Here is a 60,948-nt window from a genome sequence, read left to right on the forward strand (position 1 = left end):
ATTAAGGATACCCTACACCCTACAGTATAGGATAAGGAACGCCCAAAGGACTTCAGGCCTTCCTCCCCAGTTTTTACTCCTTCTCTGGCATTATACGAGATTCCAGCCAGCAATACAACAAACGGTGCACTTTAGATTGCCCTTTAGATGTAGTAACTCTTAGAACCAAAGTCCAATTAACCTGGCTCTTCTCTCATTGCTCTAGCAACAACTTACTATCAGTCTGTTTACAAATGGCTTGATAGCCATGCTCTGATTATCATCAGACACCACGTACTAGTAAAGAATAAATCCTAAATGACAGCAAGAGGGCCTAAATGAAGCAATCAGGCCCAACACACATCCCTGTTTAAGAAGGAGTAACACATGGCTTCACCATGACTAAGGAGATTAATGCTCAATGTCAACCACATTATTTTGTCATTGGAAACAGGCAGAACATCTTAAGTTCATTACCCTTGGAATTTAAAAAAAGGAACAACTACTTATCTCTGGTCTTCTACTAATACCTAAAATCTGTTGCCTGAGATAGGCCTGCCCTAGATGGCCTGCAAAATTCTAGACAACCAGTAGATGGAAACAGATGTCAGAGTTTCCTGTAGCCATTTGCTACCATCTAGTGGTAATTTGCATATCTGCAGCCAATACCATCAGCCCTATCTGATGTAGTCAACTCATTCTGTTGAATGATCTTCAAAATTACCATGAGTTCCTTGGAGAAACTCTCCTAAGGTAATGAAGTAGGTAACCAGAACTTCAGGCCCCAGTCTACTGCAGCAAGTTATCCTGAGCGGGACATCCACAGCATCAGAATGTTTAACCTCTGATCCCAGCAAAGCTGTTGAGATCCCACTGAGCTCTAAGCGTTGCCAGGGTTTTCAAAGAGCTGACAGAAAGAGATACAAAGCTGTGTTGTGAGTGTTAGAGAGCAGTATAGAGCAGTTACTTGCAGAAAAAGTCTCCATGAATACAGTGGAACAATACAGGGGCAAACATTTATGTCAAAGTTTGAATCCTTACTGCTAGTCAGAGATGGTTACCGTTGGGGCTAAGGAAAGCTTCGAAGATATGAGCTTGTGTCTTCAAAAAGAGTTTGCAGCAGGAACAATAATCTAGTACTAGCTGGATACCCGTGCTTCGCTACGAAATTATGTGATTGGGCTTAGTTTTTGGGGAAGAAAATTAGGGAGGGGATTCTGCCTCTGCCTACCAGCAACCATCGGTATTCATCTGGCTAACATCCTTGAGTGTGTGAGAGAGTTGAGGGCTGTTTGGAAACTGAAATAGTATTTGCTGTGTGAGCAAGGAGACAGCAAGGAGCCTGGGTGTGGCTTAGCTCAACTGTTCTGTACTAAAGCTGTTTGCTGCTGTGAAACTAAAACTGAAACTCCTCTTCTCTGCTTGTGTTTTGCATTTGGAACAGATTTCCTTTCAGGTGGGGAGGGGGATTAGAACTCCTTAGCATCATAGCGTGTTAATAATACATGAAATACTAATGCTCTGGTGGTCATTTCGAAAAATCCTTTCTCAGTGAACACCTAGAAGCCAAGAGGAACATATGTGCCCAATTTCAAGTTTCTAGGCTTTACGTTTCTGGAGATTTTGTGATGATGCGTGAGTGGTATTTCGCTTTTATATATATAGAAGAAGATAGAAGATTGGCCTTTACAATGTGTTTGCAACATGATTGCCCAATAGCTGTCTTTTAGAACCTTTTTTTGTATCTGAATTCTTGGGCCAAATTTCTTTGATTCTGATGTGGTTTTGTTTTTCAAGTCTTCATTCTTCTCTGGATTTCTTCCAGTGTTGTCTCTCTCCAGCTTTTAAAGCTGATTCATTACTGCCAGTGGCATGACCTGCAGATCGCTATTTAGCATTTTTCTTAGTTTTTGGTGACCTGAAGGACACCCCCCCCACACACACCCCACCCCACCCCACCTCCCCCAAAATAGGACAAGTAGGAGTAGAGGAAAGACAAGTGAGTGTCAGAACTTGCTGGCCTTTTCAGGATGCTGAGACTACAGGTTGCAACCGTAGTCTACATCTATACTTCCTGCCAAAAGGGGACTTCAATTTCTTACTAAAATAGGGGAATGGATAAGGGAAAGCAAGCCGGTGGTTGGAGGAAGAAGTACTGCAACTGTAACTTTGGGCCAGTTATCCCCAGCAATAAATATTTCTGATCCCTTCCAGAATGTTTCTGTCCACAGCTGGTAATTATTTTCCCTTGTCTCTCCCACACATTTGGCTCCAAGGTCAACACTGTTAAGCCCTGACTCCACCCATACCAAACAGAAAACTTTATTACTAGAGGTTGGTGAGCTTTTGTCTCCGTTTAGTCCTTGTTTGTTTAAAATTATTGCATTGTCTTTGCAGCTCTGTCTCACCCTGCCCAGCACCATCTGGCATAAGGAGGCTCTAAGAATAGCTTTGCAGAACGAGGCCAAGGTCCACCTTAATCTAACATTGTTTAGCAGGAAAGGCAGTCAGATGTCTCAGAGAGGGGGTTATAGCAACAAGGTCTGTGACAAGCCCCGATGAGGCCAAAATGACCATGGATGCACATGGCTTCCATAATGGGAATGCCATCCTCATCTACTGGCGTTCCATCATCTAATGCATGTTAGATGTATGTTAATCTGCAGGGCAGGGCATACACAATTAACATTTGCATCCCTTTGATCTCCCTGTGGGCACCAGTGGCTGCAAGCAGGAGAAGAATCATACATTCCTTCCACTATTGCTCTTTATAGTTGTTTTTTTGGGGGGGAGGTGAGCTGCTCCCAACCGAGAAGTAATAGTAGAAGCCAACATGTTGTAACTGACCATCAAGGACGTTTGTATCAACTTCTGCTGTGAGCAGATATTGCTGTTGTTCCTTTAATAAAGAACCTGCTTACTAAACTCAAAAGACACACCTTGAAAAACCTCAGGGGCTTACATTGCTTAGTGCACACCCTGAACCAGGTGTGGGCAACTATGGCAACTTTACGTCTTGTGGATTTCAACTCCCAGAATTCTTGAGCCAGCCATGCCAACTTGTAAAGCCAACTTGTAAAGTTGTCAAAATTGCCCACTCCTGCCCTGAACAATGTGTTCTCCAAATGCTGGTCTGTGAGCAATTTGGGTTACAGTTAAACGAGTCCATGTGAGAAACTAAATATCTCTGCTATAGTGTTACATACAAGGAATCATAATTATATGCAGGTAATTCTCACTTATGATCATTTGTTTAGCAAGGTTTGAAGTTATAATGGCATTTTAAAAAAAGTGACTTATGACTTGCACTTATAACCCTCTCAGCATTACTATAGTCACATGATCCCAAATTGAGCACTTGGCAATTGGCATGTAGTTACAATGGTTGAAGCATCCTGAGGTCATGTGATCAGCATTTGCAAATGAAACAAACAATGTTTTTTAAAACATGATATTTATGTAGTTACTTACCAAGCACATCTAAATTATATTAAAGCAAGCCAAATATCTTTACAATCCCCAAGGTATGTCACAACTTTTGAGCACAGCAAATGTTTGGAAATTGAAAGTTGAAAAATTTGACATGCCCTAATTTGCAACCTCCCCAATTGGCTTCCAACAAGCAAAGTCAATGGGGAATGCCAGATTCACTTAGCAATTGCAATGAGTTGCTTAACAGTCATGGCAAAATAGGTAGTAAAATCAGACACAATTCACCTTGCTTAGGAATAAAAATTGGTTCCAATAGTGTCCATAAGCCGAGGACTATATGTAGTCCTTTAGAATGTTATAGCATCAAATAGAGGAGTTTGTTGATGGAGGCCATTAAAAGAATAAGGAATCTGATGAAACCAAACTGGCACTTGGCTTCATCAGAATTACTAGCAGATTATTTGGATCCAAAGGACCTTTCCATCTTGCGATCCAAATGCTGCGTATCCGTATACCTTACAGTGACCGTCAAGTGGGCAGTGATTACAGACTAAAACTAGTGGAATCTAAGTCTGATACTTACATGCATCAAAGATCACTGTACATGCCACAATATTATTCTTCTGCACAAACCTAAACCTAGGAATGCAAGATGGCAGACGTGCAAAAGCAAGCAAAGTTGTTTCAAAGGTGTTTTTTTTTTTCTAAATTAGACATTAAGAATCGTAAGACATTAAGCAAAGTTCTTGAAGTTATTGGACTGAAACAAAATGCTCTGACATTCTGCAGATATGTTAGGACCGCAACTGGCAGTATTTCCAGCTGACATGTCCCAACGTATCTGGAGGATAGTAAACTGTGAAAGGCTGGGTTAAACTTTCAATATTCTCTTACTGTAGAAACTGAAACCCCAGATCAGCATACAAGAACAAAGCGAATTCTAAAAAAAGACAAGAATCATCTTCATTTAGTCATGAAAAGCAGAAACAGTTAAACAAAGCCAGTGGAATCTGATCATGTTGTTCTTCTTTGTACTTTGTACTTCCATGCAGCTGGAAATTGCCTAGATAAATAGCCACAGGAAAGGATGCTTAACTGTGCCCGGAAAGTGCTTGAAAGATTGCTTAGATTTTGAAAAAGTCTTCTTAGGGATGCTTCACAGATGCCTACGTATTATCTGATATCATCTCATCACTCACTGACTGTCAGATGGTTGGGTAGCTGACTATTTAAAGAAGTGAAGTCAGGTGATATGAAAGCACTTTGGGTCTGAAGTTTGATCTGTAATGCCTGCTTTTTATTTGTGGGTCATCACTTCATTTTTCAGTTATTGAGTGATGAATCAGCATGTATGAACTCATCTTGAGAAAAAGACAGTGTGGGGACTGTTGTACTTATCTCACAGTTAGATCCCAGATATATTACTTTAGAGGAGGGCTGAGGTCAGCTTACTCTCATTTACTGATACTTCAACTGCAGATTTCCAAGTAATGTTTTTTTTCTAGAAAATTCCACGAGAAAAGGAGCCATACTGGATCCAACCAAAGACTTGTGGTCTGGCGTTCTGTTCCCACCGTTGCTAAGCAGATACCTGTCGTAAGTTCTAGTGGGAGGAAAATAACTTTCTTCTGTCCATCCCTTGAGTGACTTGGATTTGGAGACATGTTGCCTGTGATCCAGAGGTAGCAGATAGCCATCATGTCTACTAGCCATTGATAAATATCCTCCATAAATTTCTCTAATCCCTTTTTAAAGCCATCCCTTCTGGCAATGAATTCCATACTTTCAATAAAGCATATTTCTTTTGTCTGTTTTGCATCTCCCACCATTCGGATTCTAGTATCATGAGGAAAGGACATCTTCTCTACATTCCTTTCATTTACAATATTTTTTTTACCAAACCCTGTATCATTTTATGAACTTAAACATACCTTCATTTATTATTTCTTTTATTTGAGCCATAAAATGTACAAACACCATGGCCTTTCCTCATACGGAAGGTTCTCCATTCTCGTAATAATTTTGGGTTGTTGTTTTTTTTTAGTAGATTGTTAGGTTTTAATACCTTTATACTGTCTGGAGATGGGCCAAACAGAAGGGCATATAATACAGGTAGTCCTCAACTTACAACCACAACTGAACCCAAAGTTTCCATTGCTAAATGAGACAGTTGTTAAGTGAATTTTGCCCCATTTTACAGACTTTCTTTCCACGTTTGTTAAATGAATCACTGCAGTTGTTAAGTTAGTAACACGGTTGTTAAGGGAATCTGGCTTCCCTGTTGATTTTCCTTCTTAGAAGTTTGCAGAAGGTAATCCCATGACACTGCAACCATCACAAATAGCTGCTCATTGCCAAGCATCTGAATTTTGATTATGTGACCATCGGGATGGTGCAACAGTCACAAGTGTGAAAACAGTCGTAGGTCACTTTTTTCAGTGCCGCTGTAACTTCAAATGGTCATTAAATGATGATTGTAAGTCAAAGACAACCTGTATACAGCCAACACTTTTACACACTGTCTTACAATTCATGTACCAACATTCCCCAGAACAGTTTCTGCTGTTTTAAAACATAAAGAAATGGTTGTAAGTCAAAATACTATCTGTACCCTAAATGGTCATACCTTAAGTATGTCTCGAAGCCTTATGATATTTAGCAGATTTATTTTTGATTCTTTCCCTGTTGATTCCTAACCACTAAAGTTGTCCTTTTTTCATAGCCAACATAAAACTAGGCTACATCACCCTGCTGTGGAACAAAAGTCCCTGAACCCATCGATCATTGATCTCTTCAATGTTTCAGATGATTTATCAATCCCCAAACATTTATTATATGGAAATATTTTTAATAAATACGACTTTAACTCATGGTACTATTGATAACGATAACAGAAACATAAAGCCCTTGGATAGTCCCCTCAACTTTTGGGGTTCATACTGACCACTTTGGGTGACCCTGATCTAAATTATGCTTCCCAGAGCCCCCTGTGGCATGCGCCCTTCTTACTTTCTGCAAGGCAGTGACAACATGCTGGCTCCTATATTTTTTGCTCTAATTGAACTTGCTAATTATGGGCATTCCATCTGTGAGTGTATGGTTTTTGTTGTTGGCTGTTCATTTTTCAATTTGATTGTTTTCTTCTCTTGCTTTGTTGCACACCACCCAGAATCACATAACGGAGGCAGTGTTTACAAATATTGTAAACCAACCAACAAGCGACTCACTGTGTTATAGCAGCAAAGATGGGACAGAGGGGAAGGGTAAGTGGGGGAGGGGAAATTGCCCCTCTTTTGCAGTGAGAAAACTAGGAAGAAAACCTCAATGTGGATGCGTAATGATATTTAAATATTTGTGTAAGTCTGAGGCCCTCAACGTGGCATGCATGAGTAGCATCTGCTTTCCAACAGCCCCCTTGATACCCACTAGGCTCTTTGTCTTATATGACTTTTTTTCATGCCTAGGAAACTCTTTTAATTAAAAAATAAATAATTAGGAAGCTGGCAAGTTGCAAACTACTCCATCTTCAATATTATTTTTAGTCACCAGAACATGTTGGTTTCTAGGAAAAACCCATGGGCATCTTTAGTAAATAAACTGTAGTGTGTACTTGTAGCCCATGACTTTCTTTGGAAGGATGCTCAGAAAAAGAGAGGGGGAGGGAGGGAGAGAGGGAGAGGGAGAGGGAAAGAGAGAGAGAGGGAGGGAGAGAGGGTGGAAGTGAGAGGAATCATCTGAAAAAGCAAGAGGGATTAGTGATGAATAAACTGCCCTATTGAGTCTGCAAACTCCGGGAGACCAGTAGAAAGTAGTAAAGAGTAGGTTTTTCTAAGTGCAACTGCACCTGCATCCAGTGGTCATCTAGAACAGTGGCCCCCAACCTTTTTTGAACCAGGGACCAGTTTCACAATTATTTATTCTTCCACGGACCGGTACCTGAGTAACGCGAGACTCCACCGCCATCGGGATGGCTCTTCGTTCAAAGCCCCCCCCCTTCAATGAAACTAAGGCGCGAGCACCCAAACGCCGCTTTCCAACTGAAAACCCGGAAGCACTTTCCAACCGAAAACCCGGAAGCAACCGAAAACCCGGAAGCGCCATCGAAACAAGATGGCGGTGCCCAAGCTTTGCGGCCCGGTAAAAAATGATCCACGGACCGGTACCGGTCCGGGGACCGGTGGTTGGGGACCCCTGATCTAGAATGTTGCAACTTAGTGCTGGCAACAGTAGGGACAGGCTATCTTTGCTTTCTGCTAAACTAATGTTTCCTCACTGTTCACAAGCACCATGACAGGCAAACTTAATGAACAGGCAATTCTTCCTCCCTAACAATCATATCGTTCAAAGTCCATAACGTGTTCTTAGAATTTCCAGCATATTCACTATTCCAAAAGGTTGCACCCTACCCCAAATTCCTGGATCCAGAAATGGACACACACACGGGTGGGAGTGGGGATGACATTGTAGGATGCTAAAGAGAAGTGTGTCCTACCAGTCCTAAATCCTGAAACTATGAATCCTTAAATAATAATAATAATACTTATTAAAATGATTACTGGTAAGAATCGGGCATCATGGAATAAGGTCCACTTTCATCAGGTGCTAATATATCTTCCAATTCTACTCATTTTAATCCCCCAAAGGGTTTTTGGCTATGGCCTCGATAGCCAGCAGAGGTGTGGAAGAAGCCATGGTGCTATTCAACATTTAAAGGCTTTCAATTATTTTAATCCATTAGAAAGTCACCCCAGAGAATTCCTGTCACTATGAAATATGTGATAAGTGAGACTCTTCTTTGGAGTTATGAAATTATGCTGTTTACCCAGTTTTAAATTTAATTTTAATATCAATTATCTCTGCATCTCAAATGCTTCAGGGAGTCTTATCCCAGAAATAGGAAGCTAATGGTGGCTTCTCAGCACTTTTGCTGGACTTTCAAAATGCTGGGTCAGATTTCACCTCCAACCACCTTCTATGTCCTGTTCAGTTTATTCCTTTAATTCCAAGAGAGGGATATTAGCTTCTCAGAACCATCTGTTTTGCTCATGTCTTGTCTGTCCCTCATGCCAGCTTTTCCCAATCAGTGCCCTTCAAAAGTACCATACTATTAACTCCAAATGTCCGAAGCCCATAATCCGATGTCATCAAGAACAGTGGTAAAAAGTTCCTGATGTAAAGGACGGATTAAATCAGGGAAAATACCTTTACATTTTGATAAAATGAAAGGCTTTGGACACTTCTAAAAGCACTGGGGAGAACTTAGGGGCAACATGGGCTTCAAATCGAGCAGATCTCTGAAAGTCTAGATCCTACATTTGACTTCTTTCGATCCATCCAGACAAGCGGCTGTCTAGATTCTTCTTAAAAGCCTCCGGTGATGAAGGGCCCACAACTTTTGAAGGCAAGCCGTTCACTCGTTAATTGTTCTCACAATTAACTTCTTTACTCTTCTGCCATAGGGCAGGAGATATAGAAGCATAGCCAGTCGTACGAACAGCTTTTATCCATGGGCTGTCAGACTCCTGAATGCAACATAACATCATAACTATGTAGTATGAAAGACTCGCAGGACCAGCGCAGCGTGCAACATGCTCACATTGGTCAACATAATATAATGTAATGTTATGCACATATATGTATAGAGGATTGTGTGTTTGTTAGTATGATTTACTGGGTTAGGGATTTTCTTTCTTTCACTGTGAGTTCTTGAGATGTATTTATGTTGGTGGGGGGTGCACTAAGGGAGGCTCAGCCAATCTCATTATACACATGTTGTGCATTGACAATAAAGGTTTGAAATCTAGAAATTAGGAAATTTCTCCTTAGAAATTTCACAGTAAGAAGTTTCTTACTGTTCTCTGAAGAGTTAGATGTCTCTCTAGTGTTGATTTGCTGCTCAAGAAGTAACTAGAGAGAACAAGTTGTGAGCTAGCTTGGTCCGCTGATGAGGAGAAGGTGTTTATTATCCCTTTGCATATGCATTTTTTTCCCTCTCAAATTCTAACTAAACGAGCATCCTTCAAAGTACTGTGAGGAAGAATGTGTTAATAGCTTTTGGCAGCTGATTTCCGGTGATAACAAAAAGCAGCAAATGGTGGCTTGTTTAATATATTGCTGTTGTATATTTTTTATGGCTGAGGGAAAAGTACCATTTGTTGGTCAACTCAAACCATAAAATATCTTACAGGTGCTAACTGTCAACTTGTCCGAAGTAGGTTTAACTTGCCTGGAGAAAAATGAGCCAAGAATGGCTTAGGATGTTTGTGAAGGAGAGTAAGTAGATAGGGGGTCGATTAAGCACTTGCCAATATTTTCCTGCATATTTCTACTCTTTTCCCAGGTTGTTCATTTTTAAATTCTACCAGAAATTTGCTGGAGGAAAAGAAACTGAGCATGTCCCCAGGGGGTTGGAGGAGAAAACATTAGCAAGGAAGAGCTACAGATAGATGAAGAGTTAATGCTCACTCCCGGCTATTAGATCTCTCCTGCAAATGTCTCCCTCCCCACTCTCTAATTACCATTATTTGACTCTTAATGTATAGTTTAGCATTTATCATTATTTGACTCTTAATGTATAGCTTATCATTAGGGAAATGAAATATGGAAAATGAAATTAGATGTATGAATCAAGCCTCCAACAAAAAGAGTAGGAATAGCCTTCAACCCTTTTATGACATTCTACATTCAGGGACACCTGTTTGTTTGGGCCACAACCAGTGGTGTATTAACCATTAAGCAGATTAAACACGCGTTTAGGGCTCCAGGCCCAAAGGGGACACCACAAAGTTGAGAATATGGCTTTGTTTGTACAGTATGTACAAAGTGGGGGGCACCAAGATTTGTCAGTGCTTAAGGCCCCAGTGAACCTTAATCCGCCACTGGCCACAACACCTGAACTGCTGGGCCTGGATCCAGTAGTTATGGGATTTTTTCCCAGGTGCACCTAAACATGATATGGAAGTTCCTCAGCTGCCTTCATCTCATTCCTAAGCCACACTTTTACCATGGGTGCAGTCTGATGCGTTTCAGTGTTGATGTCAGCATGTACCACCCCACCACCCCAACATTTGCTGTCAGTTTACCCATGGGCAAATCTTGCACACCTCCAATCTTTGGAAATTGTGTTCTTGAACCATGATGGTGAACCTTTTGGACTTAACTTGTCAAAAATTCAGAAAACGTCTACCTTGACATTGCTGACATGTCACTTCCTTACACAGACACACGAACAAAAGGAAAGCAATTGTTTATATATTCGTTTTTAAAAAAATTAAAAATACAGTCCAATCATGTGTGTGATTCCCAGGATCTGCTGTGTGTTGCTTACCTACAAGCGGTATTCTCTTTTTGCTGACAGGCCCTGTGGCCTACTCAAGGTAGCTCTGGATCACAGGAGGTTTTCATTCTTGAAGCAGCTTCAGAGAATGCTGTTCTGTGGCCTCTGCAGCTGTTGTGGTTCGCCAGCAGCTGGTGCAGATGGCAGCAGAATTGGACAGTGGGGAAGAAAGGGGATCAGTCTGGCAGTCTGGAGAGGATTCGGATGAGGTTCCTGCATCCGATGCAGGGATGGGGCCAGGACCATCTGGGAGTGGTGGTGCCTCTGGAGCCTTCGGAGTCTGGCAGCAGCGAGGCAGAGAACCCAGGGGAACCTGTTCCCAGTGCGCGTGTGCGCAGAGCTGCTAGAAGGCGAGAGCAGCTGAAACAAAAGGGGTGACTCAAGAGTAAGGCTGGGAGGTGATTGCCCCTCAGGCAAAGATGACAAAACCTTTGCAGGAAGCAAAGTCATTCGTTTGGTTCAGATTCATTCTTGAAGCTCTTTGTACTTTGGTTGGTTTTTTTTTCTAGTTCATTGGACACTTCTGTTATTGGCAGCACTTCACAGGGAAGAAAAGGTGGGTGCTTATCTCGAGGGACTGTTTGAGATTCATTACCAGCTGGGAATGAAAATAATTCCCAGCATGGCAATAAAACAAGACTTGTTTCTAAAATAAGCATGTGCGTAATTACGGTCTCAGAAGAGAGTTGGTCAGAACAGCAGCCTCTGAAAACTGCAAAAACACCCAACCCATTTTCAAACAAAGTTTTGAGGCCACATGAAACCACGACCCTCTCACACGACTTCTGCAGGCTGCACAAGAGCGTACCCCATTCTCCAGTGGCCTCGGCAATCTCCGAAAATGACTTGAGAATGGGACATGCTTTCCAAAACGGTTGTCGGGGTAATGGTGAATGCCGGTGTGTTACCAAAAACTTTGTGGCATGTCATCTTTGACACTTGTGTCATAGGTCTGCCATCATTGTTCTAAGACTATTCTGCTTGGGATAGCCAAAGAGCTCAGTTCTTTCAAGGCAGGCTACTCACCTGTAACAACCAGGTGTTAATCCCAACTTGGAGATATGAATGATCCTGAACAGCAGATCTCTGGAGCTAGAAATTGGAGGAGGGTGGATTGCAGGGTGAAGCAGGAGAGAAGCAGCTTTTCCTTGCTTCAAATTACAACCTTCAGCCATTTTTCAGATGCTCTGCTGTTGTTCAGTCCACTGAACATGGGCTTGCCCCCCTGGCTGAAAAATGCTAAACCCCAAATGCTATTTTAAAAAAGCAGCAAGCAGGCATCATATATAGGTGTGACAGACCTTGAGAAGTGAAATGCAAGGCAGCTTCTCTCCCAGTCTCTGGAGCACAGTGCTCAGCTGAGTCACTTTTAAACATGGCGTCAATGTTTTGTTTTGTTTTCTGAAAGAGTGGTAAACCCATGCTCAAAAGCAATCTGAATATGAATGCATCCTTCTTTCAAAAGAGCAATAAACTCTTGTTTAAAATTAGTGCCCCAAACAGCTGACAGGCACTGGGGAAGTGGGGGGGGACGGGACAGGAGGGGCCGAGAGAGGAGAAGCAAGTCTCTCTTTCTTCACCCTCCACACACACTCCCATATCTGCCAGCTGTTTTCTAGACTGCATGAAAGGTCTTGACAGATTGGCTTCCCCCAATTCCATTGCGTCAGAGCTTTGGTGGGGAAAAAGTGGGGGGGAAGTCCATTTCTCCCTTCTCCCACTACCCCTCTTGGCTGGCTTTGGGCAGTCACGGGCCAGCCTTCACCACAGGGCCTCTTCTGTTTTTCCCAGTCAGCTTTCACCATCCCCCAAATCAGCTGCCTCAGCATCACATCTTGACAAATGGCTCCAGCTATCTTTCAAAACTCATTTCCTCTCCAGACCACATTAAAGAGCCTGATTGGTGGGCATTTCCTGATGGCTGGTGATCATGGGGAAGAAAGAAATAAAGAAATAAAGCTGGGAGAATCCATCCGCCCCTTTTTCTTAATTTGACCTGCAGGGAACAAATAGAATACTTCCATTTGGTATCACAATCACAGGATAGAGATTGGCAGTTGGGGTGGGAGCAGCATATTTTATACCCAGGATCATTTTTCTGCCACTTCAAGGATGGGCGAGTAGCACTTTAGCTTGGTTGTAGGGAGTAAGCCAATGGTTCCCCCCCCTCCTCCCCATGCAAGACAAGGTCATTTGCTCAAACATAATTATTGCCCATCTGGAAGAAATAAGAAAGTCCTTATCCCCCATTCCAGGGAAAAGGGAAATAAAATATTTCATTGCTTTCTTTCTGTTCATCTTATTTCACATCACTGCTTTTCTCTGCCCATATGCAGGGGGGGGAAAAATCCAGCAATTACTATAAGGGAGAAGTGCAAAGCCCCATCAAGCTACCTTTCCCTTGGAAGATCCTGAAACAGAACTTTATTTAGTTAATTCAATTTTTTTAATCCTTTCTCTAAATCAGTGATCCCCAACCTTTTTGACGCCGCGCTGCCCGGACAAGTGGGCCATGCCGGGCATCAGTGGCGCCGCCATATCTTTTTGATGAAAAAGTGCTTCTGGTGACCTCATCGAAGCACGTTTTCATAAAAAAAGATGGCGCGCAGCTTCGGTGAGCTTTTCTGGCAGAAATGGCTTTCTACCCAGAAAAGCTCATCGAGTGAGCCGCCATCTTTTTTGATGAAACGTGCTTCCGGTGAGCTTTCTACCCGGAAAAGCTCAGCGGAAGCACTTTTTCATGAAAAAGATGGCGGCGCCCAGCAAGCCAGCGCCCGGTAGGAGTTGTTCCGCTGACGGTACCGGTCCGCGGACCGGTGGTTGGGGACCCCTGCTCTAAATAACTAAAGGCAATGCACATACCTTATTCTTTCCTCCTCCTCCTATTTTCCACAACAATTGGGGAATTGGACTGAAAGGGTGTGACAAATATGGAAGCAGACACCTGAAAGCTGTAGAGTTAGTTCATTCGTTCTTTTCTTTCTTTCTTTCTTTCTTTCTTTCTTTCTTTCTTTCTTTCTTTCTTTCTTTCTTTCTTTCTTTCTTTTCTTTCTTTCTTTCTTTCTTTCTTTCTTTCTTTCTTTCTTTCTTTCTTTCTTTCTTTCTTTCTTTCTTTCTTTCTTTCTTTCTCTTTCTTTCTTGATTGATTGTTCTTTCTTTCTTTCTTGTCCAGGGGCTGGTTCAAATTGATGGGAACCTCACATGCACATGCCAGAGACAAAACTGATTACAAAATAAGGTGTTGAAAGATCAGCTGAGTTAATTAGAGGCCTCCTGCTTTGAAGAACTTTTTGTCTCTTTCTATAACAGCAGCAGCAGCAGCATTTTCACCATCAATCTTATACTTAGCAATAGCAATGAATGAACGTACAAGTGCCACATAAAACAGGTCTTTGTTTATTTCCAAGGTCCCAGTGAAGGGACGTTTAAGAGACAACAACCCAGTTAACTAACTTCTTAGCCAAACTCTCCTCCATATAGGTTAAGACTACAAAACTCATAGGGAGCTTTGGGAGTTATGCCACCCCAGACATCTGGAAGACACCACATTTCAAAAAGCAAAATGAGTACATGAGCTCTATCTTGAGAAGGAGACTTCCCAAGTTGCAATTACGGTGATTATCTATGCTGCACATGAAGTCATAAAAACAGCCTGTCTCTCTGGCTTCAGTCACTTTTCAGTCAGTCTTTGCTCACTGGAACTTTTAATAACCACAAGGAATACATTGGCTGGATGACTGTGGCTGGCTTGTGGTCTTGACTGATTGGCTTGACCTGTAGTTGACTGCAGGGACTGGACTGGATGACCTGCACTTTTGACTCGCTCTACGATTTCTGGTAAGGCTTCCGGCTCCAACTCTTTGCTGGTCACACCCTCCTGGAATGAGCCAGCTGCCTTAGCCAGCAATATGTTTCCAATCGCCTCCTCCTTAATCCCTGAAATCCAAACCATGTGTTATCTGCTCACCTGCAACTCATCAGCCCCAAACTACTGAATAAATGTGTCCCATGCCTCTGTGCTTGTCTCCACCCCACCCCAATGCTGGCTCAGACCTTTCCTCCCCCAGCCCAGTCTTCACCGCATGTGCCAGGCACTGGCAGCTACCAAAAGGCATGGAAAGGACCGTAGCATTCTGCTTGGCAAGGCTTCCCGAGAAGACAGCTCTAGGACAGGGCCTGGAGGGAACCCAGCTGCCTTCCAAGGAAAGCAGAAGATTCCAAGGAACTGCCTCTGCAGGAGAAAGCTTTCCAGCAACCTCTTCAGCGGGGATGGCTCACAGGAGAACTGGCCCCAAGGATGATTTCTAATCATGTAGGATTTTCGGTCTGACCAATAAAACTGCACGATGTGAGGTAACTAGTGCTGAAATTTGAAAAGCCAGCAGGCTCTAGTGCGGGGCAGATTCCATTCTTAACATATTCCAGATTCTGCCCTGACTCATTTCCGCCACCCCCACTAGTGGGGAGTCAGGCTTTTCTTTTTTCTTTCTTTTTTTTAATCAAAATGGAACAATCTCAGCCATACGGATAGGCAGGACGACTCAGATTCCCGTTAGCTCTTGGAACACACAAAATAAGGGATGCCACAAGCTCAATTCTGGTGAGCCAGACCCTTCATTCTCCACACACACAGTACTTCCAAGAGTTTGTCTTAGCAGCAATTCTTCAAGATCTTGGACTTGAATTTGTCCAGCAATACAGAGGTTGAACCAGGGACCTTCAATATGAAGAAGGGCCTCGTCCATTGCGGGTTCAGCTGCAATGAATGGTACATGGCCAGTGGTGGTATTCAATTTTTTTTTACTACTGGTTCTGTGGGCATGGCTTGGGCATGGCATAGTTGGTAGGCATGGCTTGGTGGGCATGGTGTGGCTTGGAGGGTGTGGCAGGGGAAGGATACTGCAAAATCCCCATTCCCTCCTCACCCCACTAACCTGCTTTCCAGATCCGTTCTCCTGTGCTGGGCAACAAAAGAAGACCCAGCCAATCAGCTGGGACTCGGGAGGCAGAGAATAGATGGGGGCAGGGCCAGTCAGAGGTGGCATTTGCTGGTTCTCCAAACTACTCAAAATTTCCCCCACCGGTTCTCCAGAACTGGTCAGAACCTGATAAATATCACCTCTGTACATGACTCCAGCAATCCACTTTCAGAAGCTTTCCTGGTTTGGTGACAGGGGGCGATGACCAATGAAGCATTGTGGTTAAAGGTAGTGGCCAGGGAAGACCCATTCAGTCTCATTGGTCTAAAGGTTCACTGGATGACTTAAGGCCAGCTACTTTTTTCAGTCTAACTCATCTCCTAGAGTTGTTGTGGAGATGAAATAAGACAGTCATTTCCATATACAGTCCTGAAGTCCCAGAGGAAAAGCAAGATTAGAATGCAATATTAAGATGATAAGATAATAACATAAGGTATTTGGCCCAAGCCGAACACAAATAGCTATATACTTCATTACACAAAAAAGATCGGGCATATTGATTTTGGTTATAAGGCAGAAATATGAAAATGTGGCTCAATGCTATTTTTAAAATTTACCACCTGACTCCAGTAATGACAGAGGAATCTCCAGACGAATTCCGAAGCAGCAGCAAATATGTCCAAAAGGAAGACTGATGGTTTGCGTAAATAGGTAAACAACAACACACAAAGGAGCTCAGCTGGTGGCTGTGGCCATAACTCAGGGTTGCCTTCCACCTATGGCCTCTAATCTTCTGCATGTGCTTTGTACTCAGCCCCAGATCTTGTTTATCTCCTTCTCTGGTTAGAAGTAACCCACTGCTTCTGAAAATGCACATGGACATTTTCCTATAGGAGTCAAGTTGGACAAGCAGCATGCTTTAACATGCGCTCCCAACTTCCCCTCCTATTGCCCCAGGCAACATGGCCAGCAACAAGAAAATGAGGGAGTTACAGCTTAAAACTTCTAGAAGACACAAACCCCCTTAATGGATTTAGGAGTATTGTGAGGCACAGCGTTAATAATTGTTGTCTAATATTTCCTTTGCTAGAGAAGCTGGATGTTTGATATCAAAAGCTGACCCAGTGGCTTCTGGATTTAGGAACCAATCATCAGAGAGGCAGGAAAAAGTCCTTGGCAATAAGGATCATTTTGTTTCAAGAAAAAGATAATATATATTTAAAATAAAAATAACAGCTTGGGCATCAGCAACTGTGTGCATTTGTTTGTTTGTTTATCAAATTTATATAGCCACCCATCTCACAGATGTGACTCTGGGCAGCATACAATAGAAACAAAATGATTAAAAACCAATTAAAACATACACATAAAATGAAACTGGAGGAGTGTGCATTCAAGTGTACATGCACTACAACCATTTCCCTATTTCCATAGGATCCCCTATGATGCGTTGCTGGTCCCACTGCAGGGATGGGGAGTCAGCTGGCAGCCCATGCCCGGACCGACTGCCCGGACCGGCTTCTCTCGCAGATGCAATGATGACAAAGACACAAAGGCATGTCCTTGGGGGAGAGGAAGCCCCGAGCAAACTTTGCTCCTCTCTTTTATTGTGCAAGTTTAGGGTGGGGTTTAGGGTGTATGAGGAAACATTCCTTTTGGGTACATTTGACCATATAAGGCTATGTATTTGCATAGTTGACCATATAAGGTAACTGACCATATAAGGCATACTGACCATATAAGGTAATACCTATGTTGACCAATCATAGCTTTACACATGTTGTTAGTTGTTTTGTTACCTGGCTGACTATGTTGACCAATCATAGCTTTACACGTTACCTGGCAGGTATGGTATCATTGGATCATTGGGTGATATCGCAACACCCCTAACAGCTTTTAGGATTGGGGTCAATTGCAGCACAAAGATGTGCAAAAGCATCCACTGCCGCTTGCTCTTTGAGTAGGAGTTGTGAGTGCAAAAGGACCTCCCCCACCCCAATTGCACACAGAGTGTCCTGGGGACACAGTACAATTCCATCCAGCACAAAGATGGTAAAGTCCCAGATTGAGAAGGCCTTAAAATCCAAAGCCCGCTCAGTCTTGCCAGGGTTCAGCTGAAGCCTGTTGTTCTCCACCCAACTCCACACAGCCTCCAGGCACTAAGACAGGACAACCAGCAGCATTGCTTGGTTTGCCAGGGACAGCTATCATCAGCATGGTGGTGCCATCAGCATGGCTATCATCAGCATGGTGGTACTTCACCCTGTGGTAGTAGATGACCTCACCCGGCAACTTCACGTAGATGTTAAAAAGGAGTGGAGAAATTACCCAGCCCTGTGGAACTGTGTGGCACCCACTTCCAACCTCCAGAGCTGATCCAGAAGGATCCCCTGATCATGGCCAGCTATTGATGTTGTGTATTCAAACCCAGTCATTTCCCGCCCACACACAAACACATCTCCCCCACCCCCAAAAGCCATGTGGAAGAGGAGACTCACAAAGAAAACATCACAACCAGTCCATATTGATGCTGGTCCCTTCTGCTACTGCTCTGATTCCTGGCTACTTTATGTAGGCAATGTGCACGGTGGCTGTGGATGATGTGAGTTGTAGTCCAATGCTTATGAAGCCCGCTTGGACAGGGAAGGCTATCCTAACCATGCTGGGGTCAGATGAATTAAGAGCCTGAGCAAATCGAAGGCAGCTTCAGCTCAGCTCTTTTCTCTCTCTCTCTCTTTCTCTCTTGCTTGAGAGGGCTGACAAATCATTAATTTTTAAGCCGTCTTCTGAGACATCTTTCTTTCCCTCCCCAGCCCCCCAAACCAATCTTTTTATTTACTTTTCAGCCCCAGTTAAAGGTTAACCTTATTTAATGCTTGCATAGCTTTCAGTAAATTAACATCTAAGCAGGTATTTTATGCAGAGCAATGACATACACTTCCCTATTGTGTGTTCTGCTTATGCAGGATTTCTGACTGGAATTTTTCTTGTGCTCCCTTCAGTATCGCCTCCCACTTGTTCTTGCCTGCTTCCCCACCTCCCTCTCCCCCCCTGTCTGCCCAATCTCTCCAGGCCTTGTGGGAGGAAAGGTGGGCAGCAACCCCATTTATTTCACTCCCCCTCGGCCAGATATGAGTCTTCTTTGCAAGCTGACAGGGGTGGCCACTGAAGGTGATCTTTGGTTCACTTTCTCCTTTTTAGCCCTGGGCACCGAAACTTTCTGCAGAAGAGTCCTCTCCCTCAACACATCACTCATCAATATTTTTTTTGCTTTGCTTTCAGAAAATTGGCTGGTTCTTTTAGAATCCTTTTGGGGGCTTTCCATCCTCTCTTCCAATCTATTTCGAGAAATCATCTTTTCCCATACATCATCTTGAAAAACACCCTGCACAACTTAAATGCATACATAATTTCCTCCTGCACTCCTAACTTCTCACACCTAGGAATCAGCTACTGGTATATCTGGTTTGAGCTTCATAAACCGCATGACCCCGAGCACCTGAACATTTTTTTCCCCATCAAAATTAGAAAAAGAACAAGAAGGGCTTGCAACAACAGCTTGCGTTATAGGGAGGACGCCTCTGCAGTCTTTCGGGCAAGTCAGCAACACCCATTTCTGGGATACCCCATTTCACCCTCCTATTTTACAAGTAGTCCTCAAATTACAACAGTTGATTAAATGACTGATTAAATGGCACTGAAAAAAAGTGACTTATGACCATTTTGCCCACTTACAACTGTTCCAAGCATCCCCACGGTCCTGGGATCAAAATTCAGATAACTGGCAACTGACTCGTGTATAGCAGTAACACTTGGACTTATATACTGCTTCACAGTGCTTTATAGCCCTCTCTAAGTGATTTACAGAGTCAGCACATTGACCCCAACAATCTGGATCCTCATTTTATCCATCTCGGAAGGATGGAAGGCTGAGTCAACTTTGAGCCTGGTGAGATTTGAACTGCTAAATTGTAGGCAGCTGGCAGTCAGCAGAAATAGCCTGCAGTACTGCATTTTGACCACTGCGCCATATATGACAGTTCAATGTTCTGGATCATCTGATCATGTCTGCAACCTTCTGACAAGCCACGTCAATGGGGAATCCAGATGTTAATAACAACAGTGTTATTCACTTGACCACTGTAGTGATTCACTTAACAACTGTAGCAAGAAAGGTTGTAAAATGGGGCAAAACTTACTTAACTGTCTCCACAACAGAAATTTTGGACTCAATTGTGGCCATAAGTTGAGGACTACTTGTATTTTATCCTTACTTAGGAGAGGAAATATCTCCATGGGGATAGTTTTTGGACATTGGTCATTCTTTGGTGTGGTCAGTGTTGTTTCCCATAGGAAACCAGGGCTTTATGGCAGGGGTGTCCAACCTTGGCAACTTTAAGATTTGTGGACTTCAATGCCTAAAATTCCCCAGCCAGCATTCTGGCTGGGGAATTCTAGGAGATAAAAGTCCACAAGTCTTAAAGTTGCCAAGGTTGGACACTTCTGTTTTAAGGAGCTCCACATCCACCCTGCCTACTAGCTTCTTGGCCAATTGACAGAAGAAACACCTATTGTCCTCAGGCTTCTCCTTCAGGAATTGGAAATGTGAGCCAGATTTTTTTTTCCTGTTGTTGTTGAGTGGAAGAGTTAATCCATACTCTCCTGATTTTGTTATGTTATATGCAGGGGTGGGATTCAGCCAGCTCGGACCAGTTCAGGCGAACCGGTAGTTCCAGCAATTAGTTGGCCCTGCCCCCCGCCCTAGTCTGTCCTATATTTCCATGTTTTGCAGCCCAGCTGATTCACGCGGCACAGCGCATTGCCGCGCCTTAGCTGTTTTACTCACTAGGGCTGCTAAGTTTTAGAGCTGAAAATGACCAGTTTTGAAATGCTGCATGCACGTGCAAAGCGCACGCTCACCAAACCAGTTGTTACATCAGTTAAATCCACCACTGGTTATATGGCCAGCATAGCTGCCACAAACGAAGCTGACCATAATGCAGAATTCTACAATGCACAGATCCTAAACACCTAAAACTAAAGTGGTTGCTTTTCAAGAGCTACTTTGATAAGATAGAGTAAAAGAGAAAGAGAGAGAGAGGTCATGAAGCAGAGAGCAGGATAATCAGGCACAAACTTAGTTCCTACTTTACAAGCTATTCTTTGAGCCACACTGTTGGGAAATACAAGGTTCTTCAGATGAACTGCACAAAGAGAAACTGTTTAAGACCATACTCGTATTGATTTGAGGGCCAGAAGAATGGGTAACCTAAGCCAGACTGAGCTATGCAAGACAGAGTTGGAGATAGATATTTGAAGCCATTATAATTGTATCTCAGTTTGAGAAAAAGAGAAAATCCTTATCTATAATACTAGGCAGGTTTTCTATGAATCAGTTGAGCCCTTTGATGGTAGACTGAGGCTGTAAAGGGCTTTGGATTCCAAGGCCAAAATATGCTTTGAAGTGCATGGGATGCTTCTATAACACCTGTCTTCAACTCCTGGAAACACCTGTGACTTTTCCCAGGAAATACGTGGCTGCCCTTTGCAGCTGCAGTGTGAACCCAGGAAATGATGTGTTTGGAGTTTCAGATGGTGTATCTTCATGTCAATGACAATCAAAAGATTCAAAGTCATCCTTAAAAGGATCTTAGTCTAGGGAAACCTCAAGGCTTTTTGGACAGGTGTATGACCTGGTGCCCCCTCCCTTAGGTGGAAGAGTTTGTGGTCAGAATTCCTTTACTGCTTGCTCTCCAAACAAAAATCATGAATTTGTCAGAAGATACTGTAACTTTCTAATTTTGAGTACAAAATAACTATAAATAGTTGTAACTTTGGTTGCTAAATGAACCATTGTAAATTGAGGACTACCCAAATATTCAGGACCTCTCCAGCGTCGGCAGAACATTGCATGATCTTTGGTTCATTGTTGGAAAAGTCAATGAAATGTATATAAGGAAGAAAAAGGTACATATCTGCATAAACGTATCTATTCTAAGCCATTCTACATGGACATGTAGAAATGGTCAAGCTCACCTGTGAAACAAGACACTTTTCACTGGGAGAGGTGTGTATAAATAAGTTCAGTGGACCTTTCTGCATGGTCCCTCTAGCCTAGGTACAAGTGGGCGATGTGTGTTTTCAAGGTCCTTCTCTTGGTCGCTTCTCTTTAAAGTACCAATAAAGGAGAATATTTGTAGCTCAGGGTTGAAATGAAGGGCCCTGGATGCTCTCTCAGATTGGTAGTTTTCAGGCAGAGACCTTTCATTAGCCAAACTAGGGAACATCATTAGTGAGTGTTGGTAGAAATATCCTTCTGGGTTCAGTTCTAAGTGGGTAAAAAGACACTGGAAACATGGAGGCTATTTGGACAAGACTTGAAGCTCCAAAGTGAAGAGGATGATCACATGCTTCAAGGTGAGAAGAGAAGGTCAAGAAGGGCTGAGATGCTGAGAGTGCCTGGGTACCTTTGTTGGGATTTGAATTGGAGCTTGTATTCTGATTGGTTGTCAGACTCCCATGGGGCCATGCAGGGGCAACTCTGTAAGCTGTCCTGAGTTCCAGGCTTGGTTGAGCCTTGCTGGATGATGACGCACTGAAAAGGGCTTTTGGCAATTGCTATAGCTTTACCTGCAGATCTTTGTTATGTAAAGTATTCTGGCCCAGGACTTAATGGCCCACCCGTTAACAAAGGTGGGCGTGAGCTACTACTTCTGACGTGAGTTTCTGCTTCTGAGTTTCTACTCTTTTTAGGGGAAATATTCTGCCTTTTTAATATTTCCTAGGATATTTCAATTTTCTAGGAGAGGGGTGGGTGCTAACTTCCTTCATGAGCACTGATGATGTTGCCTAGTTTGGGTAATGAAATGTCTGCAAGAAATCAAACCAAGCTCAGGGAGCACCCAAGACTCCCCTTTTTTAAAGTAGATATGGACTGGACAGCTCTTTACAGAGAGATGTGGCTTCTGGAAAGTGGAACACAGCCATTGTGGGGACCTAAAAACCACCAAATTGGATTTTTGGCTGAGCAAATAGGTAAACTATGGTCTCCCTTCAATTCCTGGTAAGTTTATGGACACATCGCGTAGTTTTCTTTTCAACAATATGGAAGTGGATTGCCATTCTCTTCTCCTGGGATAACTTTTCACTTTCCAGTTTAGCCTAATGGCACTTTCCCCTGATAGCTTCCTGTTCAAGACCTTACCTGGGCTGATCCACTTTAGCTGTCAAGCAGAGACCAGGTTGAACGGGTGTCGCCACCCATGGCCTTCAATTTTGAGGAATTACTTTGACTCACTACAGCTCCTACTCGACCAACAACAAAAGAGAGCTGTCTGTTTGACTATTGACTCACCCTATTAAGTGTTTTTTCCCCCTTTCCCCCTTTTTTTCTTGGTCCATTATTACCACAAGAAATTAGACTGTTGTTAACAGCTTCCGGTGAAGTTTTTTGCACCATTGTTAAACAAATCAAGTAGTTTCTTCTAATTCCTCTGCTTTAATGAGAGAAGGAAATGGGGTTTTATTAATCATTTGGGGCTTTCAGAAATTGCCTTTAAGTGCCTCACTTTGTTAAAGAAAAATCAATAAAGAAAAAGAAAAGCTAAGTTTGTAAATGGACACAAGTGACAAAACTCCACCAATTACCACCCTTACCCCCCTCCTCCTTCTGTCTGCCCCCAATGAAGCACTTGCTAAGCTTCCATTAACTCAATTATCCTTTCAAAAGCATTTCTGATCATGTAATCCTCCTATCCACACCCCACTAGGCCTAGTTTTTATATCCAGTTCCAGAATCATTAACTTGGACGAAGTTAATTTATTGGAGGGAGATAGCAGGGCTTGTCTTCTGTTCTGATTGGATGCAGGGCGCTGTAGTTTCTGTCCAGTTGGAGAGCCTGTCCTCAAAGACATCTTATTGGCTTAGAACAGCTGGCATACCCAGCTCCCTGTAGATCCGCAGCTAAACTGTAGTTCCTTGTATCGTTCATGCTGGCTGGGATGCAGGAGCTGTGTGGTTCAGCTGCCTCTGAAGAGTTATTTCCTACTTTAGTGGATCAAATGTGCATTCCAAACCTTTTCAGACAGCAGGCAGCCCTGCCTCTCCGGAAAGTTCACAAATGAGTTGGGAAAGTGACAGCCCTGTTAGAGCCTCACGCTAAGTTTTCAGAGAATCATACTCCTTCTCTAAAGGAAGGTTTCACTTCGCAGGAGATTTGTCTGCTTTGCTCTTGTGCTCTTGAACAGTCCAAAGCAATCAGCAGGGAAAGCTTTTCAGAGGGATATTCACCAGCAAAATTGACTGCTCTGTCTGGTATCGTACCAGCAGATTAAACTTCCTAGTCCTAATGTGGATCCTGCTGCATCCTATGGCTCTAAGGCAGAGTGTCTACGGAGATTCTCAGTCACCCAGGTCATGGTTGTCCCAGAGGTTTTTCCCAAGAGGCAACTGGACTTTCTGGTTTTTCTTTGAAGATGTTTCACTTCTCATCCAAGGAGCTTCTTCGGCTCTGACTGGATCCTTCCGTTCCCCACCATCCAGTCAGAGCTGAAGAAGCTTCTTGGATGAGAAGTAAAACATCTTCAAAGAAAAACCAGAAAGTCCAGTTGCCGCTTGAAAAAAGCACCTTTGGGACTCTTAAGGCCGAGGCGCCCAACCTTTTGGGCACCAGGGACCAGTTATGTGGAGAGAGGTTTTTCCATGGGTCAGAGAGGGCGTGCTGCCTGGATGCCATAGATGGGGCTTTGCTCGTTTGCACAACCTGGTTTCTGGCACGCCAAAGACCGAGGGGTTGGGGACCCCTGCTCTAAGGGTAGGGATTGGTAACCTTTCACTTATTAAAGGCTGCACTTAATGGACTAGTAATGTCTGCAGTGAGCTTTGAAAATTGAACAAAGCAACCTTGCCTTGTTTAAAATGAGTTCTCCCTCTGAGTTTAAAACTGTTAAGCCCCTCTTAGGTATTGGACTACAGCTAGTCCTCAATATGTGACTGTTTGTTTAATGAAGTTCAGTTACAACTCAGAAAAAGTGATTTTATGACCTGTCCTTGAAGTTACAATTGTCAGCCCCATAATCGTCGCACCATCCCTACAGTCAACACCCTTGCAATTCAGACACTTGGCATCCTGTTGTCTTGTGATTTTTGACCTTCCCGGCTGGTTTCCGACAAACAGATTCGCTCAACGATGTCATGATTCATTTCATGACCACACGATTTGCTTTAATGACTGGTCATGTGATGACCCCATAACTGCTTTGCTTAGCAACAGTAATTCTAGTCTCCATTGTGGTCATAACTTGGGAACTAACTGTATCATATATGTTTATATCTCTTACAAGCCAGAAGAGGGGATAAATTAAAACTTCACTGGCAGATCTCTTGCAAAAATGTCCAGGAACAAAACTTTAATATAAGACAAGGCCTCATGGACAATTTATTATATGAATTACATTAAATGTTCAAATCAGTTACCATTTTCTTCCAAACAGGTCCTTGTTGTCTGAAACATCATCTTTGAAGCCTTCTAAGTACAGTAGCATTTCTGTACCTCCTGAAAGTTTCTACAGCAGAACCAAAGGAGATCTTAGCCTTTCCACCAAGGACTTCTCTCTCCTTTAATAATATTTTGGGTTTCAATGCATGTTCCTTGCAGAAGGGATGATTGGAGAAAGATCTACTTGAACATCCTTTGACAAGCAGCTGTCTCCCCCTCCCCCACTCCCCCGCCATTTCTAGATCACATAGTCACATATTTATAAATATATGGGAATTAAGTGAAAGCCATCCTCTATTTTTTTTTATTGCATTTACATCCAGTCCTAACTCAAGGAAATGGACACACCTAATACTTTTTCCTCCTCTTCCCTACAACAACCACCCTGTGAGTAGAAGTGGTTCCCAAATTAGGCACTGCAGGCACTATGGGATTATAAACTATTAACTTAAGGTAGTTCATAGTTTTGACTTAGGGACCTTGTGGGAAAACTGCCAAGACATTAAAGGTATGGTGAACTCAGTATGTTTGGGAGCCTCTTCTCTTTGGGAAGACTGATTATTGCGTTGATCAATCAAAGACAATATTCCTTCTATGATCCCCTGGATCTAGTCAGCCAAGCAGTCAATGTTTAGTTTTCACCAGTTTATAACAACTCCATTGTTATTATGAATGGGGTTACATGGGAGACACTTGTATGGGGAGAAAAACCCAATTTCCCTCTGTTTGGCCTTTCAGCGTACCAGATGCTTTAGGGGGCACTGTGGTGCCATTTCAAAGACAGGAGTCTTTCTCTCTCTCTCTCTCTCTCTTTTCATACACACATACACCCAGACACAGTGTTTCCCATTCTAGTGCTCCCAGGTGTCTTGGAGATGCAATTCCCAGAATTCCTAGCAAACAAGGGGCAGGTAATTCTGAAATGGGGAGTTATCCAGGCTCCAGGCATGCTAGGCTGCTGTAGGTTAGGCAGGGACAAAGGTTGTGCGGACACCCCAGCACTGTTCCTTGAACTAAATCATTTCATGAGGCTCCATGCCCAATGTACCAGGGTAACTTACACCACATTCGCATATTAACCCTCTATTTATGCCACCAATTCTTTGTTTGGGAGCTACTTTAGACAGACAAAAGGCATCTCCAGAAATGTGAGGTTTATCTGGATGATCTTCATGCTTGCTTCAGATAGCCAAACTAAAATGAGCTAAGTAACATAGAAGCAAGCAGCTTCCTATTCGGTCTTAGACTTGGTCTTTTTGTGGGTTTGGGTGGGTATAGCATCTTTAAGTAATAATGGGGAACTTTCCTGTTCAAAAGGCCTAAACCAGATCTGCTGCTGCTGTGGGGCCCCCTGACAGTGCTCCAAGGACTATCCCTAGCTTAAAGTCCCCCCAGTGGCATCTGTGATATGATCAGCCATCATCATGAACGCAGGAAAAGTCATGGCGATGCAGAACAGCACAGATTGATTAGCACAAATTAACTAGGAAGCAAAAATCTTTAGGGTCCTGTTGCATTCAGGCTGAAGCCTGAATCGTAGCACTCTTTGTAATCCATTTCTTTAGATTCCTAATTTCACCTGTCCTCCATTTTAACCGAACAAACAATGTAGTGGATTTTAGAAGGACAATAGCTGTGATATGTAGGTCCAAAGAAAACAGTCGCCTTTGGATAATTAATTCCCAATTATCCCTTCTGCATTATGACCCATGTATGTGGATCACAAGCTCCTGTCTGCTCCCACTCTTTGCCTCAAGTTCAGTTCACATCCTTATATCTCAATTTCCTTGAAATTGAGATATATATCTTGTCTGGGTTTCCTGCACCACAGCTACTTTATTTACTGTATTTTACTAGGTTCTTAATGTTGTAGAATGTACAGTAAACAAAGTAAGAACAAGACACGTGCCTGCCAAGACAGCCTGCAATATAAAATAAATGTACAAATAATGGCAACAGGCTCTGCAGAATAAGAATGAAGTGTTTAGCATACTTCCCCCTACCCAGCCGTGCAAAACAAGAGAGTGAGGTTGGATGCAATGCACAGACAGCATCCATTCAGTCACAAAAAATGAGTTTCCCCATGATAACCCGAATTGAATTGAATATTTTCACCTAAGGCTACTCAAATAGTAGCCAGAAATCTTTGAGCAATGGATCACTTTTCTTGGATGAAATAACTGTGCTGGACAAATTTCACTGGTGCACTATAACTTAGATATTATTAATAATCTCACCTGCTAGGAAAGCTTTGATCAACTGTTTTGGATGGAATATCAAATCCCACTAATATTTCTTTGCCTACTCCAGAAACAGGAAAAGTTACTGATCTCCAAATAAAGTTTCCTGCACAGCTATGAATCCGGAGAGAATTCTTCTACAGAGCTGGGAGAGAGAAGTGAGATGAAAACAGCTATCTTTCTTTCTTTCTTTCTTTCTTTCTTTCTTTCTTTCTTTCTTTCTTTCTTTCTTTCTTTCTTTCTTTCTTTCTTTCTTTCTTTCTTCTTTCTATTTCCTCTGCTTTTGATTGGATGAGCTGTAGAAATAAGATTATTAACCTTTTGTTAATCAGATGAAATAGTACATTATCTACTTTCTGCTAAAACAAGAAAAAAAATAAACTGAATGTTCCCTTTTAAGGGAAAGAGAAATGGGAAAAAGAGATGGGTCAATAGAGGAGAGAAGGAGCTAGGCTCAGTAGAAAGGAGGAAACGTAAAAGGGATGTGTAAATGTAAATGTATGTGTGTGTACATTGTGTGTGTGTGTGTGTGTGTGTGTGTATATATATATATATATATATATATGTGTGTGTGTGTGTGTGTGTGTGTGTGTGTGTGTGTTTTCTGAGGTTCTCGCGGGTTTTTGTATGTATAACCAAAGATCCATATATATATATATTTGTTTGTTTTCGTAGATTTTCATGCGTACAGGTATGCAGGTCTTGGCATGTTCGGGTCTTTTCCTGTGTAAGATTGAGAGTATCTTGGCGACATTTTATACACACACACACACAGAGAGAGAGAGAGAGATAGAAAGACAGAGAGAGACAGAGAGATGATAGAGATAGGGATGATTGATAGATGGTAGAGATGATAGACAGATAGAGACAGACGGAGATAGGGAGAGAGAGAGAGAGAGAGATAGAGAGAGACAGAGAGACTCTTCTGTTAAATCATGGCACCCCTCATCTTGTTTAATTCCCTGGGCACTTCCCTCTTGTCAGAAAAGAGAAATGCCAACTTCCTTTGCCAGAAATCTGCCCTCTCCTCAGAGTCCAGAGTTGCATGCAATGTCACTTCCATTTTGTTTTTCTCCACAGCATCAAAGGAAACTGCTATGAGGGGAAAAATAAGAAAGGGTTTGCAATGCCAGTTAGCTATTTTAGGCCTCATCTGCTGGCTACTTGGAGTGAACATGGCTGAGTAGTTGGCTCAAGAAGGGGAAGGTGAGGACAGCTGTCAGGTGCTGCACTATGTCATAAAAATGTTGCCCATGGGGGAGGGAAGCCAGCCATGTGTGGATCTCGCAAGATCATACCACACATTAATGGACAGATTGGAATTCATGGGGGAAAGGGGGGAGGGCTTCACTCGAAACCCCCTGCGGGATGCCTGAAGCACAACCCTTTTCCTCCTAAGTTGTAATAAGAGGTTCTAAAGAGGAATCTGAGACTTGGGAACATCACAGAGTAAATAAGAAGTATCCAGTGAAGAAAGCTGTAGAGAAGAGTACAGCTAAACTGCAGAGCATTCATCCAACAATGGCTTTGAAGCCGGAGAGAAGCAGGCTGAAGCTTACAGCTGCATTCCAGCCAGAGGGCTGTGGAGCTTCTCAGAGGCCTGAAATACTGTAAGAACCTCTTACTGCTTGCTAAAGCTCCATAGCATAACTTCCCATTTTGCTTAAAGGGAATCCTACTTTTCCCAAACTGATGCCCTCCAGATGTGTTGAACTAAGACTACCATCATTCCCACTGAGCGGCACGGATTTTAAAGGCTGGTTGAGCTAGCCAGGGAATGGAAAGCTTAATCCAACTTTTTAATGTCTCATGCGCAGTGATGGCGATACACACAGCCACTCAATATTTTATAAGGCAACACAGATCCAGGATTATATGAGGGATGTTGGCAAATACCTCCCCCATTTAAATTAATGGAAGCTGAGCTCTCGTGGTGTTATTTTAACTCTGCTCTTAAAGCAGCGTTTTAAAAAAAAGGAAACACTGAATTCAATTCAGGCTAGGCACCCTGTTACTTATGCAACTTAGCTTTCTGACTTTGTTCTTTGTAGCACTTCAAGGAAACCATCCGAATTAAAAGACCCCAAAATGCAAAGGTTGTGCATTAGGCTAATTGAATTAACATGATTTATGCACACAACCAATCTTGAACACAGATGCCGCCTAAAAACAGGGCCAGAGAGCATTCTCTGTGGAGAGCCCAGGTGCTCACCATAAAAGGGAGGCTGCCTCTGGGGACTGGATTCCAAGGGAAAGCAATAGCCAACTGCATCCTTTCTTCAGAGGCAAGCTTGGGACTGGAAGCTCCCGTCAACCTGGGAGTCCCAGAACTGCCCACACAAACAAACACAGCATAATATCAGCTTTCCCCCAGCAGATGCCTTTCAGATGTGTCGGATTAGAACAGCTCCCTGCACCCCCGCGACCCCTCCTGACTGAGAGTTGTGGCACAATGCATCTGGAAACCACTGAGTTGGGGAAAGCTTTACCTCAGGGGGTGAGTGGGGGTGGGGTGGGGAGGAAGAGTCACATAAACAAGCCTAAAAAGGATATCAAAATGGTAGCATGACACATTGGAATGATAGCATCTGCCTATTGTTGTTTAGTTTGAAATATGCCACCCAATAATCAATAATTCTGTAATTTGAGATTGGTTAGTGGGTGTCACATGGCCCCGGGCATGTTACACTTTGTCATTTATATAGCATACTTAATGCACACTGTACTTTACCATATTTATCTTGTTCGTCCTGGCACTCTGAGAGAAGGCAGGTCATTATCATCCCCACTTTATAGATGGAAAATTGACACTGAGAGATAGTAAATTGCCCGAGGCCACCCAGAGTGCTCTTGTCTGACATGGAATTTGAACTGAGGTCTGCCATTCCCTATTAACACTTTATCCTCTGAGCCATACCAACTTTTTAATATTGTTTGACTGGCTGACTGAAATTTTAGCACTCTATTGTCATGCAAGTCCTAAACCTCTCAGGCCAATCAATACTAAATGCTGGATAATCCTATTAATGAGGATAAAATTCAGCAAATATTTAAGTTTCAGCCCAAACTGCACTTTTAAAAGTCACCTTTTAAAATTCTTTTGACCGAACAGAAGACACAAACAAGAGCAGAGATTTCTCGTAGACAGAGACTGCATTCATATGTCCCAGCTTCAGCCTGGCAGGGGTGGAAGAAATGCTTATTTAACGAGTCACTGAACAGTTGGGAACACTTTTAAGATCCTGACAGATCACAGAAAGGATCTAGAGCAACCTCTCTCCTTCTACCCAAAAGTAGAGCAAGCCATTTTTAAAAGCTTCTTTTTGTTTTATTATAGACACAAGGGACTCCTCACACTTATGCTGATAAACATTTCCTTGTGCCAATGATGCAAAGTAGCAGCAGAGAATTCTCTTCTTTCACATATTGCCCTTGCATCGACGATAACCTATCAAGTTAATAAAATTAATCTATTAAGAGAAAGATGCAATTTTCCTAGCAATCAATTATAATATCTGGTTGTTGAGAAAATGTAATCTCTTGCTCCCCACTTCTTTCTGAGTGCATCCATTTCAGTTTGAATAGCTGCTGGAACCCTGACACTTGAAATGACAAATATGTCTACTGGCTTTGAAATATTCACTTCCATTCTGTCTGTGACATAATTGGTTGCCATTGACACCTTTCCCTCCACTGTTATCTTTCTGAGAGTTGTTTTGAGGGCTCTGAGACAGCCATCACATGCAGGTGCTAAATCCATTTCCCAAATCAGCCCACAAGAGGAGAGGAAAACCATAGCATCATGGGTGACAAAATGGCAACCATGTCCAAGGTCCATAGGGATGCCGCCATTGTCCCACTCTCACACAAGATGACATCTACACCTGAAGGGAACCAACAACCTAGGGAAAATGGGATAAACCATCCGCATACTGCCCCAGCTCTCAACCAGTGACACTTCTGTGAATCCTCAGGGTCAGCAGCCATCTTTTCCCACTCATAAGAACTATTTTGGAGCACGGCTCACCAAAGGGAAGAGACCGCTGAACACAGCAATATTCACCTTAACCATCATCAGAGAAGGTTAGGAGACTTGCTATCATTGGCTGATTTAATGTCCAGGAGGAGGAGGAGGAGGAGGAGGAGGAGGAAGCTGTTTTGCCCATGCCATACATCCTTTCCACCCCTTCTTTCTCATCCCCACGTCTCTTCTCAAGCTTCCTCCACTGCTGTCTTGAAGAGCCTCCAGCTACATTACCTTACGACATGTCCAAGGACACCTGTGTTATCAGGACTGGTCAGGCAATTGCACAGGGAGACAGGGTTATAAAGAGGTTACTTGAAATGGTTCACTGATGGAGGCAGAGATTAAATTAGAGAAAGATCCTATAACTGTCTGCTGACGGGGATTGCTGGTTTTCATTCATTTTATTGCCTTCTTAGCTGCTGCAGCTTTGCCATTGCTATGTACGCAGCCTCCCCTTGGCGGATTCAGCAGCCTGTTAAATGCATGGCCTCCCTCAGCAGGCAGTACAGCATTCCTCAGCCTGACACTCACCAGCCATGCTGGGAGTGCAACTCCTAAATTCTGCAAGTTGCTTTCTCAACCCAACCCAACCCACCCAGAGGGTGTGGGTAAGGAGCACTGCCTGAGGGGAGCAGGTGTGTCTTTTTAAGAACAGCAGGAAATCCCCAGGGATTTCTAGGGAGGGTGCTAATATCAGGGGCAGGCATACACTGATTTCATTGTCCATCTATTCCTTTTGACAGGTCAATTTTCCCTGGTATTTTACAGGGGCTTTTGGGTGCACCAGAAATTTAATCTCCCAGCTGATTTATTTGCTTACCTGGTCTTTGTTTGAAAGTATTCCGTGGCCTCTTTGACTCCAGCTGTGCAGAAGCAAAGTGTCCCATTTCAGCAGGGCCCCCCTGCTACGATTTTGATCTCTCCTCTTCCTGATCTCACTTTGCCGTCTGTCTCTAGGATGGTTGAATGGCAATTTAGACCAATTCCGTGCTTTCCAAAGGTTGCGACTACAGTTTCCCTAATCCCCAGTCAACAGGGCTGATTGGGGATTATGAGGTTTACAGTTCAGTATCTCTGGAAAGTACTGAGCTGGGAAATGCTGATGTAAGAAAGAAAAAAAAGATTACCACCGCATTAGCTGTTTTCTTCCGTATTGTTTGTTTCCGACTCTTACCTCAAGAAATGCTGGATAAAATACAGGAACCTCTCATTTAGATAGAGACATTAGGTGAATTCAGGGATCAGGCTAAGCCATGGTTAGTTTTAATCATAGCTTGTTGAACAAGTCACACTGGCCAGAAACGGGTGGGGGGTCTTCTCACAGAAATAATATGTCCTCCTGAGTTTCAAGTGAGACATAAACTGCAACTTCAGAGGGGGTGGCTGTTGTCATCCAGGGGTCTTTGATACTTTTTAGGACTGGTTCAGACACATGAAAACGTTGTTCTAGAAGCACACACATAACTGCCTGCCTCACTGAATTCTGCACTAGCTGATTCTCTTCTGGACCCTCTTCAAGGGCAACTGCATGTACATCACATTAGAGTATTTCAATCAGAAGATGACTATGGCATGCATGTCACAGCTCTCCAAACCAGGAACAGGCACAACTCGTGAACGACACAAAGCAATGCAATGGCCCTATCTGCCACTTCTCTTCCAGCAAGAGTTGTGAATCCAGGAGGACCCCCCCCCCAGATTGCACACTGGGCCTATCTGGGGCAGTGCAACTTCATCCAGCATCAAAGGTAGCATAATCCTGGAACTGGCAGGCTGCAAAACCCAAAGCCATTCAGTCTCACCAGGGTTCAGCTGAAGCCTGTTTTTCCATATCCAGACCTTCCATCGCATCATTTAATTTGCCAGAGGCAGACATATACAATATCGTCAGCATGCTAATGATCTCACCCCGTGGCAATGGATGAGCTCACCCAGGGGCCTCATATAGATGTTGAATAGGAGTGGGGAGAGCACCAAATCCTGCAGCATCCCACATAATAGGGGCTGAGAGATTGAACACTTCTTCCCATTGACTGGGATCAACCTGGCAACTTGTCTCTCACCTTGCTACTCCAGCCCAGACAGGCTCTCCAACTACAGGTCTTCAGCCACAGTTCTGCAAAAAACATGACACTGCCACAAATGACAGGGAAGCAGGCAACCAAGAGGCAAATGACAGGCAGTAAATAGGTGGTGGCAAGTAGCAAGCGTGACCAGTAATAAGTTTTCCAGACAAATTCTCCACACTTGGCAGCAAATTTACCAGAGACAGTCAAATGGCAGAGAAGTGACAGGCAGGGTGCAGCAGCCAGAGGCTAGGCAGCAGGCAAACACAGGCAAGCCTACCTCCAAATGCTTGACTCTAAACATAGGCCAGTGCCAGGCAAGCAACAAGCAGCGAGTGAGTGGAAGGCAATAGGCAAATGTAGGCATACCCAATTCAAAATGGCTGCCTCTAAATGCAGGCTAGTGGCAGGCAGCAAGCCTATCTAAAATGAGGACAGGCCATTGTGGCTTCTGCTCTCTCCCACAATTCTCTGATTTCTTCAGTACAGATAGTCATGCCAATCTCTTAAAAAAAAATAAGTAGAAGTGGATTACTTGGACCCTTTTCATGTGATTCACAGTCATAGTACTAAGAGAGCATTGGCTGCATTTGTGGGCAACCTCTTGAGGAGTCCAGATGAGGAGTGATTTCTAAGTCACTTTCAAACCAGGGTATCCTTCTGGAGTGGCTTAGGTGATTTGGATTTGGGGGCATGGTTATTTGGTGATTCTCCACTTTTCTTAATGGCTGGTTCCAGTCAGTATTGGTTGTGGGAAGAGAAGAGATCTAGTCCTAGGCTCCTCTTATGTGGAACAGTTCAGTTTTTTCATCCTTCCTATTCAACAACTTCAATAAACCTGCTGGGCAATGCCAGCCTGGGCACAATATAATCTGTATGAGAATACACAATTGTACATCTCTGGCCAGGAAAGACAAATAATACTGTTCAGGTTATTCCCCGCCCCCTCCAAACCTTGGCTTTCCCAGGCTATGATGGCTGTGAGGTTTTGAATAGAGAAGAACCAGCTGTGATGTCACCCTACAAGGCTTTGGTTTGGAGGGGGGAGAATACTCTGAATCTGGAGGTATGCCATCTTTCACTTGATGGGTTAGCACTCCCCTGGGTGCTATTGGTGTGCAATTTAGAGATCCTCCTTGAAGACCAGGTGACAATCATGGTCAGGGAGGTCTTTGCACCAATTTATCTTGCACGGCAATTGGAGCCATTCCTGCAAATGGTGGGGAGGGGTTGCTCATGTCCAATTGTGCACTAGTCACTTTTCATTCGAACTATTGCAATGTGCTTTACATTGGGCTGCCCTTGAAGTCCACCCAGAAACTTCCATTGTTCCTGTATGCAGAAGTTGCTCAAGGTTTACCTGCATTGCACTGCTGCTCTGTAAGTTACCCTGGCTCCAGTTTCTTCCTGGTGCAATTCAAAGGGCTAATTAAAATCCTGTATAGCAGGGGTCTCCAACCTTGGCAACTTTAAGACTTGTGGACTTCAACTCCCAGAGTTCCTCAGCCAGCTTTGCTGGCTGAGGAACTCTGGGAGTTGAAGTCCACAAGTCTTAAAGTTGCCAAGGTTGGAGACCCCTGCTGTATAACACAGGGCCAGGTTGTTAAGAGAGACCAGTTCTCCCTAACCAGATCTACCCATCCCAGAGGTTTGGACATGTTGGGCTTGCTCCAGCTCCACTCTGATTAAATGTTCTCATCTGGGAGGATTTAGTAAAGATTCTCCATAGCCACCCCACTTCATAATACAATCTTTCTCCATCAATATGCAGACTCCCACCCTTCTTGTGTTCCACTAGTCCATTAAGACCTCACATACTGGAGCATTATCCAGAATCAAACAAACTGCAACATCTTAGCCTGATGGGCAAACTGAGCGATGACTAACCAGAGATGTCATAGAGTTACAGACTTGCAAGGGGTTTTAGGTGACTTATAATCCATGTGTTCTTCTATGAATGGTATTATAAGGTTAGCAGTCTAGATGTCTTCAAACTACAGCTGGATGGCCATCTGTCAGAAATGATCCTGTTCATTCCAGGATCCACTAGATCACCTCCGTTAGATGACCATCCAGCCTTTGTTTGAAGACATCTCTTCTAATCTAACCTAGAATTCTAATCTTATAATACCATTCGTAGAAAAACACAAATGCTCTCAACCTGAATGGGGTATTTTTCAGTGAGAACCTAACAGTTTTTTCTTCTTCTTGCATTCCATGTGTAAGTCTTCTATCTAAGGGTAATAATGTTAAACAATTCTGTAAAACTTTTATTCGTTTACAAGTAGCGATGGTGATGGGGTTGTAGGCCAGGTATGTAGCGCAGGTTTGCCCCTCCCTTTTGCACACTCAACAAAGCTCCTGCCCTGCTTCACTTTCCAGCTCATCTCATCTCCAGCAGTTCTTTCTCCCTCTCTTCTTTACCTACAAATCACACACCTTTCTCTTCCTTCCAGCAGTCTTGAGTTTTTCAAATAATTATGCCATACGTGACCACAGGAATCTTGAGTTTTGTAGACTGTAGAGTGTAATTGATAGAGAACACCATGTGAGGGATACAACAGCCCAATTACACAACTAGGAATCACCTAAGGGAAGATTTTGACCAAACCTGGAATATACTAATTTAGACGTACACAAGAATTGAATCTAATTTAAAGATAATTGCAATCCTGTCCTGTGGGAGATCTGTGGCCAAGTAGCTTGTATGCTTGCTCCAGGTCTTACCTTTTGAATGAATAACTTCAAAGGTTCCATTTTCTCATTTTCATTGTTAAACTGAATTTGAAGTGGGCAGCACTTCAAACAGAGGATACCTTCAAATGAAGGACTGCCCTCAACAGCTGTTCAAATAAGGGAAAGTGAATGTCTCCTAGACAACAGAACAAGAGGCTCTCCATCCAAAAACCCTTTCTAGAGCTAAACTTCTCAGGGATCTGTAGAAGGAACTTGTGATAGCTAGCTTTAAAAGATATAAGTACTAATCACTGATCATCAGCTCCGTCCGAAGTAGATTTTCAGTCTTCTATTAATTGATGGATTATTAACATTTTAAAATCCAGTTGTATTATGGCAGTGATTATTATAATGCCAAGACTTAATATGGCTATGCATTCCAATTGCAATATTTAATAGGACTTGAAACTAACACTTTCATTCTCATTATGTGTCGTTTACTTTCAATTCATTTCTCCATAAAGTGGGGGAAATAGACTTTAAAGCACCCTGGTTCCAAATGTTCTGTCCTAGATCTCACTCCTTTTTCTGTATTTCCCCCCACTCCCCACTTGCTCAAACTATCTGTGAATCCAATAAGATCCTATCAGCATTACAAGAATAGCAACTCAGAGGTGGAGTGGTTTCACAAAGCTAGAACTGCCTGTAAGACACAGTCACTATTATTTGTTTTGTCACACAATAGTGTTTGTCAAACAGATTTTGTAGGGCTTTGCCTCTGGAACAGGTGAAAAAAAACACCTTAAATTGAAAACATTCCTTTATATATTTGAATATAAAAGGAGATTAAAAAAACTACCAACTGTACCATTTTATCATTAAAAACAATGCTATTATTGTGGATTATATGGCAAAACAACAGGGTTGGTTTTTTTCATCTTTACCCCCATAGATTCCAGAATCATTTGCTGTCATCACTCTTTGACAATTGGCATGTGTTATTAGCATTAAAGTCTTTTTTTAATGCTATATCTTTATCCAGTCACAAAGAGTAAATCTTCCCATCTTTATATTGCCTAAACAGCACTATTTCTGCATAACAGATGATTTGGGAGTAACTAGCATTTGCAGACATAAAGTGAGAAAAAGCTCATTGAGCAGCAACTCTGGACTATAACAATTTGTGTCCAACGTTGTAGAGATCTTTATTTTTATCAAAAAGCATGGAATGGCTGTCCTTGGCAGCACCAGCAACCTGAATTCTGTTACATCACAACAAACTACTAACTTTTCATCTTGTCTTACCCTACACTGTTAGTACTGATTGGCAGTAGCTTTCAAGGTTTCAGATTGGATTCTCTCACAGCTTTACTTGGAGAGTTGGGGATTGATCCAAAGACCAATGACCCTTCCCTCACCCATGTGAATGAACCAGGCCTTGCATGTGCATGTGTGTCTTAGCTGGCAGAAACTTTGAAGTAGCTAAACAGATGAAATCTCTTAAAAAGCACAGATGCTGTTTTCTGGCAAATCCTCTTTCAGCTGAGAGCAATCTGCAAAGGTAGCAGTGCAGCTGAAGAAACGCTGGATGGTAATATGAGAGGCAAGCAACCGGATGCCCTCAGAAACTGTATTTAGAGTAGATTGCGCTTGGGCGCTTTATTTAGAGATATGGAGAAAGAGGATAACAGTGCAAAAGGAGGAGAAATTCTAAACATGGTAAAATCCTTTGGACAACACAATCCAAAACTGTGCAATCAGGTGGCAGTGGAACTCTACTCATCTTGGTGCAGTGATTCACTGTGGGGTGTGGGAAATGGAGAAAATGGTCTGACTTTTAAAAATTAAAGCAACTGCTGAATAAGTCAACTAATGAAGCTTGTTTTTTGGGGGGGACCCCACAGATAGTTCTCCAAAATACCAAGCAAGCACTGCTAAACTAAGGTGAACCAGGATGTTTTGGGATATCAGGAAGAGTGAGAGAACGGCAGAGGATATGACATCAGTTATGCTACCAGTTGTGGCTTCTCTGTTTTCCCAAGTGCATTCCAAGGAAACACCTGGAGCCAAGCAGGAAGTAAAACTTTTTCCCCAGGTTATTGTTTTTCCAAAAGCCTCAAGAAATACAAAGTTGTACCCCAACCTGGAATCCTCCAGATGTGACAAATGATCCAATTGTATTCAACTTTGTGCCCTTCAGATGTGCTCAACTACATTCCGTCTTTCCTCAGCAGGCTCTGCGTTTGGGAATGACAAGAATTGATGTCCATTACAATTTAAGGGCACAGGGCTGGGGGAAACAGAGGAATTGTTCAAAATACAAAATGAACAATGCTGAAAACACTAAAAGTAAACTAAAAATCAAAGACTTTGAATAACCTTACATATTTCTGATTATTCCATTTCCATTTCTGAAAGATTGGAGGCAGAGTTGATAACTTCCAAGTATTTTTAAAATTCTCTTAAAAGACACTCCTACCAAAAGCTCCTTGAGCAAAGCTTTCACTGTAGTCTGTTCTATAACGCACTGTATTATATTAGCATCTGTTCTATTTATTCCCTAGTGTTGAGGTAATTCCCCATTAAGAGAATGAGGGCATACAGGGAGACATATTTGAGAGAAGTGTTTGAATAATACACACACAGTACACAGATACACTGTACAGTAAATCTAGGTTTTTACTTCCAGAAAGGTTTAAGTAAAGTCCAAAATAAGCAATCCAAAGTCATTCACAAGTTAAATCAGTCAGTTTTCAATCCAGGGATAATCCAAATATCAAAGTCCAGTGTCAAAAAACAGTTCAGTAACAGACTTACATTAAATCCAGTAATATCAGTCAATTAGAAGAAATGGAGCAACGGCAATACTTTCCAACAGAAGGAAACAGAGATACACTCTCTTCTGTGACTCAGTCTCTTCTGAGACTCAGACTAAAACAAACCAGGTTTCTGGCTCCATCTTATGGCCGTTTGAGAAACCACACCTAATTACAGTTTTGCATTTTCTTAAAGTTACAGTTTTAAAATGTTTATCTTGGTTTATCTATTTCTAACCCAAATAGCTGTTAGGTGACTCATATTCCTAACACCTTTCCAGATCTAAACCTTGGAAGAACAGTCCATTATTTCATGTCCAAATTTCCCAGACCACCAGAATGGTTGATGTTTTATTCCCTTTTTAAGAGGAAAAACAATTAACGCAAACATGTATTATCCAACTGCTGGTCCTTTATCTGGCTTTGCACTTTTGAGACCATTATTTTGGGACCATACCTACAGTATACTAGTAACCTTGTTCCAGGATGATTGGCAGTTCCATTTTCTGTGGCTTTACTTGCATGCATAGCATTGTAGTGCCCAGCAGAGGCTGCACAAAAGTCCTTGGTATTCTCTGAGCTTGGTTGTTTTCTTGCAGACGTTTCACTACCAAACTAGGCAACATCATCAGTGCTAGAAAGGAGTGGGATTTGCTCTTATTTTTACATAATGGTGGCCTGCCCTTCAGGGAGTGGGGCTGTGGTCTGGCCTTACCAGAGGATCAACAGAAGTTCTTGCTTTCAGGAGGTCTGGTCACAGAAAACTGGGTGATCTCACATGCTTTCATTTCATCCTTTTTACAAATATGATTTTTTTGGAGGGGGGTGCTGGTAATGATGGGAATTTGAGCATAATAATCACATAAAGAACCTAACTTCCATTTCTGCACATGCCCTACAGGCAGGCAGCAACATAAAGGACAATTTTGTGAAAGTGATATCCAGAATGCTAAATCAACCTCCATCAAGGGGTTAGGTCACTCCTGTTGTTCATTGGATGAAATGCTGGGTGGGATACAGGCATTTTATTTAGAAAGCTAAATAAATAAAGGCAGAATGATATTACAAGGATGTAAGTGTGTTCTTCTCCTGGGCCAGCTGTTTCTACCCACTTTTATTCAATGGCTCTGACTGCATCTTCCTGATCTGCAGCTGGAAAGCTGCAAAAGGACTTTGTCAGTTCCTTTCAAACACCGTTGCAGAAGCATCTCCCTGAGGCATTGGGAGACAGCTATTGTTCAAGAGAGGCTGGTGAAGCTCGTTTTTATATGATCAGATCCACATGGAGGATTCCACCTGGGCTGGGGGTGGGGGGAATGGGAAGCTTTGTGGGAGTGGGGAAAAAACATAATGAAGCCCCAGATCTAAATGAATCCTTGCTGAATGGACAAGGCTTCAGATCAAGGGTTTACTGAAATCAAAGAGAATTAGTTGCTCTCATAGAAGTCCCATTAGCTTTCACTATTTAAGAACGAGACGGTCTGGCAAATCTGCAAAGATAGAAAGCCAAGCTATTTTTTTTTCATACATTCACATATGCTACGTTACAGCAAGCTCAGTGATGAAGCTTGCGCCATCACTCTTAGCTGTTTTAAGGTTTATTGTTGAGTGATGTGTTATATTAAGGTTTAGAGTGGTGTATAAAGCAGGCCACTATGGCTTGTTCAACAAACAATGATTTAAAAACTTGATAGCATTATGTGTGAAACCAAGCAGTTTCATACAGTCGTCCCCAACCGAATGCCTTGGTGACTACAATTTCCAGAACTCCTCACCATAAGGGACAAAAAGAGGATTCTCTCTTTGAAAGAGCTAGAATACAGGTAGTCCTCAACTTACGAATGTAATGGAGTCTGCCCATTTCATTCGTAACCCGACAATTTGTGGGAATGAATCTCATACTTTGAACGAGATCACTCCCTCCTTTCGTCCACGCGTTTGCTAATCGAATGCAAGACTTGTTAAGTGCACATGAGGTATTTCAAGGTTGGGAAGGCCATGGGGGGAGGGACTACTGATGGAACAGGCCACCTGCCTAAGACCATCCAAGGCCTCCCCGACCCACTGAAATACCTCATGTTCCCCACAATTGCTTTCCCCCACCCAACTTGCCACACCAGGTCACTTACCTTGTGAAGACCCAGTAAGTAGTCTCCTCTCCAGCCTTGTGCGCCCCACAGATGCTTCGTTCGGCCCTCTACAGGCCTCTTCCGGCCTGTTGCAGGCTGAAATGGAGCCTCTGGGAGCTGGATACGAGCCTCTATTTCAGTCAGCAACATGCCAGACGAATGTTGCAGAGCCTCTGCGGTTGTTCATAAGGGCGAACAACTGCCGTGGTGCTGCAAGATTCATAGTTTCAGGCCTCGTTTAGAAATGCTAGGGGGCGCTGATCATGTAACTTTGAATGTTCACTAAGGGAATACTCGTAACCCAGGGATTACCTATATATTTCAAAGACTTGCGGGCGTTTCTCTGTTGTTCTACTCCAAACAACTCTGAGTCATGTAGATTGAAAAAAAAACCAATTACAGACAATAGAAAATGACATGATCCAATGACATGATCCAAAAGAGATGACCTCAGACTTGACCTCCTCTAAATGCCCACTCCCAGAACCAGGTTTTCATCTCTTGAGGAAACTTATCAGGGGAATAATGGCTTCTAGAACTGGAGGTAAGTTGTTCCACAGCCTGGTGTCCCTACAGAGAAGGCTGTAGTATGGAGTTCTTTAGGGAATGGGCCCTTTAGCAGGGCCACTCTCCCAAATTTTACAGGACAGCCGGATTCATTTCAGAGCAATCAGCTTTGGAAATATTTAGGACCTGAGCCATGTTAAAGATGGTAACAGAAATTTAAGTGGCAACCAGAGCACTTCCCACACTAATGGTGTCCCATGGGCGAACCAAAGTTCCCCGCAACTTTTCAGGCCACTGGCTGTTAAACCAGCTGAAGCTTCCATGCAGTTCTCAAGGGCATCTCCCTGTAAAGCAAATTGCAGCAGTCTAGCTATGAGGTGAAAAGTTTGAGTGACCTTGTTCAATGTCCAGGAAAGGATTAGTGCACAAGATATAATAGTACAAAGAGCCTCCTAACCATCCGCAGGAGCAACAAATCCCCCAGAATACAAACCCCAGCCTGCAAACTAGCTGATTAATACTAGAATACCTGCCGCAAGGGATGTGTGGGCAGAGGAAACTATACAGAATGGCAGGGATCTCACTGATGTGAATGAAATTGTTTCTTTGCTCTAACCGCCTCCCACCAATAGTCCTCTTTCTTTTTCTTCCCCTATGCTCTTATGTTTTTGTTTTTGTTTGCCTTCCCCCATTACAGCTTTTGGAATGTAATCTTCTCAGTAGAGACACATTCTTTTATACTCAATTGTGAGTCAGTCGACAACAAGCAAGCACAACATGTCTTCTGTACAGGGAGATGAATTGCCCTCAAATCCAATGGGATTCTTTTCAGTGAAAATTAGGCTACTGGCTTTCATGTCTTTGAGAAGAGCTCCAGAATTGGAGTCCCTTTCCACCACATCCTGGTTTGTTTCTAATCTTCATTATCCAGATTCACTTAAATATGAAAGTATTTGTTACGTTAACGATTAACTTCTATCTTGGGAATAACACAATGAAGTCCCCTGAAAGATTTGACCAATTGACTCCGTGCCGATAGGCCCGAATACTGGAATTCAGTTTTTGTTTCCCGTAAATGTCTCTTCCATGTAATCCTCTTCGTACCAAGGCAGAATTTATAAAAATCAAACCGTGTCTTTACAACATAGGTCCTTAGGAAAGTGGGTTCAGCCCTAGACCCAAGATATCCTAGAAGGAGTACTTCTTTGTTATTTGGCAAAGCAATAGTTCCCTCTCCCCCAAAGGGTCATGTTTCCACATGCCTCCTCCCATTCCACAACACTGGGGAGAAATGTCAAAAAAAAAAAAAAAAAGCACAAGAAGAGCAAGCAAGAAACTTCAGCCTATAAACATTCAGGCATGAGTCCTAAAATATTTCTACCCTCTTTCTGCAGCGAGCATAGGCAGAAACTCAAGGCCTTACTCAAGGTAGTAAAAAAAAGCAACTGTTTTAACGAGGATGACAATACTGATTTTACTGGGAATATTGCGTTTGATTGTTTTCCTTTCCCCACCTCTCTTTGATTAGCTTTTCTCAATCTATTTTTATATCTAAAGGTTTGGCTTCATTGGTTTTATAAGAAAAAATTTTTCATTAAGACTTCCTGTGTGCAAGACTGCAGAGTTATTTAGCTAGTAACTCCTGTTTGTTGGAATTGGCTCAAGGTTTGTTAATTTCAGTATATCTGAACTTTGGGCAGAAATAAGCAAGGCCCCTTCCTTCCCATTTCTTAGAGTGGGCTAAATAATAAAGTCCTGGACCGAAGTCTCCAGCTAGACAGACAAGGAGTGTCTGGAGATTCAGTTTGATTGGTGGCAGTCGATCTTAATTATCTTTCACTGGGAGCCTTTGGAAGAAGGGGACTGCCATGGAGATTTTAAATTATCCCCTGCCTGGTTAGGTGACAAACCCATAAGCAGAAATGTAATTCTCCAGACACTGGTATTTTCCTGTTCTCTCCCCAGAAACAGCAAGTAAACACAGAAATTGATATCGCTTGGGAATTAACCCCATGAGATTACTTGCCTGTGTGAATGGTCCATTATGATTCCTCCAACACAACACTTTTTCCCCGAGGGAGGATTGTTAACATGCTTCACTTGCAAAATGTCAGGTGAATGTGTGAACTAGCCTTCGCAGATTTTTCACAGGCAGGTCAAAAGCCAAACAAACAACTGACACAATAGACCAAGTACCAGAACACTGTCCAAGCCATCAGGGCACAAAATTTAAGGCAAAAGAAGTCAGGTCCTGCCTGTGTGATGGAAAGCGTTAGGAAAGGCTACGACTGTCCTTTCCCCCCCCACCCAACCTTTAGAAGTTTCAAACACCAGGTAAGATGATGCTCCCTTTTTAGGCCTAATACTAGGGAGCGTTGAATGTTATTTCAGCACAAATGGTAGAATAACATACCTGATAGCACCTGAGGATAGCATACTAGCTTAGATAACTCAGGACAGGTCCGAAAGAATGTAGGACTGCCATCCAATTGAGGGGGAACCCTCAGAGGCAGAGGACTCCGGAACAATGGCTCACTTACACGCACACCATTGGTAAGGCCATCCTGCCCCCATCGGATCTACAAGATGGTATCTTTCATCAGCCCAATATTTGGCAAAAACCCAAGAGAAAATAGGGAGATTTTTCAAAGCCTTCCAATTGAAGAAAAGCAGATGCACAAAGATATGCTTCAATAGCTGGTCAGCCTCCAAATAACTCACAAGATACAGTGAAAGCAGCAGTTTATTACAAGCAGACACTGAGCACTTGCACACACACACACACACCTTCTAGAGTTAAATTAGCAAAATGAAAGAACGCATGTTTCCAAATGCAATTCCTCACTAATCAGAGAATTCCCCAGTAGGTGGGCATGGTATCCCGGAGACAAGTTGCATTTGTAAAATACGATTGATTCCAAATAGCCATTGAAGTAATTCCACTTCCTTCCTGTGTGATCTGGCACCAGGCAGTCATGCCACTTGGATCAAGGGATCCAAGGAGGAAGGGAATCTCAGCCCTACTTCTTCTAGTCCTGATAATGCATGACCTGTCACTCCAAGAAAAGTACTGGTGTTGGTAACTCAAGAGGTGCAGGTCATTAGTATTTTATGCATATGGGCCTTGACACTGAGTTTTCTTATAAAGCACTTTACATTTTCAATCACTTCTCCCCTTCTTCCTTGGAGGTCTGATCGAAAGCATAGGGGCCACAAGCCCCAAACAAACATAAGTCAGTCTGACTGGGAAAAAATGCTTACATTAATGGTTGAGTTGATTCCTTTTTGCTTAAACTCATCCCTTGCCTAACTCTAAAATGACCAGGTTACTCCTCACAACAACCTTGATCTAGAAAATTCTGTTGCACAAATGCAGTCATATACTCAAGAACGTGCCAAATAGCAAGCAAGTGTACTCACAATCAACCTCACACCTAACTCATCTCCAAGAGTCAATTCTGAAAAGGTAGACATAAACAGTCCTCTCTTTTCCTCTGAAAGTTGTGATCTGTAATTTCTAAAATACTTCGACTACCTGTACTTAATACCAGTAATTTGATAGGCTCATTGCGGCTTATGTGTTTCATGAACTAAGAAGGCACAAGCCATACACAGAAAGTTTATGGGAGGAGGGGCGGGGAGGAAGAGAAAAATAATACATAATATTTCGGCACCAAATGAGAAGAGAGGATTCATTGGAAAAGAGACTGATATTGGGAAAGATAGAAGGAAAAAGGAGAAGGGGAACAACAATGGATGAGATAGAAAAGTGTCACTGACACAATGAACATGATTTTGGGTAAATTCGATCAGAGCAAGGACAGGGGGGCCTGGCAAGCCATGGGGTTGGAAAGTGTTGGACCCAACTTAGCAACTGCACAACAAAAACCTCCAATCACAATTCCTAACTTCAGTAGCAAACCAGAATTTGGCTCTCAGTTCAATACACTGATATAAAGCGAAGAGGAAGATATTTATTGCTAAAAATCAAAGGAGACACTCTTTTCCCTTCTCTTGTTTCCTACCAGAACTCTGAAGTAGATTTGGACTAACTGGACCAGGCAGTTTAAAACTGATAAAGATGGGGAAAGTGCATGTTTCATTCTCTCTAATGTCCATTTCCTACATGGGTTAACCTCTCCATTGTAAGAGAACTATGTATATGTTTTACTTACGATTAACCTACACAACTGGTTTGGCCTTAACTGCAAAGTATCAAAATGGTGAGAAATCAATGTGTAAAATTGCATGTGTGAAATGGCTCTTCGAAGCACTTGTTTCAACTCAGCTAGATTATGGGTTAAATGACTTCAGCTCAGCTTTCAATATACAGGTCAATGTGGTGTGGAAAGTCTGCTACAAAATCCTACGGAGGCATGTCTAGAATTTGAGCAAAAAAAGATGTCCCCAAGTACAGAGATCCCAAAATAATTCCCTGGATGGGACAGGAGTATCTCCTCATTAAAAATATAATAAAGAAAGATCTTTCACTGGGTTAGTAGAAGAAAGTGGGAATATCTTGGCCTGGAGAAAATGAGTTATTCTTCTGAAACGGTTTAATATTTAAAAAGAAAAAGGAAGGAAAATTCCTGGTCGGTTAATACATATAACCAACTACTTTGTATAGCTTTGCTTTTCTGGTTTCATGCTGCTTCAGAATTGGACTCAGTTTGTCCATTTCCGAGATCCATTTGCCTCCTAAGCTTCATCAGACTCATCATCCCTCATTCTCCTTTACTTGCCTTCCCAAATCTCTCCCACCTCTCCATTGCTGTGTTAGTGATGTCTCTCAGGTCCTTCTCATTAGCAAAGTCCTGCAGCACAGACTCTTTTGATTTGAACCTGCTTTGGGTTCAAAACCATCCCTGAACATTTGCGATCATGCTATTCAGATTCAGAAGTTAAATAGTGCTTTTACAACTCTGCTCAGCCTTTCTCCAAAGGCAAATAAAGAACCCTTCTATGGATTTTCCATGGAAAAAACGTGGCACCTTGAGGGTGAGGGAGAGCTCAGAAAACATCTCCCCAAATGGTCTTTAATAAACTTCGATTTAATGCCACTGCCCTCAGAGGAGCCAAAATCATGGAAGGGTTTGTCAACCGCTAGGATTCACATGGCCAGCTTTGTCGGGGACCATGGTGCAATAATTCATAGTCTAGATCAGGGGTCTCCAAACTTGGCAACTTTAAGACTTGTGGCCTTCAACTCCCAGAATTCTCCAACCAGCATTCTGGGAGTTGAAGTCCACAAGTCTTAAAGTTGTCAAGTTTGGAGACCTCTGGGCTAGAGGACTGGGAACCACTTTTTCATGGTCTTCTTTTTTTCTTCTTGAGGGAAAAAAACCTGTGGATTTGAAAAGTGATTTGTTCTTTGGTAACCTTTTTTGGTGAAAATAAAGCAAAGGGGAAAGAGTAAACAGCCACAAGCTGACCATATGCCTTCAAAATTAGCAGCAACCCATCATTGTGAAGATCTGGGCTTCCAACTTCTATTCCCAGAATATCCCATGATGTTGGCAGTGGAAAATCAGATGCTCCAGTTTACCTAAAATGATTTAATCAAATGCTGTGGCATGAGCAGCAGGCAAAATATTACTTGGCCATAAGCTTTCCCGTTATAGAAAAAATTGTCCAATTTCTGTTTAAATTATACAAATCATTCCCAAAAATATGTACATGAGAATTAGCATATTTTTTAAGCGAGTATTCCTCTTCTATCCTCTGAATTGGTGATCACCTTCTCTTTTTTGGAAATAAAACTAGAAACTGGTTCGATTTTTTTTTTTTAATTCCATGGCTTGCTTAGTTACACTTTATGAAAAAAAAAGTTTGCCAGGATTCACACAGCAAATTAAATCATCAAACGTGACTTACAGACCATAGTATATTATCAAGAGTGGGCAACCATGACAACTTTACCACCTGTGGACTTCAACTCCCAGAGTTTCTGAGCCAGTCATGTTTGCCCAATATGCTAAGCAGAGGCAAAAATAGTCGTTAGTTTAAACATTCTTTTGCAGAAATGTGAAGATGAACAATAGAGGAATTGTGAAGATTTTTGTGTACTGAAAAGTTTTGCAGAATATCAAGTATGGTGTGGTGTGGTATGGTATGGTATGTTATGTTTTTCACGCAACTATTGTATCCCCATGGTCATATGATTGAAATTTGGATGCTTGGCAATTGGCTCATATTTATGATAGTTGAAGTGCTGCATGGTCATGTGATCACTTGTTGCAACCTTCTAACAATCAAAGTCAATGGAGATGTCAGATTCACTTAACAACCATGTTACTAACTTAACAACTGTGATGATTGACTTAGCAACTGTGGCAAGAAAGATCATAAATTGGGGCAAAACTCACTTAACAACTGTTTTGCTTAATAGCCGAAATTTTAGGTTCAATTGTGGTCGTAAGTTGTGGACTGCCTGTAATGAGGCACACAGTGCAGCAGCTGCAGTTCTGGAGGAACTGTCTGTGCCAACCAAATTTCAATATCCTCTAAGGAGATTTTGTTGGTAAACACAACACACTTCATGGCTAGCTAGCCAGTGATGAAATTAAATCTTCTCCAAGGAACAATTACCTAAGCTGTCCCCCCTTTCTTGTTCCTTTATTTAATTTGCTTGCCTGAATGAGGATTTTAGTGAAAACTTTCACTAAAAGGGGACAGGGCGGCAATGGGGCAAATTCTAAGGTCTAGGGCTAGGCTAAATAGAAGCTGGGTCAGCTCTGTATTTTCTTCCTTGAAGCCAAACTATGGCAACCAAGAATAGATCCTGATGGTCACTTAGGAAATTTAGGAGCATCTCTAGACCAGGGAGATGCTTCCAAAATATACTCTGCAGTATAGGAACCACTCTACGTTTACTTGAGTAACTTCTATGTCTTTTCGTAATCAAGTTTTCCCCAAAAGTTCCTGAGCAAATGTTGATTTATAAAATACTCACATAGTTTGAAAATCACTGTGATATATTGATGTGTATCATCCATTGTTACTGAGAAATGCTATTCAAGCTCATGTATCAAATTCTGCAAAAATATTGGTTGCTGAATGTCAAATACCAAAGTGTCATATCATTAGGCATCCAATGCAGACATGAAATATTGTTGAGAATATTCAAACCCTTAAAAAGAATCCTATAGATTATTCTTATGGAACAATGTAAACAGCCACAGGAATTGCCACTGCCTCTAGCTGCAAGTATGGTTCTTATTTTCCTTTTTTATTTCCCAATACAACATATACTGAACTATCTCTCTCTTTCTCACATACACAAATACACACACGTCCCTTCTTGTTAGAAGTTTTTCAGTTGTCACAAGAGCATCTTGGGACACATTTTTTCATGGTCATTACACATGTTCCTTGATTGTGCTGCCTTTAAACATTGTGTAGGCAGGCATTGGAGTATCAGCCTTGGAAAAGCTGTTCCTTTAACAATACTTCTGACTTTTCAATGCCATGAGTATCTGAATAAGCTATGTTTACTGGCCCTATAAGAGAAGTGGCCAACCTTGGCAATTGGCTGGGAATTCTGGGAGCTGAAGTCCACAAAATTGTCAAGGTTGGATTCCTCCTCTCTACCATAAGGAAAGATAACAGTAATCTCCATTTTTTACTGGCCTTGGGAACTAATCCTACAAAAGCAAGAAAATTTCTAAGCTTTTAAGGAAAGATATAACTTATTGCACACACACCAGATGTAAGAAAACCAACAGCCACATCAGGAGCATAATTTTTTGCCTCTTTCCTTTCTGATTATGGCAATAAAATAATAATTTTCCCACAATTCCAAGGCAGGAAATACATGTATTCAGTACTGTAAATCCCAAAATAGACTTAGCATTGTTTTAAAATGCTAAGGAAAAGAAAAACCATCTACCAAAATATCACCAAAACCCAAGGGAGGAAACAACAAATCCCAGTGTTGCCCGCATGTCTGGCACAGCCCTCCCACTAGTCATGTGCTCTTCTACCTTCCCCAAATCTATTATGTGCAGTGTGGTTGCAACTTTGCCCACCCAGGAAATAGGGTTACGTTTTTATTAGAGCAAGCAAAAACCTAGACTCCTTTGCTGGCTCTTGCTTCATATCCTCATAAATATATCCTCATAGCCAAACATTGGCCGGAGGGAAAATACTGTACAGGTAGTCCTTGACCCACAAGCATTTGTTTAACAACCATTTAAAGTTATAACAGTACTGAAAAAGTGATGCATGATCAGTTTTCACATTTCACTATTTATACCTATGAATGTTGCCGCATCCCCCTGGTCAGATGATCAAAATTCAAGTGCTCGACAACTGGTCTGTGTTTATGAGAGAGTTGCACTGTCCAAGGATCATGTCATCCCCATTTTGTACCCTTCCTAGCACGCTTCTGACAAGCAAAGTCAATGGGGAAAGCCAGATTTGCTAAATAACTACCTGATTCACTTAACAACTGCAGTTACCATGTTTCCCCAGAAAAATAAAACTGTGTCTTATATTAAGTTTTGCTCCAAAAGACGCATTAGGTCTTATTTTCCAGTTAGCTCTTATTTTGGGGGAAATACAGTACTAAATGCATCTGTCTGGCTGATTATCTTAACTGGGACTTATTTTTTGGAGTAGGACTTATATTACGAGCATCCTGAAAAATCATGCTAGGGCTTATTTTCCAGTTGGGTCTTATTTTCAGGGAAACATGGTATTTGCTTGCCAACTTTGGCAAAAAAAAACTCAACAAAAATCATTTAAGAACTGCCCTGCTTAGCGACGGAAATTTTGGGCTCAATTGTGGTTGTAAGTTGAGGACTACCTATGCCCATGCTGGCGAACCTGTGGCACGTGTGCTGGAAATGGCATGCAGAGCTACCTCTGCCGGCACACGAAAGCTCGCCTGGAAGAGCCCCACTGCGCATGTGCCGCCACCCGACAGCTGATTGTTGGGTATCTGGCACACATGCATGAGGGATTGCATGGGAGATGCGCAGCGTGTGCACAGGGGATTGTGTGCATGTGCAGAAATGTGCAGCATGTGGGGGAATCACGCACGCATGCACAGATGCATGGCGCACGGGGGATCGCGAGCGCATGCACAGGGGGCATGGTGGGGCCCAGCACGCATTGCCTTCTGGGTGCTGGTATGCAAGCACACAAGCACAATTATCGGCACGGGACCCGAAAAAGATGAGCCGCCATTGACCTATGCTGTAATGTAACACACTCTACATTATTTTTCTTTGCTACAATTATCTCTAGGAAATGCCTGGTTTGAAAAAAAGATACAAATCACTGGAAGAAGTGAGGCCAAGAGGTAACTTTTCATTAAGGTCTTCCCTCCAAATTTCCATAATTTTCATGGGAAAGCATTCTGTGACATTCTAGATGCGCAAAGAAACTAACAATTCAGTTGATTTCAGACAATCTGGCCTGGGTAGCAGTGATTATGAGTCATATTATCCAATGTAGAAGAAATACTTCATGCACACACATAGGCACATTCCATCAATCTGAAAAAAATACACAAACTTCCATTTATCCTGAAGCTTACTTTCTCAGTCCGTTATTAACAAGACAGTTAAAATGACATATGCTAATTTTACACATTATAGTTCTGAGTAGCAACAGTTGTAGTGTTTTTAGTTAGGGTGTGCTTATGCTTAAGTACAAAAAAACCCAAACAATAAATGTTGTAAAACAGGCTACACACCAGAATCAACAGTAAAACAATACCTGTATGGTAATCAATTTTAAGACATTATCTAATTCTTGTGCTACCATAATTTAAACTAGTTTCAGATTCACCTGCCTTCAAGAGAACACTGCTTCTTTCTATAAGGAACTAGGTTAGGATACTAGCTTATCCTGCCACCCTCCCACTCACAGCAAGCATGACCCTGGTTTAATTATCAGATTCCCCTTTCCCCCCAACGTGGCTGCTTTAAACTCTGCTTTGTTTTAATTCGTTCGAGCTGCCTAGAATTGTGCATGAGGTGGCTGTTGGCTAAATGAAATAAATATAATGTACTGCCGCTGAAAAGTTATTTCAGCATCAAAAAGGTCCGATGAAGAAGAGATGGTTTACGAGCCTTTTTTCCAACCTCCGGAAACTCGACTCTATAAACAGTTCAAGGGAGAGTTCGGTTCCAAACAACGGGAGTGCGATTGGGGGTGGGGTGGGGGGAGATAAGAAAGCAAGCTCTAAAACAGGGCTGTCCAACCTTGGCCCCTTGAAGCCTGGTGGACTTCAACTCCCAGAATTCCCCAGCTGGCTGGGGAATTCTGGGAGTTGAAGTCCGCCAGGCTTCAAGGGGCCAAGGTTGGACAGCCCTGCTCTAAAAGGAGAGGTTGCCAATTTGACAGTAGAGAAAACTAAGCAGCCCTGATTGCGTGATTGACCCGAGTGCACAGAGCCTGAAATTGTAATCAAGCTATTGAAATAAACTTGGGTCTTTCGGCACCAACTGCCCAGAAAGTTCAGCGCACATCACCACCAAAATCAAATCAATAAAAAAAAAATAATCTCTCCAAATCGAGGGCTCAGGAACCCGGTTTGAGGAATCAGGTGGGAGAATTGTGGCTCCTAGGGTCCACTTGGGAGTTGCTCCGGCGGCAATCGAGGCGGCTTACATGTTGATGAAACAAATACAAAGATTTCTCCGAAAGGGAGTAGTTCTTCCATAAGGCTTGATTGCAAGCCCGTTTGCCTGCAGAACGTCTGGGGGCCACTCCTTTTCTGATCGATTAATGGAGAGCACGAGCAGCCCATATGGCATAAATTCAACAGATAAAGCTCCCCTTCCCCCCTTTTATTTTTTTCTTTTTTCCTCCTGGCATGGCGAGATGAAGTGACAACTGACGTTTTGGGGTTTGAGATTCCCTCGTGGCTTTTAAAGATGCCAGCCTTGCCAAACAAAAACAAAAAACCCACCCACTCCACCATACTAGTTCTATTTGCTCGATTTCAATCTGGTGCCAGTGAATCTGCTAAGAGGCGCTTCCCACCCACAGTTTGCACGCCCCTTGTGCCAATTGTTATCTCTATACCGGCGGGTGATTTTTTTTTTTTATTATAGCGTCTCTTCCTCCTGGTGGCCCACGCTGCAGTTCGCTCGCCCGTTCCCATGTTCTTTTAAGATACGTTTAACAGGCGGCGTTTTGCACCGCGCCCGGGCGAACGTCTCCCGGTCTAACTCGCTTTTGCAAAGCCATTCGGTGGGAACCGCCATCTCGCGCCCTTGCGTCCCGAGCGCAGAAATCGGAATTGCAACCATGGCAAAAAGCAGCGCCGCGGCTGGTTTCCCCTCCCCCCACCCCACCCCACGCCTTGCTTGCACCACGTGCGCCCGGACAAACCCTTCCGTCTCACAAGCAGCCTTGGCAGCGGCGGAGCTCTCACGAGAGCAATCAGCGAAATGGAACTCAAAACGGCTTCGGAAGTCGAGAGACGTGCCCGCTCCCACCCTCGTCCAACCAGGCAGAACCCCTCCTCCTCCTCCCCCTTCCCCCCACCCCACCCCACCCCACCTAGCCGCATCCAGGGGCATTCCCTACTGCAAGGTCTTTGCGCCTTTAAATACCCCGAGCTGTGGCTAAGCAGGCACCTTCTCCAAACATTCAGGCCCATTAACATTGTTAAGCAGTGAGTTAGGGAGTGTCAGAAATGTGCTATTTTCACACGCAGCCTGATTGATGAAGGGCGCCGCGCGCAGGGCCCAGAATTGGCAGCGAGACAAGCTTGAACAATGAGGGGGCCCCCAGCCAGCCAATAAATACCAGCCTCTAATCTTATTTCTCCCCCCCCCCACGTGGGGCCAGACGGGCAGCCGGAGCTCCGCGCCCATTGGCCGACTCGCGCCCAACCAGAGAGTGTCAAAAAGCAACTTTGCGCTCCCGTTGGCTGGCCGCATTCTCTTTTGTTCTAGCTACCTCCGAAGGGTTAACTCTTTCTTCTCCTTTTCCCAAGGAAGCCGGTGAGCGAAAGAGGTGCGTACGGTGCCGGAGCCATCAGAAGTGCAGGGAAGAGACACAGAGCGGTTTTCGAAATATAAAGGTTTATAAAATCCCGGGTCATTAGCGCACACGCAAGCTCCTCCGTCTGCATCCTGGATGGAAGCAGCAGCAATAGCAGCTGCAGGGCCTTTAGCGCTTGATTGTGTACTGAGCCCGCGTGTTTTCTCGAGCTGCCCAGGACGGGCGTCGTGGTGCTAGCTAAGAGATCACGGGCTTTCAACACGCCCCGAGGCAAAAGGGAGAAGCCACGTCTGCTGCCTGCCCTCCAAAGAAGCTTTGCAGGGCGAGATCCAAAACAGGCTTTCCACCGCGACAGTTCAGCGGAGGAACAGCGAAACACAAGCGTATCCTTGGTGTAGAAAAGACAGGCTGGTCCAAGTACTTTGCCCTTTAACGGTGGGCAGATCACGCCCAAAGCACAAGAGGGCTGTTTGGGGAACAGGCCCCAGACCCTCAGAAAAACCAGCAAGGGAGGGTAACATTAAAGATCGATCCACGCGTTCTTCACGCCAAGGCATCTTGCAGTGACTGCTCGTCCCTTCGTTTATTTAACACTCGGGGCTCGTCATCGCACATTTGGCTTGCCTATGCGGCCGTTGTCTAAGCTCCAGCGTTGCCTGGATTCACACACGTTAAGCCAAAGCAACCCGCAACTTCCTAAGATTACACATATATGTACATTAACCCAGAATAAATGCGGCGAGCCTCGAGTCGGAATAAATACGACGCTGTTACATTCAGACGTCTCTTATGTTTCCGTGGGCCTTTGGGGGGAGGGAAGGACGCGTCTGCTAGGGTAGTATAAAGAGAGGCAAGATTTCTCGCACCCGCTTAGGAAACGCATAACCCTTAAATCTTGGGCTTTTCCAGGAAAGAAGGGCGGCTGGGTCAATATCTCGCAAGGCTTCCAGATGGCTTAGTACGAGAGAGACGTAATTTGAGAGCAAACCTGGAGGACAGATCGCCCACTCCTCAATATGCTCGGTCTCGGCAACCATAAGGCCAACGTATCTGGGTGGTAAAACTCGGGACGATCTCTAGGTGGCGGCCCTGAGATCCAGCCAACAAGCATCCGACAGGCAGATCTAGTAGCCCAAGACCTCCACAGGGGCGACCAAAGCGCGAAACAAGTTAACGGTCCTTTTTTTAAAAAACTTATGCTCAAAGCGGGTAACCATTGCTAGCTTAGTCAGGTTAAGTGCTCCCGAGGAGAATCACATTACCCGGTATCAAAGCAAGTCTTCTTTTCAAAGGCTTTCCGGCCTGCTGTCCCCCTCTTAACCCCTTCCCCGCTTGGGCGAGCCAACCCTTTTCCGGCATCATCAGAGGAAGTCGCTGTTGTTTTGAAGCTCCTAACCCCGACCCACCCACCCCCCTTCGCCGGCACACAGCCTTTCCTCACTAGCGATTTATAGCGTCACCCAGCCCTCGCGTGATGATGTATGGATTGTTTGATCAAACCATGGAAAATTTCCCAGCTTTCTGGCCTTTGGTAACCTTCCCAAGTCCCCCCCACCCCACCCCCGCCCTGTCTCGCTGCCTATCTCGCCAAAGCCGGCGGACCCGACTTCTTCTCCCACCCCAGCTAAGCTGCGGGGAAGCGCGACTGTCGCCAAGCCAGCCAGCCGGCTGGTTCTCGAGTTCGCGCCGGCTTCTGAAGAGTTAAGGCCTGCCTCCCGTGATCGAGCCACCCTCCCCAATCCGCGGTATAGCCGCCTGGCAGGGATTCCTTCCAACGCCACGATCTAAGAAGTCACCGACTAAGCAAGTTAACAAGTGAACAATCATATGCAGCCAATTTGGCGAGAGCTGAGCTGTGAGGGAGGCCAATAGCGAGAGAGTAAAGGAAAAAAAGAAAGAAAAGAAAAGAAAAAGGAAGGAAGGAAGTTAGGATTGGCAGCTTTTGCTACCACCTGGATAAGGACAGACACACTTTGGCAAACGTCCCCGGCACCTTCTCTGCCTCTGTCGCCGCGGAGCTGCGTTTCGGTGACTTGATTGCCAAGCTTCCATATTTCAGCAAGACTGTGGTGGCCTGCCACTCATAGGGGGCCCGCTCAGTCCAGGGAGCAGCTCAAAAAGAAGAGCAAGTTGTATCGAAAAGGGAATTGGCTCTAGGTCTTCCTCTTGGTACCTTTTGACAGGCAGGATTGTCCAATATTTGAACCCAGGATCAGTTTTACTCCCAGATAAATGAACTTTGCAAGGTGCTCTGGTTTTTGCCTTGGCGTGTTCCTCTGCTGCCTACCCTCTGGTGTGTTTAAGTTGCCCAAGCTCAATACTCAGCTGTGGGGAGACAGAGCCTGTCCTAGTGGAAACTAGTTTCTGGGCATGTTTTTACAGGTTTCCTGTTTCTCATTCAGCCTTTTCCATACCAGGGTGCCTCCCAAATTTGAGTGGACTATCTTATCATCTCCATCTGGCAGAGCTATTATTGATTAAGCATGCCGTCTCTAGCCAGCAGCTGGATCTGCAGTATTTAGCCCAATATTTGCTTGGAATTTTCTTTGCATTCAACCGGAGCTTTTGGTAAATTTGTTTTATGACTGCAGCTCCAGCCTCCAATTTCAACATCTTTCCTTATTTACAGCTGCAAGAAAGTACAGCTCCACAAGGATATTTTCTTGGGGGGGGGGGTGTCATTTTTTTCTGCCTGCCCTGGAACAATATGATATTGAGTTACTGTGTATGATGCTTACAGAAAATCACAACCTTTTATTTCTAATTATTAAAGCAAATAGTTTCCATCCCCGAGTTCCTTTTTTTTTTTCTTCTTCCATCCCCTGAGTTCCTAATGGCCACTCAAACCATCCCATTGCCGTCACTGAAGCATATATGAACAGATTATGAATGTATGCAAAAGGGGGAAAGAATGAAGCCTTTTGTCCTCCTTACGCAACCTTGCTGTCACACAGTTTATTTTGTTCTGGTTTTTTTGAGATAGTTGGTGAATTAAGTTAATGAATGTAATCAGTAAAAATGACCTTGAATTATTTCTCACTTGAGAAACAGTCCACCAGAGATATCAAAGTGGGACTGCAATTTGGGATAAAAAAAGATCCCACAATCTCCACAATCAATTCTGGATTTTATTCTGATGAAGCTTTTTTTTTTTTTACATTGTTTTTCCCCTACCCTCTGTCAATGCTACTAGTTCATGTAATAGCAGACATGGTCATTTTGGCACCCAACGTAAAAAAAAAAAAATCCATCAAATTGCCTGCTTCCTAATCTCGTGTATTATACCCAAAAAGTGTTATTTATAGGTGATGCAAGGCATTGCTAATTTTTTGTTGTTTTAAAAATATGTCTTTTAAGTATTGCATTTAATTTTTGTCCCTGTCCCCTTGCCTTGTGGATCTTTTCATCCTGGCTTTACCTCTGTCCCCCTTTTTAATATTAAGGGGATAGGCTGATGTTTGCAATCCAGGGCAAGCAGATCTGTATAGGCTACCTCTTACAACCAATCAAAGTAATTGGCCTTTCCAGGCGTTGTTTTTTTTAAAGCAAGGACCCCCTTCCAGATTTAAACGCTTTCCAGTGCAATTTGCAAAAGGCAGACTTCTGCATCTACAACCAGCCCCATCTCCATGGCAGCCACCTGCTAATTTATTACATTTATGTATATTGTGGTTGCCACCTCTTCAAAAGAAGAGGGAATAGAGATTGGGGGGGGCAGGGACCACTACTCGTTCGTGTCTGTTAACCCAGTAAAAAAAATGTATGCAAACTGATTGTATGGTACCAGAACCAAGATTTGGGAGGGAAGGAGGGAGGGAGGGCCAAGCTAGTCAGTGTAAATCTATTCAGCTGATGATGCTAATGTTACGGTAATTCTGAAATCAAAGGCGAAGATGGTTCTAAAAAAAAAGAATGAAAACTGTGGTCGTTCAATTGCTTCCTCTGCCATGTAACCACAGAGAGCAAAAGGGAACCTTCTTTGCCTCTCTTTCCTTAATAGTCCTTGGCCCTACAACCATTCGTTCAGCAATCTTCTCAAGTTACAGCAGCACTGAACAAGTGACACTTATACCCAGTCCCTGAGGTTATAGCCATGGCAGCACCGTCTCAATCGCATCATCAAAAGTCAGGCCCTTGACAACTCACCCACACATAACCACAGTGGTCTTCAGTTGCACCCCACGCCTATCAATCTCTATCCCTGCCCTGGATTGAACCTTCCTGTGCAGCTGGAAGGGCTGAAATAGAGGCCCAGGCAGCCTCCGCCGACAGCCCCCATCCCCAGACTTCTACTTCAGCCTCAGTACCAAATGCCACCTCGAGGCCTTTGCCATGACCGGCAACCCTAGTGTGCTACAGTGCAAAGCCCCAGCTGTCCCTACCGCCCTGCATTCTGCTAGCCTGGACTTGCTGACCCTGTCACCCACCTGGCGCCTGCTGATCTTCACCGTGTTCCTCCTGACAAAGCACCCCCAGCCTGACCCTTATGCAAGGCAGTTGCCAGCCCTTCCAGGCCTTCTTCTTGAGCCTGGTCTCAAGGGCAGGGACTGAGGGGGAGATAGGTGGGTAGGGGGAGTTGAAGAGGAGGCACATACTCAGGCTCAGGGCTGGGAGAGACCATTCCTTTTTCTAATGACTAGTGGGATTCGGTTAATGGCAGCAGCAAAGGAGTGTCAGGACTGCCATTGCTAAGCGATGCAGTCACATGACATTGCACTTTACAACCTTAGCAGTGGAAGTTCCAGCCCCAATTATTTTTATAACTCAAGGATTACCTGTCCAGCTTGGATCAAATTAGAGTCTGAAGTGTTGGAGGAAATACAAAAAAAAAAAAAAAAAGAGAACAATTCACTCCCCATATCCCCTTGTGGGAACTTGGACACTTGTTAAAGTTTGAGAATTTAGAAGAGAGAGCAGACTCAGTTTCCTCCAGTTCACCAAACAGGGATTAGACGCTGGCCTTCCTTTACCTTTGGAAACTCGATGTGTTTCAAAACCTGCCCTGCAAAGCAAAAGCTAAATGCCCACCACTGACGTCCCTCCCTCCCTCCCACCAATGCCTTGTTATCTCTGCAGAAGGCTCCCACTCAGCTGATTATTTTTAAGCCTTTCAAAGTCAAGTGGTCCCCTGCAGGCCACCGCCTGGAGAGATCACTGCATTTCAGGTACGCGGCTAGAGGTTCCTTTTTTTATCCACCTATGCAAGGGAACCATCCTGAATCCTGCAGCAGATGCTGAATTGCAGCAGTGATACATCAGGGCAGCATTTTCTCTGCCTGTCTGAGCAGAAATGATCTCCGATCAGGTGGGCCACCTCATGCCCCATCACTTTCATCGCCCTTCGTATGAAATAATCAGTTGTTAATCTAAAACCAAAGAAAACAGCTCCTAAAGCACAGCTAATCGAAAGCCAGATTCTCCCCAGGTTATTGGCTATACTGAAGCACAACCTGTCAATCATGGGTGTCTATTTCCTATTAGAAACCTTCCTCAATGGAAACTTGTTCATTTTTACCTCACTTTGTCTCCAAGGCTTTGTGAGCGAGGTGGGCAGTTTCTAAATTTGATATATAAATAAATAATAACTAAAGATTTCAGGCATTCCTACCTGTGCCAGTGATTGACTTTGTATGAGTCCTCTTTCTCAGCATTGTGGTTCTTGATTCTTTCATCTCCAGTAGCCATTTCTTCTGCTGCATCCTCTTTAACACTAAAGATGTGTGCTTGTTGAGAAGGGAATCTTTCCAGAAATTAGGAGATATACCAGAGCCACTGTCTCATACAATCAGATTCAAAGACTGGTTTTCACAAGGCATTAAGCTATAATTTGCTTACATACAGTGTGTTGAATAAAACACACTTCATACTTCATGCTAAGATATAACTTACAAAAATAGCTTGCTTAGAACTACACACGAAAGAACCCGATTCTTCTGGCTGACCACAAACTAAGCACGAGCAGCCATGTGATATAGCTAAGAAAAAAGTAAATACATAGGAGGTTAGGAATTCAGCCTTCACTTCCCTGGTCAGATCTCACCCCGAATTGGAACCCCAATTTAAAAAGGACAGTGACAAATATTAGAGTGTGTGCAAAGGAAAGCTACGAGATGGGTTGGGTTGGGAAAATCAAGCCCTACAAAGAACAACGAAAGGATCTGTGTATTTTAATTAAAGGAAAAATGACAGAATGAAGATATAATAGCAGTCCTGAAATATCTGAAGGATTGTCAAATAGAAGAGTGAATGAACTTATTCTCTACTGCCCCGGAGAGTGGGATCAGAACCAATGGATTAAATTATATTATAATAACTTCAGGGTAGACATCAAGAAGACCGTCTGGACTGTATGAGTTGTCAGCCTTCAATGTAGCATAGGCGAAGAAGCCTCCTTTAGTGAAGTTCTTCAAACCAAATCTGGCTGGTCATTTGTCAGCAATGCCATAGTGAATCGTGCACTGAGCAGGAGATTGGGGCAGATGACCTTCAAGGTCCCTTCAATTCTACAATTCCATGATCTATCTATATCCCTATAGGACATATTTATGTAAACTTTTTATGTTTTCATCCAGGCTGTTCAAACTAGAATTCCAACATCCTATGTTACATCTGGCTCCAAAAACACAACAAAAATCTCACAGAGCCTTACATATCTCATAGTATCTCCCAGTGGGATGTGAAAAAGGAGGAATTCAGGAATAACCCAGATTGTTGGTGGTGACTTTGGGACCCCTAAGACAACTCAGTTTCCTACACCAGTGCACTCCACATCTTGGTCCTACCAGTAGCAGCTGCTGCCTCTCTTTCTGCTCCAGCTTTGTGCGTTAATCATTTCACTCCACAGCTAGTGTATGTTTACCCATTATTAATAAGGCTTGTCATTTCACTTCTTTCATCTAGGCCACCTCTGTGCCAAGGAGATCTTGGACTCATGGCTTCCCACTCTTTAAAGGGACAGCAGCTTTGTGTTTCTTACCCATCCATCCAATCCAAGCTGAAGCAAAAATCCATGCATTTCTTAGCTTTGGTGTGGAGCTTGTTACTCAAAAAGTTAGAATTAATGACCCAAACATTTTTTCCTCCTGTGAAAATATGCCCTATGGCCTTAATCCATTATTTTCTAATTTGTATAAACTTCAGCCCTGGACTTTTTTGACCTTTGCCTGCTTCCCTTCTCGTTTCTGACCATCCATCCTGCAAAGCTGGGCCCCATCTCAGAGAGGGGAGACTTTGCTGCCGTTGGAGGTCTATCTAACTCGGTGCCCTGCCTATAAAGCTCTGAGGAGACAGAAAGGAAAGGGAGGACATCTTTCTGCTCTAAAGCAGCCTTGAGGTGGATAATTGCTGTACCTGTAATGTG

General features: G+C 43.2%; 1 long non-coding RNA gene across 2 annotated transcripts; it reads right to left on the reverse strand.

Moving 5' to 3' along the window:
• Positions 1-26,432: 26,432 nt before the first annotated feature.
• LOC148132210 (uncharacterized) lies at positions 26,433-55,240 on the reverse strand. 2 transcript variants are annotated; one of them, XR_015747716.1, is made up of 4 exons: positions 54,851-54,942; positions 32,251-32,529; positions 29,616-29,733; positions 26,433-27,699 (listed from the first exon to the last, which is right to left on the reverse strand). It is a non-coding gene; the product is annotated as an uncharacterized LOC148132210 (long non-coding RNA). The 2 variants fall into 2 exon arrangements; XR_015747715.1 differs by lacking the exons at positions 29,616-29,733; positions 54,851-54,942 and adding an exon at positions 55,208-55,240.
• Between the last annotated feature and the right edge of the window lie 5,708 nt (positions 55,241-60,948).

This window comes from Notechis scutatus, chromosome 2 (genome assembly GCF_049901735.1).
Source record: "Notechis scutatus isolate UNSWTSFEM ecotype Mainland chromosome 2, rNotScu1.2, whole genome shotgun sequence".
NCBI classification, from domain to species: domain Eukaryota; kingdom Metazoa; phylum Chordata; class Lepidosauria; order Squamata; family Elapidae; genus Notechis; species Notechis scutatus.